This window comes from Neophocaena asiaeorientalis, unplaced genomic scaffold (assembly GCF_003031525.2).
Source record: "Neophocaena asiaeorientalis asiaeorientalis breed wild unplaced genomic scaffold, Neophocaena_asiaeorientalis_V1.1 scaffold151, whole genome shotgun sequence".
Taxonomy (NCBI): Eukaryota; Metazoa; Chordata; class Mammalia; order Artiodactyla; family Phocoenidae; genus Neophocaena; species Neophocaena asiaeorientalis.
In genome coordinates this window covers 144258-216346 of record NW_020175490.1, presented here as the reverse complement: position 1 = coordinate 216346, position 72089 = coordinate 144258, and the positions used below count along the sequence as shown (strand labels likewise).

Sequence of the window (72089 nt, the reverse complement as noted above, 5' to 3'; positions counted from 1 at the left end):
AAGACCCCACAAGCCTCGCGGTATGGCAAAAAAAAGGTGACAAACAAAAAGGGGCAGAAAAATAATAAAGAATAAAAAATAAAATAAAATTAGAAAACTTAAGAAGTGTTAGAAAAAAGAAAAATGAAACAACAAGGCAGAACCACAACAGCTAAAAAAAAAAGAAAAGCCTGGAAAAGTCCTTGGTGGCGGGGTGGGGAGTGGGGCAGGGCTCATGTCGGGACTCTCATAGCCGGAAGAAGCCTTGGTGGAGTGGGGTCCCCCAGGGCCCAGGACCCTTGTGTCTGGAAAAGGCCTTTGCAGGGGGCAGGGGGTGGCAGGGCTTGGGCTCAGGACCTGTGAGGCTGGAAAAGTCCCTGCCATGGGGTGCAGGATTTAAGCTCAGGATCTGCACAGCAGGAGGGAGCCCTGGAGGGCAGAGGTTCAGGCATGGGACCCTAGCAGGCTCGCAGGGGCCCGAGTGGGCAGGGGAGACCATGGCCGGGTTCCCCTCTGATCCCCCAATGTCCTGAAGGTCTTTCTCTGTCCCCGCTGATCCCCTCACTGTGAGTGGGCCCCTCCAAGCATGGGAGCCCCTCCCCTCCCCCAGCCACCCCTCAGGGGTGCCGGTCTCATCCTGCCTCTACTTTTCTTCCTCCCTCCCTCCATCCCATGACCCCAGGACCTGCACAGCCGGAGGGGGCCACAGAGGGCGAAGGTTCAGACCCAGGACCCCAGCAGGCTCACTGGGGCCCAAGCTGGTGGGGGAGACGCTGGCCATATTGCCCTCCAATTCCCCTACCCCCTGAAGGTCTCTCCCTGTCCCCGCTTATCCCCTCCCTGTGAGTGGTCCCCTCCAAGGGTGGGAACCCCTCCCCTCCCCCTGCTGCCCCTCAGGGGCACTGGTCCCATCACACCTCCACTTTTCCTCCCCGCCTCCTTCCCCCCAACACACATCCTACCAGGTCGCGTGGGGATTCTTCCTGTCCCCTTAGGGGTCCAAGGCCCCCCACCAGTGCCTAGTAGGTGCCCTAGTTGTGATGGGACACAAACTCCTAGTTCTCCTACTCTGCTGTCTGGACTCCGCCCTGTACCATGGTAACTATTAAGAAAAATTGTTCACATAAACTGCTATTTTGAGTCTTTTAGCTTCTATTTCTATTTCCATTTTTATTTACATAGAAAGATTGTTAAATTACATGCAATTAAATCAGAGCTTTCTGCTTCACAGCCTAGCATCTGTTTTTGAATAAATTCTATGATAGAATAACACTGTGACATCACAGCCTGTTGCTCTGAGAATAGAACATCAAATAATTGGCAGCAATAGTTTACTCAGCAGGGTAGCTTAGGATAAATTTAAAGAAAAGAGGCCAAGTAATGTAAGCAGAGAGGGTAGGGGGTCCTCAGAGAAAGAGAACCAGGAATGGCTTTCTTGACATAAGAACCCATTTTGGCCTAAGCCATTTTGTGATCTAAGCCTGGTGGCAATGCTTGCCCTTGAACAAGTCTCAGTAATTAATGATCTTAAGGGACGGAATGCAGAAACTAGGGAGAAACAGTCAAGAAACAATAGTGCAGGACTTCCCTCGTGGCACACTGGTTAAGAATCCGCCTGCCAATGCAGGGGACACGGGTTCAAGCCCTGGTCCAGGAAGATCCCACATGCCACAGAGCAACTAAGCCCGTGTGCCACAACTACTGAGCCTGCACTCTAGAGCCCAGGAGCCACAACTACTGAAGTCCATGTGCCTAGAGCCTGTGCTTCACAACGAAAGAACCCACCACAATGGGAAGCCTGCGCACTGCAACGAAGAGTATCCCCCGCTTGCCACATCTAGAGAAAGCCCACAAGCAGCAATGAAGACCCAATGCAGCCAAAAATAAATAAATAAATTAATTTTTTTAAAAAAAGACAAAATAGTGCAGCCTTGGGCAAGGTCCTTGTTCCTCAAGTGATACACATAATAACATATCTTTGAGTTCTGCAGAAACTTAGGCCCCCATCCAGGTGGAGGGTGGAATGATGATGTTGACCCTCCTGACTTCAATCAACTAAAACTTGGACTCTGTCAAGCTTTGCCCCAGTTCTATGCTGAATTCTCCTCTGCTCAAGGCCCCTCATGAATATGCATGTACCCTTAGATTAAAATTTCCCTGAATTTGCTGTTAGGGGAGACACTGCTTTGGGAAAGATCCCCAGTGTTCTCCTTACTTGCTGCAAGTAATAAATACTTCCTTCTTTCAATCTTTGGCTTGTTTGTATCTATTGGCTCGACACCCACCAGGAGGTGAACCCAGATTTTGGGTAACAGTAGCAATTCCCATTTTTCAAGCATTGCCTTGGCACCTTTGAGTTATCTAACAAATATAAAATTTGAAATTTTACACCACTAAGAAATATATTCACTGAAACTGAAACAGGAGGGAAGGGGTCAGGGCACAACCTTTAAAAGAATGACATAGCCATTGAGGACAGGAGAAAAACTGGTAGAACCAACTAGGTACGATATGGTGGAAGATTTGACTGCCAGGAGACCTTGAGCCTCATTGTACGCCCATTGTAATACATTAGCATGCTAAATGACACACCCATAGGTGCAATGACAGAGTTCCGAGGCCAACCATAAAAGGCCAAAAAGTGGGAGGAGGCCCAAATCCTGGAAATCCCTGCCCTTTCTCCAAAATAGTTGGAATAATCCTCCCACTTTTTAGCCTATGAAATTACCCAGCCCATAAAAACTAACCACCCCATATTTTGGGGCCTCTCTCAAGCTTTTTGAAATGGACCACATTCTGTCTATGGAATATGTATCTCTCTAAATACATCCACTTCTTACTTATCACTTTGCCTCTCACTGAATTCCTTCTGTGCTGAGACATAAAGAACCTGAGCTTCATTAAGCCCTGAGACCAGGTGTGTGATTTCAACTGAAAGACAATGGTTCAAGCCCCAATCTGGGTTTTGGCTAGGTTTGAGTCCCAGCCCATGTGTTCAAGTCCCAATCCGAGGTGCATGGTTTCAGCACCAGTGAAGTTATTCCTATCATATATCTAGTGTCCTTGTCAGGAATTGAGCTGTGAAGTCAATGAATATATATTTTGGGGACTCCTTTATTAGAGAAAGGAAAGGGATCTAAGGTTTCCATGTGACGCACAGTCCTTTCCAACAGGTTCAAATGTGGCTCCGCATGGCCCAGCAACCTATAAACCAAAAAAAATAAGACATCCAGTCTTCCTGCTGGGGAAATTCTAGGAGCTTGATGGTTGTATTAAGACTCAAAGTCTTTTTTAGTCCAGGTACCTAGTTTCTTGAACAACACAATTCCCTTAAACTTAGCAGACTTTCTAACATGTTTGCTTTTACTTCCATATTCTAAATTCCACTTTCTAGTTCTTTCTTATACATATATAATTCTCGAGAATGATTTATTTCTTTGCTTCCTCATACATATGCCCCCCACTCTCAACTTAATTAAGGATGGCTATCTTGAGGCTATCTGCAGCAACAAGTTTGGATGGCAAGGTTAAAAACCTTAATTTGATCTTTGCAAAAAGATTGAGTCACATTTTATTTTAACTGAGAGATATTTTAGTGCCTTTGTCACTTAAATTTTTTCCAGTCTTATCTTTTGTTACTTAGGATCTAGGAGCAGTCAGCTTTTCTAATCCTGAAAGGACCTTGATCTCTAGAATTCCTTAGTACTCTTCTATCTCTCCTAAAAAAAAGCCAAACAGTTCTCATCTGAGCTCCCCTCTTTCACATAATATCTTGCTAAAGGCAGATAACTGTAACCGACACATTATCACTCTGCCTCCATTTACTTCCCATAGAAATAGAGTCTTACTAGGTTCATGGTTAACTTCTACTTCTCATTGGGGACAGTTTTACTAAATATTTTGCCAAGGCTGCCCAGCTAACCAGCCTGCTACTCTGCTTCTTTCTTGCCTGCTGCCTACTTATTCTATACAACATATTTTATGTTTCTGCACCCTCCTTCCAAACACCAATGTCTGTATTCATGTGGTAGTCATTACTGTCATTTACCAAATATGTCTGGATTTCCATTTTCTTGACACATAGTAGGATTCCATTTCTTTGTTCTTTTTAAAGATAAGCATGACCATTTGACTTGTTTTGATAGAAGTGATATATCACATATGCACAGAAACATTAAAAGCCAATGTATGATTTACCATAGTTCCTTTCCACTGCTGTGGTGATCATGGAAGCATAAGTCAAGATGAAGTTTTTATCAGCCTAGCTATGATGACTAGAGTCTTCTTGATGGCACACTGTAAACAAGAAATTAATTTTCATTTGATAAGATGCTGAGATTTTGGTGTTATTGTAACATAGCCTAGTCCTGACAAATACAGTCAAGGTATGGCAAATGTTACAATAAACAACCCTGAAATTTCAGTGACTTAACATAGCAGAATCATATTTCTCCTTCATTTGACAGTTCAGTGTGGTATTTGGCAGGCGATCTTCCATGTGATGATTGAGGGATATAGACTACTCCCATTTTGGGGCTCCACTATTCCCTGAGATGATAGAATCCTCTCCTGAGTGATTTGAATCTGGCTGACTGGCAGGTAAAGAGCAGCCTAAGGCAGGAGATTTTCATGGCAGGGCAGGAAATATAATCTTACTATGTCTCCAGGATAAGAAAGAATGACTTTCAGTGAACACATAGCACTCCCTGACACAGAAACCTGGAGCTCCACTGAATGAATCCGCAGGTCGCTCAGGCCTTGACTTTCTCTTAAGTTGTGTACAGGGCTGGCTCCATGAGCATATCTGAGAATTCTCTGGTTGTTTAGCCCATAGAGAGAAAATACCTTGAAAAAATTTTTGTGTGCTTTTCTTTTCTGAACATTCTTGTTCATGAACATTTTAATCAGTGTCATTCTTATTGCCTCGAGGAGAATTATGATGGTAAAGTCAGAAATGAAAATCAGTTAATGTTTAATTATTTTTACTTTAAAAATATGCTCTTGAAACCTCATGATAGTAACAAAATAAATAAATAAAATGCATTTGAAAGACAAAATTTTTGTTTCTTATGAGCCATATTTTCCTTAGAGACAAGAAGGCCCTTGCAAATTAAAAGTCCAGGCCCTGAAAGAAGCAGAGCATAGAGTTTATGCCATAACAATTGGCTAGAGTCGGTTCAAGAGTTGGATAGAGGTTGATCTCGGATGAGGTCTCTGTGAGGCTAGAGATGAAGGAGTAGATCTGTAAGGAACACTGGGAAAGGATCAGACTCAATGATAAGAAATGCCAACATCGTCATTTTCAGGGCCCAGAGCAGTGTGGGTGCGAAGTAAATGTCTGAGACTATTTGCAGATCATTTATTGCCTTTCTAGGAATCACTGCCTTCGCTGACTAGGCTGCAGAGTCATGTGAACTAATCTGCTCAGTGCTGAGTAGGGAGGGCCTTCAGTAACTGCCCACATGTCACCTATGGACTTTCCAAAGAAGTGATGCCTAACCAAAGCCGAAGAACTTGCTAAGTCCTAGTCAAACTGCCCTGTGTAGATCACGCTATTTTTTTCTTTTTTTCGGTATGCAGGCCTCTCAGTGTTGTGGCCTCTCCCGTTGCAGAGCACAGGCTCCGGACGCGCAGGCTCAGCGGCCGTGGCTCACGAGCCCAGCTGCTCCGCGGCATGTGGGATCTTCCCGGACCAGGGGATGCCTCCTTCTTTGCAATCCTTCTTTGATTATGTGGACTACCTTAAGTAAATATCCTTTCTAGACTAGTAGAACTTGACTTTTGGTTGGCTGTACACTAAGGACTCCAGCTGATACATAATTATGTTCCCCTTAGAAGTTTTGATAGCACCTTCATATTTTCTTACTGTTTTCTTTGTTTTTTGTTTGGGCTGCTTCCCGACCAGGGATCAAACCCACACCCCCTGCAGTGGAAGTACAGATTCTTAACCACTGGACCACCAGGGAAGTCCCTTACTTTCTCAACAATACAATGCTGTGATGTCTAGATAAAGCATATATTATTATTATTATATTATACAGATGCCAAAACTGAATCACAACACAATTAAATGTTTTATCCAAGGTTACAAAGTTAAAAACGGCAAATACATCACTTTAATGGTGGTTCTTATTTTAAGAAACAATTTCCATGATGCCAACTTTCTAATATCAAGTTTGGGAAGTATACAGTGAGACAAAAACACGACATCCATGTATGCTTAAGGCTGTGAAAATGTTTATAAGAAAATACCTAAACACAAGCTCCCTGCACTTACTTGTGGTTTTCTCTGCCACCCATCCAAAAACACGTGTTCACCATGTTTTCCTTTCCCTCTGTCATCATGACAAACAATGTTCCAGATAGTCGCTACTCTCTCAATCTGAGTCCTGGAGTGGATGATAGCCAGTGTCAGGCTGTAACTGATGTGCTCTAGCACACTGCTTTAGGATGTAAGGGGAACATGGCATATGCTACATAGTTCTGCACTGCTGGGCCTCTTAAAAACACTAGGAGTTCTTGTAGGCTTTACTAAAGCTCCAAGATAGGAATTTCTGTTTTAACATCCCATTTATACTGTTTTCTTTTTCATTTTTTTTTCTTACTGGTATATAGTTGCTTTACAATGTTCTCTTAGTTTCAGGTGTATGGCAAAGTGAGTTATACATATATAAATACATATCCACTCTTTTTTGGATCCTTTTCCCATATAGGCTCATTACAAAGTACTGAGTAGAGTTCCCTGTGCTATACAGTAGGTCCTTATTAGTTATCTATTTTATATATAGTAGTGTGTATATGTCAATCCAATCTCCCAATTAATCACTCCCTCCCCTTACCCCCTAGTAACCATAGTGTGTTTTCTATATCTGTAACTCTATTTCTGTTTTGTAGATAAGTTCATTTGTACCCTCTTTTTATATTCCTCATAAAACTGATATCATATGATATTTGTCTTTCTCTGCCTGACTTACTTCACTCAGTTTGACAATCTCTGGGTCCATCGATGTTGCTGCAAAGAGCATTATTTCATTCTTTTTAATGGCTGAGTAATAGTCCATGGTATATATGTACCACATCTTCTTTATCCATTCCTCTGTTGATGGACATTTAGGTTGCTTCCATGTCCTGGCTATTGTAAATAGTGCTGCAATGAACATTGGGGTGCATGTATCTTTTCGAATTATGGTTTTCTCCAGATGTATACCCAGGAGTGGGATTGTTGGATCATATGGTAGCTCTATTTTTAGTTATTTAAGGAACCTCCATACTGTTCTCCATAGCAGCTGCACCAGTTTAAATTCCTGCCAACAGTGTAGGAGGGCTCCCTTTTCTCTACACCCTCCCCAGCATTTATTGTTGGTAGATGTTTTGATGATGGCCATTCCGACTGGGGTGAGGTGATACCTCGTTGTAGTTTTGATTTGCATTTCTCTAATAATTAGTGATTTGAAGCATCTTTTCATGTGTTTTTTAGCCATCTGTATGTCTTCTTTGGAGAAATGTCTATTTAGATCTTCTGCCCAGTTTTTGATTGGGTTGTTTTTTTTGATACTGAGCTGCATGAACTGTTTGTATACCTGTCGGTTGCTACATTTGCAAATATTTTCTCCCATTCTGAGGGTTGTCTTTTCATCTTGTTTATGGTTTTCTTTGCTGTGCAAAAGCTTTTAAATTTAATTAGGTCCCATTTGTTTATTTTTCTTTTTATTTTCATTACTCTAGGAGGTGGATCAAAAAAGATCTTGCTGCAATTTATGTCAGGGTGTTCTGCCTATGTTTTTCTCTAAGAGTTTTATAGTATCCAGCCTTACATTTAGATCTTTAATCCATTTTGAGTTTATTTTTGTGTGCGATGTTAGTGAGTGTTCTAATTTCATTGATTTGCATGTAGCTTTCCAGTTTTCCAAGCACCACTTACTGAAGAGACTATCTTTTCTCCATTGTATACTCTTGACTCCTTTGTCATAGATTAGGTGACCATATGTGCATGGGTTTATCTCTGGGCTTTCTATCCTGTACCATTGATCTATATTTCTGTTTTTGTGCCAGTACCATACTGCCTTGATTTCTGTAGTTTTTGGTATAGTTTCAAGTTGGGGAGCCTCTGATTCCTCCAGCTCCATTTCTCTTTCTCAAGATTGCTTTGGTGGCTTGGGGTCTTTTGTGTTTCCATCCAAATTGTAAATATTTTTGTTCTAATTCTGTGAAAAATGCCATTGGTAATTTGATAGGGATTGCATTGAATTTGTACATTGCTTTGGGTAGTATGGTCATTTTCACAGTATCAATTCTTCCAAGAACATGATATATCTCTCCATCTGTTTGTGTCATCTTTGATTTCTTTCACCAATATCTTATAGTTTTCTGAGTACAGGTCTTTTGCCTTTTTAGGTAGATTTATTCCTAAGGATTTTATTCTTTTTGATTCAATGATAAATGGGATTGTTTCCTTAATTTCTCTTTCGGACCTTTTGTTGTTAGTGTATAGGCATGCAAGAGATTTCTGTGTATTAATTTTATATGCTGCAGCTTTACCAAATTCATTGTTTATAGTTTTCTGATAGCATCTTTAGGATTTTCTATGTATAGATTCATGTCATCTGCAAACAGTGACAATTTTACTTCTTCTTTTCCAGTTTGGATTAATTTTATTTCTTTTTCTTCTCTGACTGCCATAGCTAGGACTTCCAAAACCATGTTGAGTACTCGTTGTGGGGGTGGACATCCTTATCTTATTCATGATCTTAGAGAAAATGCTTTCAGTTTTCACCACTGAGAATGATGTTTGCTGTAGTTTTCTCATATATGGCCATCATATGTTACCTTTATGCACACTTTCTGGAAATTTTTTGTCATAAATGGGTGTTGAATTTTATCAGAAGCTTTTTCTGCTTCTATTGAGATGATTATATGGTTTTTATTCCTTAATTTGTTAATATGGTGTATCACACTGATTAATTTGTGTATATTGAAGAATCCTTGCACCCCTGGGATAAATTACACTTGCTCATGGTGTATGACTCTTTTAATGTGTTGTTGGATTCAGTTTCCTAGTATTTTGTTGAGGATTTTTGAGTCTATGCTCATCAGTGATATTGGCCTGTAATTTTCTTTTTCTGTGATATCTTTGTCTGGTTTTGGTATCAGGGTGATGGTGTCCTCGTAGAATGAGTTTGGGAGTGTTATTTCTTCTAAAGTTTTTTGGAAGAGTTTCGGAAGGGTAGGTATTAGCTCTTTTCTAAATGTTTGATAGAATTCACCTGTGAAGCCATCTGTTCCTGGACTTCTGTTTGTTGGGAGTTTCTAAATCACAGTTTCAATTTCATTACTTGGGATTGGTCTGTTCATATCTTCTATTTCTTCCTGGTTCAGTCTTGGAAGATTGCACCTTTCTAAGAATTTGTCCATTTCTTCTAGGTTGTCCATTTTATTGTCATATAGTTGTTTGTAGTAGTCTCTTATGATCCTTTGTATTTCTGTAGTGTTCATTGTAACTTCTCCTTTTTCATTTCTAACTTTATTAATTTGAGACCTCTCTCTTTTTTTCTTGATGTGTCTGGCTAAAGGTTTATCAATTTTGTTTACCTTCTCAAAGAACCAGCTTTTACTTTCATTGATATTTACTATTGTTTTCTTTGTTTCTATTTCATTTATTTCTGCTCTGATTTTTATGATTTCTTTCCTTCTACTAACTTGTGGTTTTGTTTGCTCTTCTTTCTCTAGTTGCTTTAGGTGTAAGGATAGGTTGTTTGAGATTTTTCTTGTTTCTTGAGGTAAGATGGTGCTGCTGTAAAGTTCCCTCTTAAAACTGCTTTTGCTGTGTCATGTAGGTTTTGGATTGTTGTGTTTTCATTGTTATTTGTCTCTCTACTGTTATTTGTCTCTCCATATTTGTCTCTTATAGTCTTTTTTTTTTTTTTTTTTGGCCACCCCACGTGGCTTGAGGGATCTTAGTTCCCCAAGGCAGGGATAGAAGCCAGGCCCGTGGCAGTGAAAGCACAGAGTCCTCACCACTGGACTGCCAGGATATTTCCATAGTCTTCTATCTCTGGGTTTATATATATGGAAGTATTTTACAAAATTTTGACCTATAAGGTTATTTTGAAAAATATCAATGTTAATGTATGGAAAGGAGAGTATTTGTATAGATCCAGGACCCCAATAATAAGTGGCATCCCACAGATCACTTAATTTTTGTATTGTTTGTTTTTCTGGCAAGTTGAAATGCCCTATTTTAAAGAAGTGTTAAGAAAAAAATAGACTATGTATAGGATATATGAATTAATATATTTCAGGGCACTATTTTTGGCTGCTTTGATATAGATACAACAATTTTAAGTGATCTTTTTCATAGCTTCATGCTATAACCCCCACCAAGCTAAGGGATGAATATACAACCAAAATGTCAAATAGATCAAAGCTATGGCTCAGTTTCAGTCCTTTTGCCCACTGCCCCATTTGGCATAAATATATGTCCTCTGTCTTTATGGATGGATATTATTTAGTTATTTTTTTCTATAGCCTTCATGTAACAGTAAAATAAGGTGAAAGAGAAAGGAAGCTTTGTGTCTTACCTAAAGTCACTGAGTGTCTTTGGATCTGAAACCAGAACACATGTGTTTCTATTTAAGGTAAATGCTTCATCCCTCCCTTTCCTTCTAATTTACTTTTATTAAAAAAAAAATTATAGCATACAACAAAGAACCACAGTACTCTGTCATAGTTTCTCCATTCTAGGTGCTTTCTTTCTTTCTTTTTTTTTGCGGTATGCGGGCCTCTCACTGTTGTGGCTTCTCCCGTTGCAGAGCACAGCCTCCGGACGCGCAGGCTCAGCGGCCATGGCTCACGGGCCTAGCTGCTCCACGGCATGTGTGATCTTCCTGGACCGGGGCACGAACCCATGTCCCCTGCATCGGCAGGCAGACTTTCAACCACTGCGCCACCAGGGAAGCCCTAGGTGCTTTCTTGATGAAAAATAATGTATATCTGTGTGTTGGTGAACAGCAGAAAAGATTAAAACCACATAACTAGGCAATTCTATACTGCTCACAGTGATGCCCCTTCTATTAGAGCAATTGGAGTAATGGAATGCTTTATTTTGAGAATGGAGGTATAGTGGTGCATTATGTACTGATCAGGGAAAGCAATGAAGAAAATGATCTAAGTGATTTCCAGGGAAATCACCTTCCCTTTAATATCACTAACAAGCATAGATTATTGACCCTATTCTTTGTTCATAATGTTCTTTTAAACGTAAATAGGCTACATATATTTCCTCCTCCAAACTGTAAGCATCATGAATGCAAGAGTCATACCTGCCTTTTATATCCCTAATTCCAGCAGTTCCTAGTTTAAGTGATCACTAAATATTGTTTGAGTAACAGACTGAATGAGTGAATATCATACATAGACTCACAATTGTATTTTTTTTCAGAGAATTCTATAGATGCAGGCAGGCTCCTATTCAGTCAGTGCATTCAGCTGAATCTCCAGAATCTCCAGGTGTGATGGGGTCTTCTTCCTTACATCTGGAAGTGGCTCTTTATGGTCCAGTCACCTGTGAACTCAGAGACAATTATCTGCTCCCCACTCTCATGCAATAAACAACAGTGGAGAAGGGACACGATAACCACAATAAATATTCCTATTAAGAAAAGAAGATGTGCAATAATCCCGGGTCCGTAACAATGCTGGTATCCTGCTAGACAGGCATTATGAGGGTTTCTTATCCTTCAAATAGGCCTTCATTCTGCTCCCTGTAAGGATATCCCTTGAACATTGTCCTCTGAGGTCTTCGTGCCTCTCCTTTAGATCTTTATCCCATTTCCTTTGTCCCATTTGGGAAAAGGGATGTTTAGCTTTTGTAGCTCACTTCTTGAAGAAATAAGCTTGGTTATGTCTAATAGGGTTTTGTTATTGTCCTTTGTTTTGTTTTGTGGGATTTTTTAGGCACCTTTTAAATCAACCTTACTGAGGAATGACATTCATACAATAAAAGGCATACATTTTTAGTTGTACAGTTCAATGAGTTTTGACAAGTATATACACCACCACCTTAATCAAGATATAGAATATTACTATTATCTAAAAAGTTCCCTTGTGCCTCTTGCAGTCAAGTCTTCCCCCTCCATCACCACCCCAACCCAAACCCCAAGCATCACTGATAGCTGTCATACACATAATTTTGACTGTTCTAGAATTTTATCAAATATCAGCTTATGTTCAATTTTCCAATTGTCCCATAAATGCCAAAACATTGTTTATGCCATTTGAATAAAGATTCAAAGAACCACATACAAAAAGTGATTGATCCATTTTTAAAGTATCTTCTAAAAATTTCCTTCTCTCTCCCTCTTTCTAATAATTTGTTGTGGAATCTCGGTCATTTTTCTTGTAGATCTTCTGACAGTCTAGATTTTGCTGACTGCACTGAGTTTTAACAGTTCTCTGTCCTCTACTTACAGATGCTATTTCTTTTTAGAGAATTGATCTTATTAAAAAAAAATTTTTTTTTTGCCTCATGCACTTTTAATTGGGTTGGAGGATTACAGAATTCTAGAACAACATTCTTTTGATGCTAAGTAACAGGGAACTGCATAATCCCTTAGAATTGTCCTTCAAATTCCTCTTTACTAGGTCAGCGATCACCTACTGTCTCTGAAAGATGAGCTCTGTGAAACAGAAATGGTGGAGCTAAGTTTTAATAAGAGAAAAAGTAATAAGCAGAGGTCAGGGACGACGGAGAAGTGGGGGTGGGTAGGTGGGAGGCTGATCGATGGCCCATAAAGAAACATGCATTTAAGGGGTGGGAAACAACGTTAGGTTACCGCACGGAAGAGATCAGAAGTGAAACCTGGCTTACTTTACCAGGTTATTTTTAACGCCAACTGCAGAGTATTAGTGGTTTCATAAGACCTTTTTGGGGGGTGACTTTCAGTATTAGGACAGGGTGGAAGCTTCGTGAGAAAGGTTTGGATAGACTGGACAACCTAAGGCAGTCAAACGATCAATACGTTCCAATTTCCCCAACCGCGGTGTCCACACAGTGTAACCCAGCTGGGCGGAAGGTAGCGGGGACCCTCCAAAGCCACGCCCCTCCCAGCGTCCGTCTCTGCGCTTGCGTCACTTCCGGCCCTGGGCGATTCGCGTCCGGGTCGGAGTGAGCCTCTTGCTTTCCGAGTGTGTTACTGGTGGAGGTGCTACGCTGTCCGCGTTCTCTTCCCAGTGTGATCGAGCCGCAGTGCCTGCCGGCGAGGAGTACCCGCTGCCTCGAGCAGAGAAGGACGAGGAGGGGACCTGGGAGCGAGCAGCGGCCGGGCTGGGCCGCTCTGGGGCGGGCTGGCGACTCTGCTCCTTCGCTTGCTGCTGTCTCTGGGAACCGGGTGCCAGCACTGAGGAGTCTTCAGCTGACAGCAAGCCCCTTCCCCGGCTCCCCTGCCCGCCCTGCCGGGGAGGGCGGAAGATGCCGGTGAAGAAGAAGAGAAAATCTCCTGGGGTGGCAGCGGCAGTAGCGGAAGACGGAGGCCTCAAAAAGTGTAAAATCTCCAGGTACCACCTTCCCCTACCCTTCAGTCTTACCTCCTCTGCTGCAGGGCTAGAGAAGAAGGAGGCGGGCCGGGTCTCCGGGGCTCGGGCTGGGGAGAGGTGAACTCCCTCTGATAAACCTAGGTGGGAGGCGCGGAACCGCGCGAGTCTGCGCTCGGCTCTACCTCATGTTCGGTTTGTGTGCTCTGGCGCCAGCGAAGGGACTCGGAGAGTCGCCTCACGTTGAGCCTACGTGCCAGGGAGGGTGGAGAAACAGGAATGCGTACGCAAATTGCCCACTTTCCCGTTACCCCCTACTCCCTTAATCCCTTCCCCCTCCTTCCTTCCAGACCTAGAAGTGAGTACAGATCCGTGCAAGGGTCACTTCTAGAATTTCTTTGTAGAGTGTGAAGAAAGGAATAGAGCACGAGGAATTTTGATCTGACAACTGCCATGGGAATGGTAGGAAAAAAGCTCCTTATGCTGTAATTGCCCTCCAGATTTAGTGTTTGGAGTGATCTAACCCGGACCATCCCAGTAGGAGCCCCATTTTCTGGAAGTATATAGCGCCTCCACCTGAGCCAAGTCCTTATGTGCGGAGTTGGAAAGGCCCTCCGTGCGTTTTGTTTTTCAGCCATCAGGATGCTGTTAGCTCTCAATATAAATATTAATAATTTGAGAGCTATTGTACTCTGTATCCTCTTGGAGAAAAAGAAAAGGCAGAGCTGTAGTTGTATAGCTCTTTGATCCCCTAGTAGCGTGTCATTAAGGCATTACAGCAACGTTGTATGCTGCAAAAAATCATTGCAATTTAGGTGTGAGAAGTGAGTTTTTAAAATTCCCTTTTCGGGTGTCTTGACTGTATTAGTGGTTGGCACTTAATGTAACAACTTCAGATGCCACCATTTAAAGTAGCCACCAGCATTATAAAGAAGAGATAATGATAGAACTATCCTTAAAGAGAGGTCTGCTTAAAATGTGAGGTAGGTGACTTCTTTAGTCTGCATTATCCTTTTTGTAATTGGTTGAATTTTTTTCCTCATTACTGTGTTTGGCAAAAGAGCCCAAGGGTATTTCTTGGACTATTACTGTGAAAGATACTGCTGTTTTCTTATACCTCTTGATAACTCATACTAGAATTTGACATAGTTACTCCATTAGCTCATATTTTTTTGAAACATGCAAATTAGTTTTTTGTCACATTAACTTGTAGTAATCTTAATTGTATAATGTATCAAAATTATTTAAATTAAGCACATTAAAACTGCTGAGCAGTCAGTATTATTAGAACTCAGGTGATACTTTGCTCTATCAACTTAAAATTTTAAATATGGCACCCTTATTTTATATTACATTATTCAGTTGCATAAGTTATAGCATTCCTAAGTCATTGTGGTAGTGTGGAACCTTGAGAAAAGGTTCTCTGTTCATTAAATCCTCAAGGCTTTGGCCCAATTATTTGAACTGGTATTATCTGTTAGGGTTTTTTTTTTTCTTTTTAATCTGTGGAATCTAATTATAGTCTTAACTCCTATATTATCTTTTGTCTTTAAAATATTGATTTAAGCTTGGTAGATGATAAATAAACAACTCTTAATATATAATATTATTCTGAAATATTGATTCACTGAGTATCAAAATATACTTTGTAAGATTTGTTTTCAAATTATACACATATGTAATTTCCATACAAATCAGCAGAAGAATCACTGTAAAGATTTATACCCAACTACCAGTCCTGGATTGAGACCATCAGGTTGAACTTCTGTGTGGTCTTTTGAAATCTGGGGGAAATAATTTTAGTGATATTTTTGGAATTTGATAGTGAGCAAAGTAGCATTTGGGTTTTGTTAGACAGAAATTTTTATATATAGATTACTGTTTCAAATTGCAAGTATTTAACAATTCCAATTTTTCCCTATAACACCAACTGTAAAAAAAAATACTTTGGTTTGAATTGAAGTAGTTCATATTGAACTTAGCTTTTCACTAAAAGTTGAGACTTGTTAAAATTCTTAGGCATTTGTGTGTTTTCTAAGCTATTGCAGATCCCAACCCCCTGCTAGACTAATAAGTGGAGAGGAACATTTTTCAAGCAAGAAGTGCCTGGCTTGGTTTTATGAGTATGCAGGTAATGAAATTAATATAAGAAGATAACAGTCACATGCTTTAAAACGTTCTTTTGGTTTATTCATTTAACAAATTATTTATTGCAGGCCTGCTATGTGTTAGTCCTTTGTGCTGAGATCAGGGTCAAAACAGAGGATTATGGTTAGGCTAAGAATTTGTTGCCCTTTAAGGCTGATATTTCTTTAAATATATAATTCAGTATATGTTTAATGGGAGGAGTGAAACTCATTTACTGTTAGTAAAATTTGTAAACAGATTCACTTATTGGTTTACATCCATTGGCTACAGTAGAGTTGGTATTCTGGAAAACACAAAGTATGTAATAAAACATTTTATATTTGTTTTTCTTTTCAGTTTTCTTTTGAAATTTTTCTGAACCATAAACTGACATTTTCTGAAACTCTTGGGAGACATAGTAAAAGATTTAAAACTCAGGTATATCATTACATGACAGATTTACCCTTTAATATAATTGCTATTTATTTAGCCATTCATTTCTACTGGAGATGCAATAATAAACAGACTGATATTAGTACAGTGTACTATATGCTATATTAGGAAGATGCACTGTGAGAGTTCATAGGAGAAATGTATAATCCAGCCTTGGAAGTTTCAGGGAAAGCTTCTTCAAGAAGCTAATTTAAACTACAGTAAATCCTGTAAGTGGTGAATGAAAAACTCTAGGACTAGGGTGAAACTGTAGTTCAGAGGTAAAAGTTAAAGCTTGGGATGAGGCCAACGAGTTAAGCAAATATATGAAAAAGAACACTTGTTTTCCATTTATTATTAACTTCTTCATAAGCATGTATGAAAAGAAATTTTTTTCCCCTTAGAATGATTTAGTTCTTTTGGAATTATTGATTTTAAAGTTTTTTTTTTTTTTCTTTCCTCCTCTTTGTTTCATTTCTTTTACCTGCCTCCCTGGTTGGGTTTTTTGTTTTGTTTTGTTTTTCCCCTTTTATCACTATCATTCTCAGAGTGTTTGTTTAGAATAAAAGTGTATGTGCAGTCATTGTCTTGTATTTATTGCTAATCAAGTTAAGGTCTCAAGAGTACTTCGAACTTAAGGTTAAGGTTTAGGCTAACTATGGAAAATAAGACCATTTTGGAGGACAGTAACTTCACTGTTGGGATCCACTGAGTGATCCCAAAAGTATAATTTAAAAATTGTTTAGTAACAGAACAGATTCTTTCTAGACCAGAAAAACTGCTATTACTGGCATCCCAAGACAACCACTAACCCAAATTAAATAGAGGGAATTCATTTTCTTTTGACCTCCATTTAAAATGTTGACCCAGTATTCAAAATGCCAGTTTTACTGGTATGTATGATAATGATACAGAATCAAAAGGTCAGTCATCTTATTTTGCCTATAAAGGGTACTAGATACCATAAAATTAGTCAATTTTTTTTTTCTTTCATGCTTGCTTGTTTTACTTCTCGTAGGGACTTTCCTGGGTAGCATAAGATTTGATTTAAACATTTATTTCCTATACAAGCATTTTTTAATGGCCAGCAAAATAATTGCTTACAATTATTTTGCAAAATAAATTATTACAGAAATTGTGCTAATTATATAATTCTCCTATGACCATTCTGTTAAGTAGGTGGTGTTATCCTTATTTTCTAGACGAGAAAACTGAGGCTTAGATTAAGTGATTTGCCCAAGATCATACAGTGACAAGAACCTGGATTCAAACTCAGGTCATTCTGACCATAGAGCCTATTCTTTAACTACTACTGTCTTGTTTTAAAATATGTACATGGCAGCTAGTTTTTCTTTTACAAAGAAAATATTAGTAAGTGTACTTTAGGTTAACTTATCTTCTGTCCTTCACTGAATGATGCATATTTATTGAGCACTTGTAGGTCAGGCACTGTGCTAAGTGCTGGGAATATAGTGGTAAACAAATTAGACAAGATCCCTGCTCTTGGGGGACTTGCCTTCCAGCAGGGAAGACAGACAGTAAATAAGTTAAGTAGGTAAGATAATTACAGATTGTGGGGGATTATAAAAGTAATAAATATGGTATGATTCAGGGATAGAAAGTAGAAAGTTGGGATGGACTTTCAAATAAGGTGAATAAGGAAGGTCTCTCTAGAGATTACTTTGGTCAGAGATCTAATTGATAAGGAGGTGCCAGTTGTTTGCCAAATAAACAGTAACTGGGATGTCCCTTTTTAAAATGGAGACAATAATTGTGCCTACTGAGATGATACATGTTAAGAAAGCACTTATCACTGTACCTGGTTAAACATAGTCAGAACCCAATAAATGTCAGCTATTATTAAAAGAGTAATAGTATTGCAGCATCAGATTTACTGGTTGTATATTTTCACAATACGGTTCCAAAATTAACAGTATAGTTCCTAGGTAGTTTATGTTGAAGGTACTGTGTCATTTCATTGAACAGATTTTTTTTTTTTTTTCTCCTGAGCATCTTCTATGGCCGGCATTGTTTTAGACCCTGGAGGTATACCTGGGAACATTTCCTTATGGTTATTAAAACATCAGAAAATTGATTTTTTTTTAAGTTTTAAAAATGTTTTACCACAAATCTTATTTATATATTATAGGTCATGTGTGATAAGCCTGATGGTTTTGCCCTTTCATAACACCTCTCATCTTGAGTGCTATTTACATCAGCAAGGATTCAGTAATACATTGGGCCTGTTACTGAACAAAAGCATAGAAGGTGAAAAGGCACTTTTAAGGTCTTATAAAGAATCAGAAAAAAGGTGGGATAGAATGCATAATCCTAATAAGTAACCAGCTGGTAGAGTGAACTAAATCATTTTCATAGATTCTTAAGTTGAGTGGAAGCCTATTTTGTGCCTGAAAAAGTCAGTTAAATTCCACTCCAGAGGTTTTACCCTGGGAGTAGTTTTATTGAAGTATTTGTTTCAAGAAGTATAATTGATGTTATGCAATCTGGGGAAAAGAACATTAGTATAGACCTTGTTTTAGATTTAGATTGTTGCTATCATTATTTGCATTGCTTTGTGAAAGTCACTTGTCATTTACAAAAGGGTCTTATATCTATCTTATATATCTCCATATAACATAATTTAACTTGATTCTTATCAAATTTTAATCACTAATCTCCCATTTTCTAGGGAGGCTATATTTTATGACAGTAACTGATATTTCTTGACATGACTTTCTCTTCTAACTACTAATGATGGCAGCTTTGAGGGCAAGTCTGCTTTCTTGTTGCATTAGAAAAGTGTAGAATATATTTCCATCATGCCTTAAGAAAAAAACTTTTCTTCCATTAAATTTTTTATCTGATTTTTACTTTCATCCAAACCACATATAAAGATTCATATTCAGTATTTTTTAACACCTTAATTGTATATGTGTCCTTTTAAAATTACATAATTAACACATTCTCATAAAAAACCCCTCCAAATATATAGGAAGTGAAAGTTTCCTGCAATTACCACCCCTTCACCTTTTAACACCTCACTGCATAAATAAGTGCAATGCTTATTTAAACCAGAAAATTTTTGAAAAGGTTTTGGTTTCAGACCATGTTGTGAACATCATCTTAGCAGCCTGGACCTTATCTGAGATAGTAAGAGTTTAACTGGTCACATATTGGATGGTCACATTCTTCTATGAAGAAAAACCATAGGACATTGGCTACATGTTGTGCTTGTGAACTAATGGTGGTGATATAAAATGCCACCTGAGCAGCCTTGGTCTAGTCTATGACTTACAAATCTGGAGTATTTTCAGTCCTTAAGAAAGGAAAACAAGTTTCTCTTAGCTACTTTAACAATAATATTTGAAGATTGTATTTTCTTTCAAAAACCAGGTGTGGTAAATATTTCTATCATATTTTATATTTTAAAATTTGTTTTACCTTCCTCATTATACTTCAGGTGTACAACATAATGATATATGTATATATCGCAAAATGATCACCACCTGTCACTGCACATAGTCACAAATTTTGTTTTCTTGTGATGAGAGTTTTATGATTCACTCTCTTAGCTACTTTCAAATACGCAAAACCGTATTATTAACTATAGTCATTCTGCTCTATGTTACATCCCCAGGACTTACTAAGTTTGGAAGTTTGTACCTTTTGACCACCTTCACCCATTTTGCCCACTCCTGCCTCTGGCAACCACCAGTCTGTTCTCTGTATTTGAGTTTGGGGTATAGGAAGGGGGTTGGTAGATTGCTTATACAAGTGAGCTCATATGGTGTTTGCCTTTCTCTGTCTGACTTGTTTCACTTAGCAAAATGCCCTCAAGGTCCATTCATGTTGTCACAAATTTGTTTTATCAAGTCAAGAAAAAGACCTAGCAATGATGTAATTACTATATGGGAATCTGATAACGTAAAAAATATGAGAATTGGTGTACTGACTTATATTTACTGTTACTAAGGAGAAAAATATAAGAAAAATGTCCTTAATTTTTGGACTAATGATAGACATAGCTAATTGAGGGATTAAGCATTTATTTCTACATTAAGATGACATAATGCTTATGCTTTACTGTCTGTTTTAGGACCAAGGAAAATATCTCATTCTGGAATCTGAATGTTGTAATTTCCTTACATCATTATTTTCATAATATATCTTAAAACTAGTAAATTTTATTTGGGTATATTTCAGAAGGTTAATGAATGACCTTCTGTTTTAGTAAGAAACAGATACTCTCCTCTGTTTACTGTCTTGAATTGTGGGTTGGTACTGGCACAGTCTAGTGGAATAAGAAGCTCAGACCTTCTTGTGCTTCTTTGTTAATGCATTGTGAAAAATTTTCTTCAGAGGAGGTTCTCAGTAAATGTATTTTTAATGGATAGGTTCAAGTTATTGTACAAGCTAGCGATTGATATTAACGTTGCTTTGTTTTCTGTTTCCTTAATTATATTTTATAATGTGGTTTTCAAAGAGTATTTCAAAATTAAAAAATTTTTAATCTGGTGACAAGTATTTATACTTCATCAAAGGTATGTCAAAATTCAAATTCAGTTATTCACAAAAAATGTTATGGTGTATTCATAGATGCCTTTAACACAGTGACTTATGTTTTATGTTGATATTAAATTATAACAATAAAATATATAAATTATTTTTGTCTTTGAAGGTCCTGATGAAGTTGTAGGGCCAGAAGGAATGGAAAAATTTTGTGAAGACATTGGTGTTGAACCTGAAAATGTATGTTTTATTTCTAAGTAAAATGGAATACAAGTGGGGTATAGCATGTTCATAAATTTCTAAAAATTGGAACACTTTAATCTTATCAGAAGATTTTGTTTCTTCATGAATATTGTAGATTTTTATTTAGGTTTTTTTAAATGTATTTAAATTGGGCACGTGTTCTCTTTCTTGATACAAATGTCATTTGTAATAGAGTAAGAGAGATTCTACCTTCAGAAATTGTTAGAACTTTTTGCTTTTAAGAAATTGGCCCATCTAAATTTCTTTACAGTTAATAATTCCAGAGATTGTACTCTTTAATAGTTAAAGGATGGAAATAGTTGTATAAAAATGCTCTCCATGATAAATATAGACATGATTATCTCTATGCTGACTTTTCCCCTATCCTTTATGTTCTGTTCTTTCCAGATTATTATGTTAGTTTTAGCGTGGAAATTGGAGGCTGAAAGCATGGGATTTTTTACCAAGGAAGAATGGTTAAAGGGGATGACTTCATTACAGTAAGAAATTTTTTTAAAAAACAAATTTGATGGCCTATTTGAAGATCTTAATTGATATTTTGTGCTTCGTAGTTTTTTGGGAGTAAGGTTTCACCTTAAATTAATCAAATTGGTTTGATCTAGAACAATCAGTTTAGGATTGACAAAATTTATATTATGGTCTTTGGCAAAATGAACTGTTACTCCAGTTTTCATATTCCCTAAGAAAGAACCTAAGAACAGTTCTATTAAAACTCATTGACTCTCTTGATGGGTGAATTAGAGATTCATGATCAAAGTTATTTACTCACGGGATGTTTGAGTGATAAGGGATTTCCTTCTCAGAATGTAGAATTCTACTACATGAGGAGTTTGTTCTTGGGCAGTCCTAAGCTCTGGGGCCTCCTCTCTCTTCAGTTTTATACTTGACTTAAAAAAGAAATTTGATATATAAAAAAAAGAATGTCTGTATGTGTACAACTGAGTCACTTTGCTGTACAGCAGAGATTGGCACAACATTGTAAATCAACTCTACTTCAATGCAAAAAAATTAAAAAAAAATTTGAAGAGAGTTACATGATACTTTTATTATTTCTTTTTTGCCAAATGAATCTCATGAATACAAAAGTAGAAATATTGTTTGGCTCCTGTGCAACCGTTAGCCGTTTTATAGTTGTATACTTTCAGTTTAGGATGCTGCCTTGGGACACTTTTATAAGTTATAAAATTGCTTCTTTATAAAAATAATTTGATTTTGGCTTTTCAGAGTAAAGTGTGCTTAGTTTCAGAGTCAGTTAGTAATTGTGTATTAATTTTATATTATGTCATGTTCCTGATGTTCATGCAGGAAGTTATTAATAGTCAACATTCTAAAATAGTTAGAGCAAGCATAAATTTATAATATTTTTGAGCCCCAAACTGGAGGTTAATTAGCCATGTGATTTCCTGTTGTGATTATGCTTTTATTAACACACTTAACTGTTCTTTACTCCTTGTTTGCCTATCCTTAAATTTCAAAATACTTGGTTATTTTTTTTAAGTGTATTTGTTCATATGAAACTTAAATATTTATATTTGGATTTTCAGTGTCTAATGTTTTGTAATTCTCCTTTTTAACCAGCATTAACATTTAGATATTTTGTGTGTGTGTGTATGTGTGTGTCTGTGTATATATATAAATATATATGTGTGTGTATGTATACACATACACATATGTATATATATTTGTTTAATGTAAAAATCTTTGCTCATATGAACCAAATCATAGTTCCTAGAATAGAACATAAAATCAACCCTCTCACTTTTATTACTTATAAGTGAGATGAGGAGTCTGAGACTCAGAGAGGTGAAGAAAATTTTGCCAGAGTTTACATAGTTCTTAGTGGCAGAGCTAGGACGTAGAATTTAAATTTCCTGAATACCAGTCTACCATACTGTACTTCCTATTGCATCATCCCTTTATGTATATTCCTTTGTTACATTCTTTATAAAATAGACGGCCATTATTAACTTTTAAAATCATAGTATTTATAACCAAGACTGCCATTCATCTAGGTGTCATAACATGCCAAATTAAAATGTTGATTCTGAAATTCTTTGGGCTGTTTCTCACCATTTAATTAGCTTTATAGAGAAAGACAAAATATATAAGATTATGCAAAGAATATAAACTAATTTCGTGTAGCTCAGTCTGTTTTATTAAAATTTATATCAGTTGTTGGCATGGCTTGTCAATTGTAAGACATTTTATTTGGCATTACAACTGCTTTATGTACTATTCCTACTGCTTTTTTTTGTCTATTGCTTTTTAAAATATCTCAGCTAACAATTGTTTGTGTATTTTTAAACCAAAAGTTTCCAATTATTTATGTTTTTGAATTATTTGATATAATATAAAGAGCCTCTGTATAATAGAAATATGTAAACACAAAGTGTTTCTAGTATTTATTTGTGAATAATTAGCATATAGCCTTGGGTATATGCTAGGGAAATTGATGAACCCATGAACATGTTGTTTATTAGCGTATCTTTCCAATAGGAAGTTCACAGGCTTTACAAAATAAAAGTAATATTTAGGACTTAAAATTGACCCAGAGGTTTCTGTTTCATTCATTTATTATCCCCTGCCCATCTGCTTAGAACTCTATAGTGTAGATCTTTAAAGCTACTAAAATTAGGCAAGCACTCTTGACTGGGAAAATGTTATTTATTTTTTACCCCCAATGATCTAGATTGCTTTGTTGAAGTACAGAGTATCTTTCTTAATTGGCTTAATCTTATTACTCCCTGAATCTTCTTGTAAAGAACTTGCTAGGAATAAAATAGTTTAAAATGTAAACCAATAGAGACAAAAGAATCTATAAAACTTGTTTTTTTAAAAATGTATAGTTGTCTAGTATACTTGGTTTTATATAATCATTATAAAATGTAAAATTTCACAGACTTGATTCCTTTTATAGGTTTTTCATATTTTTAGGATTTAATTTAATCTGGATATAGTTATTTGATGGTTCCTAAATCATCTTAATGTAGTTATCAATTATTTCAAATTAATGAATTTTAACATGTAGAAAACTTTAAGTAGAGCTCTGCTAAAGAATAGAAACAGTCTGGTAGTTAAAATGTATATTATGGTCAAGAATAGGGGACTGTCATAATCATGGTTAATTATAATCTGTAACTGTATAATGCTTAACAGTTTTCAGAAGACTTTTTTTTTTTACATTTATTTATTTTAAAGCTGTTATTCATACAGACTTTCCACAACTGAATTGTCCTTCTCTTTTGTGTGAAAGAATTTATGGGTATGAATTTGTATATAATTGGACTAGAATGGCCATTTTTTTAAGTTTCGGGGATGTAATTGCCGTATCCTTTCCAGATACTTTGCTCTATTTCGTTTTCATCATTGTTTAATAATAGTCAAATTTCCCTTCAAGTCAGATTTAATTTAGGAGATATTTAAACACCTATTTTATCTAAAGTACTGTGCCACTTACTGATGATCACAATGAGGCATGGGACACAGCTCTGTCCCTTAGTTACATTTCATTAGGGCGGGAAAGGCATTACTGCAGCCATAGTGTAACCATAGGCATACTGTAACCACAAATCCAGGTGGGATGGGACAAGTACTAGAGTAAAAGTACCAAATACTATGAAAGCACAGCTGCTAAAGAGGTTAATTCCAGCTGAGTAGACGGGAAAGTCTTTACTGTAGGTGTGGCATTTGAACTGGACCTTGAAGAATGATTAGTATTTTGATGGTTGAGGGTATAGGAAAATGTTGTTTCAAGAAGAAATTGTGAGCAGAACCTTGAGAAAAGAAAACATATGTCTAGTTTGCTAGAATCAAAAGGTACATAAAGAAAATTGACAGTAGTTTTAAACTCCAGATAGTTGGGATAATGGCTACATTATGCAGGGCTTTGACTAATATGTTGAGAGAGTTCAAACCATATGTTTTAGCTTGAGAAGCCATCAGAGATTTTTGAGCATAGGAATCATCAAAGATTTGGGGGATAGTTTTCAATAGAGGAGGTTTTTTTTTTTTAGGTCATAGACTCTTTTGAGAACCTTAGGAAAACTGTGGACCTTATCCCCATTAAGATGCACATCTGTAGAGGCAAGATTCCAAGGATACTTGAAAATTTTATTCTGGCATACCTTACTGGAGCAGATAACTTTTCTCATATCTACTAGCTTAAAGTTTGTTGTTGGAGCATCTACCATGCTGTTAGAGAAAATTGTGGGCATATATCTTTGACAAGAGTATACTTGATTATGATAATGAAAAAAAGAGCCAAAAGGATAGCATCTGACAAGAATGGTAGTAACTAAGCTGTCTGCCAGTAGACTACAAGTTGTACACCTTCTGGTCTCCATACTGAGCATTGTACTTTGAAGATTATAGGCTTAACTGGCTTCACTTTCTTTAGGAGAGAGGAATGGGGAACATTTATACAATTTTTTTGGTGGGAGTGGAAGAGTTGAATAGATTGGATGCTCTGGTGTCTGTGGTGTATGACTATCAGTCACTTAGCATTTTGGGCCCAAGTACTAATTGCCATTGGCATTCTTCCCCTTTGCTCTCCCCCAGAGTCACCAAAACAATTTCAAAATGCCCCCGCTCCACATTTCCAAATACCCCCCAGAGATGATGGATTAATTGTATTGTTCGGATTGATACACCTGATTCAGAGAAAGTTCTAGTCTATGGCCATACCACTCTCAATGCGCCCAATCTCGTCAGAGAAAGTTCTAAATCCATAACTTGGTGAATAAAATTCTTCCTGTTATACATCAGTGTGTCATGGCATTCTTATTGACTTAATGATTAAGGAAGATAACCTCACTTAGATCTAATATATAAATGAAAATTTTTTCTCATTTTAAAGGTCTTAAGTGAAGCAGAAATTCAGAAGCCTCTCTTGCTAATCAGATGTTTAACAATACTCAAGAAATTAATTCCTAAGCCTTTATGTTGAAATTTAAACCCATTTCACTGATTCTAACAGCAGTGACCTTGGAGATTGCTGTCATATTGTGCCAGTGTTCCCTAAAATCTGTGTGGTTTTATTTGATTGTTATTTTAAAAAGTGCTATTCTTACTTTCCATGCTACACTAGTTAAGTATGCATTTCTTTTTAGTTCAGGGGAAATAGTCTTTCTAAACTTGCCAAGTTAGGAGGTGTCAACATTATTAACTCTTGTGAGTCTATTTTGGGGCTAGATTAACTATAAGAATCGTGTTTAACTGCTTGGGCATGATTACTGGTTTTGCTGGGTCTGGTCACGTTCTTTATGATGTTGGTAATAGATATGGAAGTTCGTGCTCTTATTTTTTTCACTCTTCTCCAAGAAGAAAACATTAATTGTTAGTTCTATTAAATTATTTCTCAACTGAAAGATGTAGATAAGCGATTATAATGATAAGAAATAGTTTGGAGAGAGCCACCAATGTGAAGATGATTTTTCAGCCATTTGCCTCAGAAGGAGCCTATCAAGCTAAGAACTGTGCTACGCATTTACTACCTGATTCTCATTTAATCTTATGGTTGTCTCTTACTGTTTTTGTGGTTTTAAAATGGGAAACAGATTGGTAAAGGTTAAGTAACTTGCCTAAAGCCACATGACTGGAAAGTGGAGAAATTGGAATTTTAACTGGTCTCTATTTGACTTGAAACTTCACTCTTTATCTCTGTCTTAAGCTTGTTGAGATCATATCCTAAGTAATATTGTCGCTCTATATACCTATGGAATGTAAAATATTTGGGAAAGATTGTAATCTCTTGGATTCTTATCTCCTTGAGAGACTTGTCAGTCACTACTTATACACTTTACAATTTTGTTTGAACTACAGTTTTCCACTAACCTTTCCCCAGGTAGGAATTTTGAAACTTCTTGTAATTAAATTAATATATCATTTACTTTGTGGTTTATTATTTAACATAATCTTGTTAAATAATACTTTTATTTAACAAATAATTTTGGAATGCTTCTATATGCCAGGCCCCATGTTAATATGCCACGAGGATGATTTTCAAACTCTGGTGGTAGTGAGAGAGAACTTTTGAAAGTAGGGAGGTATCCTTTAACTTGTTTGCCTTCCTGAATCGCAAGTCTGTTAAGATTCTGCATGAGATTTTGTGTGAAAATGTGAGTCACATCACTAAAAAAAATGTGAAAAGCACTGCTTCAGGAAGCTACAAAGATTTACAGAAAATGAGGCCCCTACCTAAAATAGATCATGATGGGGAAGGGAGTACATGTAACTAGCTACTTTAGTACTAGTACCTTCTGAATATTTTCAGTTGATAACTGGAGATATTGAAGACTTCATTTCCTAATTTTCAAACAGCTTAATAGTAGCATATAATCTGAGAATTTGTTTCTTTTGTGTATTCTTCTAGTAGAAGTTAACTGCATTTACAACTTTCATTAAAACTTTTTCATATAATGAAGAATTTTTGTACTAATAGAAGCCATTTATTGAAATAGTAAGTAATAAATTTCTAATAAATGATAAGAATAAATTTTTCTTGTTTCTGCATGAAACATTTTGTGCACTCATTCATATGCAAGGAACTAGGCCCCAGACAAATTAGATGATTAACTTATCCAAATTTTGATTTTTGTTTCTGGCAGTTATGGCATCCTAAATGTGCAAACAAACCATTTCCCATGTTAAACAGTTAAATGTCGGATAAATTATTAAAGCATCTTTTAAAAAAACACACCTGGACTTGAATGTAAATTAAGGAAAATAATCAGAGGCCAGAATTTATAAGAGATGGTGATTCCATAGGGATCTACGGAGCTGGCATTTACCCTGAGGATACCTACCTATTCTTAGTCACCTAGGATCTGGCCGTTTATCTGTGCATGTTGGGAACTGGAGACAAATTGCAACGAGAATCAGATCAAAACCTCCTATATTTAGTCATTGAGGCCAAACCTACCCAATAGATGGAGACTTGATTGCTTGGGCTTGGTTCTGCATATACAGTTGGAGGCACAGGGCTTCTGGTTGAGAGAATTCCTAATTAAAAGCTCTTTGTGGGGAGTTCCCCAGTGGCCTAGTGGTTAGGATTCCGGTCTTTCACTGCTGTGGCCCGGGTTCAGTCCCTGGTGGAGAACTGAGAACCCACAAGCCGCATGGCATGGCTCTTCGTCAGATTTAGGCACAATCCAGAAACGTATTTTGGAATTGTCCCAGGTAATCAGTACTCCCATGTGTTTCGTGGAAGCAATTCTTCTGTACAGGAAAGCATTTTAAACAGAAGCCTCAATTTCTGCAGAAAAAATTTCAGTGATCATTAACAATCAGAAATCACTAAACAAGTTGTGAAACAGATCTTAAACTTTAAAATAAGACTTTAAGGCTAGTATTTTGAATAATTATAGTCTCAGTATAAAATAACTACATTTAATGTGTTTTAAAAGAAAGAAGAGGAATGGTCTCAGATGATCAGATTTCAGATAATTACATTTCTAAAAGTGAAATATATAAAAGATTTAAAACTCAATAGGTGAGCTGCAAAGGAGATAGATGTAAATAAAATAGGAATCAGTGACCTACAATATCTGAGGAAAGAGGTTAAGAGCTATAGTGGATAAATTTTTTTTTTACTGTTAAGTTTTGAGAGTTTTCTCTATATCCTAGATTTAATTCCTTCATTGAATATGTGGTTTGCAAATATTTTCTCCCCCTCTGTAGCTTGTGTTTTCATTCTCTTCAAAGGACTTCTGCAGAGCAAAAGTTTTAAATTTTGATGATGTCCAGTTTATCAGTTTTTCCTTTTTATGTGTTTTTGGTGTCAAGTCTTAAGAATTCTTTGCCTAGCTCTAGATCCCGAGAATTTTTTCTTACATTTTTTCTAGAAGGTTTATATTTTTACATTTTACTTTTAAATCAGTAATCCATTTCGAGTTGATTTCTTTAAAAAGTATGAGACTTAGATTTTGGTTTATTTCTTTACCTGTGGATGTCCACTTGTACCAGTACCATTTGTTGAAAAATCTCTTTCTCCTATTGAATTGCTTTACACTTCTGTCAAAAATCATTTGGGCATATTTGTGTGGTCTTTTTCTAGGTTCTCTATTCTGTTCTGTTGATCTTCTTCCACTACCACACAGTGTGGATTACTTTAGCTACATACTAAGTCTTGAAGTCAGGTAGACTGATTCATCTTTTTTCAAATTTTTTTTAAGCTACTACAGTTTCTTTGCTTTTCCAAAAATTTTAGAATAATCTTCTATATTCACAAAAAAATCTTACTGAGGTTCTTGTTAAACTGAATGTGAATTTCAGAATAATTACATATTTACTTTTTTGACTCTTCCAATTGGTGGAAGATAGGTATGTCTCCATTTATTTAAGTGTTCGGTTTCTTTCATCAGTCTTGTGTCAAACATATGTCCTGTACATGTTTTGTAAGAATTAAACCTAAATATTTCATCTTTATTTTGACCACTCTAAGTAGTATTGTATGTTTAATTTTAGCATCCACATGCTCATTATTAATATATAGAAATATAATTGATTTTTGTATGTCCTGTGACCTTGCCGAACTCACTTATTCTAAGATTCTTTTGTGTGTATTCCTTGTGTTTTCCACAGACAGTCATGTCATATGATTATGACGTGAAATAGGGACAGTTTTATTTTTTTTTTCTGGTCTGTATGCCCTTTATTTCCTTTCCTTGAAATATTGCATTGACTAGAACTTCTACTACTGTGTTGAATAAGTGTGGTGAGTGCAGACATCCTTTTTTGGCTCCCCATGTTGAGGTAAACACGTCAGTCTTTCACCATTAAGTACTTTTTCTGGTAGGTTGTTTGTAGGTGCTCTTTATCAAGTTGAGGGAGTTCTCCTCTATTTCTGTTTTTCTGTGAGTTTTAACATGAATAGATATATATTTTAAATCTTTTTTCTGCGTTAAATCATATAATCATGTAATTTTTCTTTTTTTAGCCTATGAATGTGATTACATTGATTTTTGAGTACTGAATCAATCTTGCATACCTGGAATAAATCCCACTTGATCATGGTTTATAATTATTTTTATATACTTCTTAATTCTACTTGCTAATATTTTATTATGGCTTCATGAGGGATATTGGCCTGTAATTTTATTTTCTTTTCTTATTTATTGAGGTACAATTGACATATATAACATATTAGTTTCAGGTGTACAACATAATGATTCAGTATTTGTATATATTGCAAAATGATCACCACAATAAGTCTAGTTAACATCCATCAGTATACATAGCTATAAATTTTTTTTTCTTGTGATGATTTTTTTTAAATACTGTCTTTTTCTGGTTTTGCTGTTAAGGTGATACTGGCTTTATAAAATGAATTGGGAAGTTTTCCCTTATACTTTATTTTTTGAAGGAGGCTGTAGAATTGGTCTTCAAAGATTGGTGGAATTCTCCAGTGAAACCACCTGAACCTGTAGATGTCTTTTATAGATGTTTTTAACTTTTGAATTCAATTTATTAATAATTTAATAGTTACATACTCAGATAGTTAAAATTTTGAGTGTTGTATTTGTTTTTCTTTTTAAGGAATTGGTCCATTTCATCTTAAGTTGTCAAATTTATATCCTTTTGATATCTGCAGGTCTGTAATGATACCCTTTGTTTCATCCCTGATGTTGGTAATATTTGTCTTCTCTTTTTTCTTTGTCATTCTTGCTAGAGACTTGTCAATTTTATTGATCTTTTCCAAAGAATCACATCTTTGTTTCATTGATTTTTTTCTCTAGAAAAGATTCCAAAGGTAGGAGCTTAGATTATTGATTGAGACTTTTTCTCTTTTCTGATGTTTGTATTTAGTGCTGTAAATTTCCCTGTCAGCACTGCTTTGTGTCTCACAAAATTTGACATGTTTTTTCATTTTCATTCAGTTCAGTATATTTTTTGGTTTCCGTTGAGACTTGCTCTCACCCATGGATTATTTAGGAGTTGGCTGTTTAGTTTCTAAGTGTTATTTCTAGTTAGGTTTCATTGTGGTCAGAGGACATATTCTGTGTGATTTCAATTCTTTTTTATCTGTCAAGGTTTGTTTATGGCTCAGGATTGAAAAGAATAAGTATTTTGTTGCCATTGAATAGAATGTTCTATTAATGTCAATTAGATCCTGTTGATTGATGGTGCTGTTGAATTCTTCTGTACGTCTGCTGATGTTCTGTGTAGTTGTTCTCTCAATTGCTGAGAGAGAGGTGTGGAAATCTGTAACTGTAATTGTGAATTTGTTTATTTCCCCTTTCAGTTCTATAAGTTTTTGTCTCATATTTTGCAGCTCCATTGTCTGGTGCATACATTTAGGATTGTTATGTCTTGGTGGATTGACCTTTTGTCATTATGTAATGTTCCTCTCTATTCTGTTAATTTCTTTGTTCTGAAGTCTACATTAGCTGATATTAGTGTAGCCACCCCTCTTTTCTTTTGATTGTTTCTACAATATATCTTTTTCCATTCTTTTACTTTCAATCTGCCTGTATTATGTTTGAAGTCAGTTTCTTCTAAATAGCAGAGTTAGGTTTTTTTTTTTACCTACTCTGTCAATCTCTCTCTTATAATAGTTATATTTAGACTACTTATATTTAATTTAATTATTGATATATTAGGGTTTAAGTCTGCCCTGTATTTTATAATTCAAAAAGTTCTATTTGGTTCTTTTATATATTTCTTTCCTTAGACTTTGTATTTCTTTGCTGGTAGTGTCTATCTTTTCATTTGTTTTAATTTGTTCATGATTGCTTATTGAAGCATTTTTATAATAGCTGCTTTAAAATCTGTGTCAAGTAATTCTAAACATCTCTATCATTTCAGTGTTTGCATCTATTGATTGTCTTTTTCCTTTCTATTTGAGATCTTGGTTTTGCTATGGCAAGCAATTATTTTTTCTTCTCTGTTGAAACCTGGAAGATTTGAGTATTACATTATGAAACTCTGGATCTTATTTAAGCCTTCTGTTTTAGCTAGCTTCCTCTCATACCACTTCAGCAGGAAAAGTGAGGGCCACTACCTTATTACTTCCAGCCTATAGAAATCAAAGTTCCTCACTCTGCATCTGTTGACATCCGAGGAGGGAAGTCCTCATTACTGTTAGCAGACATGAGAGTTTTAGGTCCCACTAGGCCTCCACTGATACTTTCTTGTTCCCCAAAAAGTCTCTACTGACACTACTAGGGCGGTGGCCTTGTTCCTGCAGTGATGGTGAAAGCCCTGACTCTTTATAAATCCTCCTCTGACACTACCTCAGGTCAGAGGAGGGTTGGCTGCTTTTTACTAACTGGTGGGAGTGGAAGTTCATGTTCCCCATGTGGTTTCCACTACTGACACTGCAGAATTTGAGAGGGCAAACTCCTTATACTCTGGTGAGGGTAGACCATTCAGGTCCCCATTCAGTCTTTGCTAGCATTGCTGGGATTTGAGCCAGTTTTTTCTTTGGTGTTTGACAGGAGAAGAGTGTTTCTTTCTAATGTTTTCTGTCTTGTTAGGCTGCTTACTTTTGACTAGTGGGAGAGCAGGCTTTTTGTTTGTTTGTTTTGTTTGTTTGTTTGTCTGCCCTCATTGGCATTTCCATTTTTCTGACTCCTTCATCTCCAAGTCTGGGATAGAAAAACCCAGGGAACATACTACTGTATTGTTTCTCAGATTCTTTCAGAGTCTTCTTATGTTTGTTTTATATATAATGTCTAGGGCTTTTAGTTGAATTAGCAGGAGAGATAGGGAAGAGAACATTTACTTCATCTTCCTAAAAGTAGAAGTTATTTCTTGTATCTATTTTTTTAAAAAGCAAACCTTCTGCCCTCCTTCACTATCCCACTTTAGAGCTCTTTTCTCTGCTCCATTTTAGAACCAGACTCTTTGAAAACAATTGTCTATGCTTATTTTCTCCAGTTTCTCTCTTCTCGTTCTTTCTTTTAAACCTATTCTAGCAAAACTTTTATCCCTGCGACTCCTCTGAAACCACTCTTGTTAAGGCATTATTTACAAGTGAATAATCAAATCAATAATACTTACAAAACTGTGGCTGAAGCTAAAATTGTACTTAGAGGGAGGTCTATAGTGTTAAATGTTATATTAAAAGAGAAGAAAAGCCTGAAACCAAATGAACTGGTATCTAATTTAAGAAGTTAGAAAACGGATTAACCCAAAGAAAGCAGAAGAGATAAAAAGATGTCCAGACCTTAGTAAAATAGAAAAAAGATACAATTGAGAGAATTAAATTATGGCAAGGTGATTAAGAAAAGCAAAGAAAAGGCAAAAATATATAAATATAATAATCATATTAGAAAATATTATAAATATTTTAATTGGCATATTTAAATAAAATTATATATGAAATAAATGATCAGAAAAGTGTATAAATGACCAAAACTGATTCAAAAAGACATAGAAAATCTGAATGGTCTGATAGCCATTTAAAATGCTGATTTAGTAATTAAAAGGTTTTCCTTCCCTCAATGAAAAGGCCCAGGTGGATTTTCAGTTGCTGAGTTTGGACAAATCCTAATTCCAGTGTTCAGTAAACTTTTTCAGAAAACAGAAGAAAGGGTACTATTTCTCATTTTTTTTTTGTTTTTGAAGCTTATGGTATAAGCTTGTTATAGAACTAGAAAAGAGAGTGTGAAAGAATAAAATTTACAAGCCAGTCTCACTTATGAACATAGCAAGATATCTAGCAGTGTATAAAATAGGTAACATGACCAAGTTTGGCTTATTCTAAGAATGCAAGAGTTAAGTAACACTAGAAATTTATTCAGATGTTTACACCTTAATAAAACAATAAGTTACTACACATCACAATGTTGATTTAGAATAGTGAAAGTCTTGGTTAAAGCTGAGAATGCTAGGTGTCTACGTCATGAGTACTAAAATTCAGTTTTGAGTGGAATACAGTGGGTCACAGTAGATGGCACAACTAATTTGATCGGAGGGAGTCAGATGATCTGAGAGAGCGCAAACTGTGAGTTAGGTTTTGATGAGTAATATTTTGTCAAAATGTTAGAAGGGACAGCATATCAAGTAGATAAAATAATGTGTGCTAAAGCATAGCTGTGACATTTGGGAATGGTAAGTGAAATTATAACTAGAGCACAGTTATATTTTAAGGATATTGGGCCCTGGCAGGAGATGAGACTGGAGATTTGTGCCAATTGTGAAAGGCTTTGTCTGCCTTGCTTCTTCCTAAGTAGGGGAATATATCAACCCAGGGAGAGTCAGAAAGCCAGTAAATATTTTTGGACATTCCATCTCTTTAGCTTCTTATACTTCATGTCTAATCTTTAGAAATAACATGTATTACTTGTTTGCATTCTTTTGTATATGTGCCTTATGTGAAGTTAGGTGCTATCACTGATTTACTTTGATTTTTTGTTTACTAAAAATGTAGGAATCTGAGTTTATGACTGAATCACTAATGTATTTCCTCTGAGTTATATACTAAACTTGTAAAAGCAATCATGGCTCATCTCTTTCACCAAGCTGGTGCCTAAGAACTTCCCAGTGAAATTTGTATCAGACGCCTGATTAATTTTATTTGTTCTGTCATCTTAACTTTATTTGTGGTAAAAGCACATTTTACTACATCTCTTTTTATCAAATATTTGTGATTTTATTCGAGTTTTTGATGGAGTTGTGGTTTTTTTTTAAAGAGAAGTTACTGGAGTGAACTTTCATTGATTGCCAGATTTTCTTTTATCATCTTTCCTTTTTGTATTGCATTGGTAGATACAAGGCAATAGTTTGTTATTCTAAATTTGTGAATCAGAGAATTTTAAACCTAAATTAACTTCATAAATGTGCTCACTTTTTTCTTTAATGCATTCCTTCTAACCCCTAAAGATGCTTTTATTTAATTTTCTTAATTATGTAATATGTTTGATTTTTTTAATTTAAGGTGTGACTGCACAGAAAAGTTACAGAACAAATTTGACTTTTTGCGCTCACAGTTGAATGATATTTCTTCATTTAAGAATATCTACAGATATGCCTTTGATTTTGCAAGGGTAGGTGGAATTTCCATGTTTTCAATTTTAATATTGTTTTAATCTTGAAACCACACTTAGGGAAACTTTTTTACCTTTATTTTAGGATAAAGATCAGAGAAGCCTTGATATTGATACAGCTAAGTCTATGTTAGCTCTTCTCCTTGGGAGGACATGGCCACTGTTTTCAGTATTTTACCAGTACCTGGAGGTATGTATGTGTTTTTATTTTTAAAATAATATTTTAAAATTTAAGCTGATTGAAAATATACCTTTAATTGAAGAAAAACAAGTAGATTTTTTAATACTGTGCTTTTTAAAAATTCTGCTTAAGTGTTTGAAAATTTGTTAAAATGTGTATGTACCCGCTGTCATTTTTAGACATGAGTTCATGTTCATTAACATATTCTGTACATAAGTTCATTTTTATTCCCTGCCTTGCAACCCCTCCCCCCAAAAAAAAGATAAAAAAGAAACCTTCAGGAAATATATTTTAGCACAAACATCCTTCATGTAAAATTAGTTTCTTGGGATTTTTGCAGGAGAGAATTTATGCCAGTGCACAAATCTCAAGCTTTCTAAATCAGGTTTCTCTCTGTTATACAGGGTATTAGGCTGAAAAAATCAATATAAGAGAACCAATTTTAGTATTAAAACTTAGGCTCAATGTAAAGAATTAGAATAAACTTTATGTCCACAAATCTGAGGATGTACTTAAATATAGTGATTACTGAGAAATGTATGCTGAATTTATGAAGAAAGTATTCTTTTAGAAGGTTTATCATAGCACCTTCTGTATGTGGTGGTTTGAAGAAGATACTGTCCTTTTTTTCATTGCTTTCTTTGGTTTCCTATCTGTTTTTGTGCTTCTTTCTATTTTATTTTGTTTATTTCATTTTATTTCATTTCATTTCATTTTTTTGTATACTTCTCACTGTTTCTTGAATACAGATGCTTTTGCTTCGAAAATAATTTCTCGTAAAGCTAGTTGTTTATCATAACAAGTTCCCCAGATTAGTTTCGTTTAAAACTTGTGATAATAGACAGTGGTATAAGAAGGTCTTATGTGAATGGGTTTGTGCACACTTAAATCTTTAAGCCTAATAAAGTAGATTGGTTGATGGATGTTATCAATCTTCCTCATATTAGTAGTTTTGGGGCAACGATAAGTATAACTCTGTAAAAATATTCCCCTCTAAAGGGAGCTGAGAGAAGTAAATATTTTCAAATGCTTGTTATGTGGAGGGTGTTTGACATACATTATCTTTTTAAATCTTTATAACACCATTTTGAATTATGTTTTATCTCCACTTAGCCAATGAATAACTTTCCCAAGGTCACTCAAGTAGCAGAAGTGAGATTTGAACCCAAGTCTATACCCTTTCCATTGCCTCCAAAGATGCCAACTTCAAAATGTGCTAAACAGTAAATCTTACGTAAAGAAATGATTTAGTGAGAAGCAGTAGGAGGGAATTTACTGTGTTGGGAAACATTGTATAGCTTGATCTCATTGGTGATTACACAAGCATATACATTGGTAAAAGTTTATTGAGTTTTACCCTTACTATTAGTGCCCTTGACACTCATGTTATTCCTCAAGAATGAAAGAAGGGGACTTCCTTGGCAGTCTAGCGGGTAAGATCCATGCTTCCACTGCAGGGGTTGGATCCCTAGTGGGGGAACTAAGATCCCGCATGCCGTGCCCCACCCCCCCAAAAAATTAAAGAATGAAAGAAAAATAAAGGGAAAAATAAATTTGATGAAGTTGACATCTAAATGACCCTGAGGATTCTCTTAGAAACACAAATAATTAAAAGAGGAATAAATGTTTTAGGAAAGACTAAATCACAAAAAGGTTATAACTGTGTTTATTGATGTCAAGTCCTAATAAATAGTGCTTGTTCTGTAATCCAAAATTTATATCATTTCCACAGCAATCAAAGTATCGCGTTATGAACAAAGATCAGTGGTACAATGTGTTAGAATTCAGCAGAACAGTCCATGCCGATCTTAGTAACTATGATGAAGATGGTGCTTGTAAGTATAATGTTTTCCTATGAAAGTAAAATTCTTAAAACTATTAAATGAGAATGTGGATTTGTGTAGCATTACCATAAAGGGTTTAAACTTCCTAACAATTTCTTATTTAATTGTGTGAGAAGTGTGGAGCAGGCAGGTGTAGAAGGTACAGAACTTAGATTGAGCAACATTACAAAAATCTGTGCTGGTAAATGAAATATTTTCGGTTACTTGGTAGCTAAATTTAGAATATAATTTCTACAGCTGGAAGCTAAAATTCTGCTTTATTCCTGCCTTTCCCGGCATTTTCCTGTGAAAGAAAAGTATAGTCATGATTTTAAAAATAGGAAAGCAAAACCTCAGCTACAATAGCAGAAGCTTTAAAATTAATATCATAATAGCCATTCACAATATGGCAAATCATGTCAAAGTAACTTCCCTCAGGAATTATTGAGTAAGCAGGAAATGAAATATTTACAATTTTTTAATCCTTCAAATTAAAATATCTGTCCATTCCCTTCAGTGGAAAATCCAGAATGCCATAAAATAGAACTTTGAAGTAATGATAAATTATTTAGATAAGCCAAACGAATTCTCACGATAAATTAAGTTTTTATTTCCCACTATCAGTTTGGTTGCATATGTTGTTTTAATGTTGTGAAGGGTTACATAGAAAAGATACATTCCTATAAATGTAAACTGAAATTATGGACTTATTTTTGTGACACTGAAGAAACAAAATACTGAAGAAGGGATAACTTTATTTCTTTCTATATATATTGTGTCTTCCTCCTACAAAATGGTATAAAATTTAATATTTTTAGAAATAATACCTTACAGCAGTAAACTGGCAGCCCAAGACTATGTCTGGCCTGCAAATGTGTATTTTCATGTGCATTTGAGTCAACATTATAACTGAGACATTTTGTATAAAAATAAAAGCTTCTGGATTTGCTTGAAAAGTTAGAAAATCTGACAAAACTGTTCCTGTGTTCTTTTATAGGAATTAGGCTGGAACCAAGTAGTGGCTTATGTTGGACTTGCGTTCCAGTGTGCTGGTCCACAGTATGCCAACAACTAGGTTGCTTTTCAGTTGCCATTTATTATTATGCTGGTCTGCTGTTTTTCTTACAGTAGAGAAATATGTCTATCGAAAGCAAGAGGAAAAGTGAGACCACCAGAGGGTTGTGTGCTTTAAGAAGAATAGGGCAAGCATATTTCTTTGTGGCAATGAGTTTCCTACATTTACAAAAAATAAACAGTGAGCTTATTTAAACTACCTATCTGACTTTTGTAAGTAAATGAATTTGAACCCCCTGCGTTATAAAAATATCTTTTACAATAGTTCTTAAGTCAGGTATTTGTTAGGTTCTTGCTTTGTGTTCAGATTTATACTAGGTCCTATTACTGGAACAATATATAAGTCTCTAATATGGCCACACCTTCAATAAACTTACAAACTTCTTGGTGAGGTAACAGAAATACTACGTTAAACACTTTTCAGATTGTTTAATAATTAAATGGCAGAAAGCTGTGGGCAGTTAGAAAAAGAGAGGTTAATAATGACTTAGTATTGGAGAGTTCATGAAACAACTCTTGAGAAGGAAGTTTCTACAAATATCTATTGTGGAAAGTCCCTTATGTCAAAAAAAAAAAGAAAAAAAAAAAAAGGCTAAGAAAGCACTCATTAAGTAGAATAGGGAGGCTGAAAGGAAACCACCTGGAGAAGGGAAGGGTCAGTTCCCTATCATCACTACAGAGTTTGTGGGGAGTTTGTTTTATAGTTGGGGAGATGTGTTCCCTGAACTCTAATAACATTGCTCCTTTTATTTCTAGGGCCTGTTCTTCTTGATGAATTTGTCGAGTGGCAGAAAGTTCGTCAAACGTCATAGCAAGAACTATTGTGAAGAAAATGCAAACCTTTAGATCCTTACGTGTGTACAAGCTAATGAGATGAGGAAAAACAAAGAAAAAACCAAAGGGGTGCATTTTCACTCATATGAAAGACTTCTCATAGTACTTTTTTTTCCTTTTTTTTAAAGGAAGTTTTCTTGTTACATGTTATGGGCATTGAGCCACACCTCTTCCGAGACTGAATATTGAAGTTTTTGTTTTGAGTTATGTTTATAACATTTATTTCAGAACAATAAAGATTCAGATTTGTGACAAAGGCCTTAAAGTGAAGATGTCCCTTGAGTGTCAGAGTGGTATTTATTTTTGTAAATTTTCATTCTTGAATTTTAGAGGTCTGTCATACCGGGAATTTGTGGAATTTTAAAGATTTTAAACAATCTTAATATTTGGCAATGTAGTCTGCTGATGGTATAGCTCATTATATTTATTTCTGCACAATTAGAAAGAATATTTATTGGCCTTGACTTCTGGGGTAATGATTTTCTGATGCAGCTAATAAAATACATTTCTGGATATTGGAAGTGCTCCAGCTTTCAGCTGTGGTTTTCTGTGAAAGCTGCCAACATACTGTGCACATACTCTATCTGCACAGTTTAGAATTGGAAAGATTATGTCTAGTTATTTTTTTTCCTAACCATTAAATAGTATTGTCAATAAGCATAAATCAGCATTGCATGTATATTCTTAATGTAAATTTTAAGTTTTCTGTATTCTTTCAGTTTAAAAATTTCATTTATATTTGAAAGAGCAAGGTTCATATATTAATGGTTTCAAAATCAGACAGCCTTATGAGAGAAATTAAGACTAGTATTGAAGCTGTACCATCATCATTATTGTTGTTGTTAGTGGCATATATATATGATCTTTTTTAACTGTCATTTTGTGATTTGGGGAGTTTTGTTGAGGGCACCCCTCCTCCATATCTTTTTTGGTCATAAGGGAACCTTAGCTCTGATGTTGTGGACTTAGTTAAAATATATATTGGAAAAAATATATAATAGAATAAGGACTTATGGGAGAACTCTGGGTGTAACTGTGCCCAACTCAAGGGTGCCATTTACATTGGTACAATTACATTGCTAATTATCATATTTCTGACTTGGCAATAAAGTATCTTGAGGACAGGACAGCCTTTTTTCTAATTCACACGAAAGGCATCTTTTGGACTAGCAGCAGGGCTGTTTGTACATTCCTTTTCAAACCATCCAATGTCCCAGTGATATGAAAACCTTGTTCACATTTACAGTCAAGTCACAACCTCCGTAACATTCCTAGTTTCATTGTATGAGTGGAGAAAAGTAAATAAGTTACTTTTCCATAATAAGGACATTTCTATTGGGATTTAAGGTAAAGGTTTTTGATGGTGAGTTTATTTAATGAGTGATTACAGAAGTGAATATTTATGGGAGAATAGCATTTTAAAGATTTTTATTTTATTTTGCTTTTTGGTTAATGGGCTGGGAGAAAATGATTGCTGTTTTACTTCTTAATGAAATCACTTTGTACAACTTTGTAAAACACTGGTATAATATGGAAAACAATTTTTCCCTTAAATGTCTGATAGATAAGGTTAATTTTCCTGGAATACTTGTGCTAAGTATTAGAATCACTGAATTACTGGAACTGAGCATACAGTGTTATGACATTATGAATGATGTTTTAATATTAAATTTGTCATAAGTACAGTCGATCCTTGAACAACATGGGTTTGAGCTGTGTGGGTCTGCTTATAGGCAGATTTTTAAAAATAAGTATGCAGTCAGCCCTCTGGCTCCATGGATGCAGAACCTGTGGATGTGGAGGGCCAACTATGGAACTTGAGCATCTGCAGATTTTGGTAAACTTGGGGGCTCCTGGAAGCAGTCCCCTTCAGATACTGAGGGACAACTGTAAAGCATTTAGATTTTTAGACATTTGAGTCTTGATAATTTGAGTCTTCAAGGAACAACTTCTGAACTTGAAGAATATTGCCAATTTTTATTTAATTCCAAAACATATAATTTAAAATGAAATTTTACAAGTTGTCAATTTATGGCCTGAACAAAATTTATTGTCTTTGTCATCTTCAATATTAAAGTGAAATAAGGAACACTCAAAACTTATAGATGACCTTTAAATAAATAAAATATATGAAACTATTTAGTTTGCTTACTTATCCAAAGATACCTTTTAGACTTTGAACCTGAAAATTTAAATGAAACTTACTTCTTCCTTAAGTCAACAGCCCACTTATACCCAGGCCATGCTTGCTTTACTCTCTTGCTCTTCCTAGTTCTCTTCACTTCTTAGAGTCATTCATTTATTTTGGAAGCAAACTTACTCTGCCTCATTCATCTCAGAATGTGGGCTTGTCCTTTCTTGTCTTTTCTTTTTTTAATTTATATTTGAACATAATTTATTGGGAAACTACTGATCAAGAGGTTAAGTGGTATAAGCAAAGAAGATAGTATTAGGGAGCCTGCAGTATGAAAAAGAAACCTTCTAACTGTTGGAGCTCTGTTAGCTAGTTAGCTTTAAGTGCCTTCCCAGAACTCCTGTTGTAAAATTTTCAGTATTACTTCCTTCATGTGGTATGAAATACTCAATGGTGCTTTATCATTGGAAACGACTTCTTACAGAATAGCATACAGATGTTACACTACTGGAAAAAAGTAGAGCCAGGTGTTGATTCTCAACTGTGAGAGGATGGAGAGTTTGTCCCCCAAACCCTCGGAGCCAATAATTTTTAACAAGGAATGGTATCTTTAGGAAATAGCCTAGGGATTCAGGTAACTTAACTTGAATAGGAGATTAAAAAATGGTGTATTGTGTGCTGACCTGACTCTGTTGCAATGTTTGTCTTTTATTGTCTAATGGTTTCTTGTTTTTCGAATGCTTCCAGTAAAATTCTTGACATAATCCATTTTTGACAGTAATAGTATTTTTATGTATAATGTATAGGTTTTGTTGATTTGAGTAGTACTTTGTTTGAAGTACTCCAGATTAGTGTTTCTTAAATGGGAATATGAGGGCCTTCTATGGGAATGTTAGACTGACCCTCAAGAGTACTTCTCTTAAATACAAATGCCTTTTCATCTGTTGAGCCAAAAATTTATCTTTAACAATATTAATGCTGTCACTGTGTGAGGAGGTGAGGAAGAGAGTAGAATTTTAAGATAGAGTTTTTAAAGCATACAAGTTAATGTAGAGTATTAATAATGAAACATTTTACTTTTTAAAAACAATAAATTTATTTATTTGTTTATTTTTATTTTTGGCTGTGTTGGGTCTTTGTTGCTGCTCGCGGGCTTTCTCTAGTTGTGGTGAGTGGGGGCTATTCTTCGTTGCGTACGTGGGCTTCTCATTGCGGTGGCTTCTTGTTGCGGAACACAGGCTCTAGGCACGCAGGCTTCAGTAGTTGTGGTGCGTGGGCTCAGTAGTTGTGGCTTGTGGGCTTTTGAGCACAGGCTCAGTAGTTGTGGTGCACGGGCTTAGTTGCTCCGCGGCATGTGGGATCTTCCCGAGCCAGGGCTCGAACCTGCATTGGCAGGCAGAATATTAACCACTGTGCAACCAGGGAAGCCCTGAAACATTTTACTTTGAACTATTTCTTCATCAAAACATGTCCCTTCTCCTTAAATGCTATGGGAAGTTATAAAAGCATTTATTGAAATACATTATGTACTCAGCTTGAGAAGCCAGTAAGAATACTAATTTTTTTTTAACTGCTTTCTTGAAGTGTACTTAAAACTGTTGTGATAATTCATAATCTCAAAGTTTTGTTCGGGCTTTCAAGGCTCCTATAGCCTAAAGTTTTGTAGCACATCTCTCATGTGCTTACCAAATGTCTAAAGTATCAAATAAATTGGGGACATTTTAATACATAATTTAAATGCATTTCTATGTTAAACAAAGAGAAAAGGCAAAATAATCTCTTAATCATACGTCTAAAGAATTCTTAAAGAGGAATTCTCTCTTGAGGTAGTATTACTTCTTGACTGATACTGGCAATCATTACATGGAAACATTTCAAAGAAGGCTTTATTTACTCTTCAGGAGAAAAGAGAAGTAACAGCAAAATATCTTTGATATCCTGAGGAAAGGCCAATCTGGATTATTAAATATTTTGGATCATAATTTTTTTAATATAAATTTATTATTTATTTATTTATTTTTGGCTGCATTGGGTTTTCGTTGCTGTGCTGGCTTTCTCTAGTTGCGGCGAGTGGGGGCTACCCTTGCTGTGCGTGGGCTTCTCATTGTGGTGGCTTCTCGTTGCGGAGCATAGGCTCTAGGTGCGTGGGCTCAGTAGTTGTGCCTCCCGGGCTCTAGAGTGCAGGCTCAATAGTTGTGGCACACGGGCTTAGTTGCTCCGCGGCATGTGGGATCTTTCCGGATCAGGGCTTGAACCCATGTCCCCTGCATTGGCAGGCGGATTCTTAACCACTGTGCTGCCAGGGAAGTCCCTAGATCATATAATTTTTTAATGAATATAGTTTTATTACTTTCATAAGTATCTGTTAACAAGCAGACAAACAAATTGCTTAAGACTTGATCTTTTTTGTTGACAGACATTGTTACCTATAAGTAGTACTGCTGAAGCCCAAAAAAGCAGTCTAAATTTTATGGTCAAATTTATATAGATTATGTAAAGATAAATTCCTGCCCCAAGCCTCAGGTGAATTATCTCTAATTCACTATTTAATTGTAGAGACTCTTCTTGTGAACTTTTACTTCACTGGACCAAATCTTTAGATCTTTTAAAGCACAATTTATTTACCTTTTCTCAAATATCAGTCTTAATAAAACATCATAAATTTGCTATATCCACTTTATAATCTTTTATATCCTATACAGATTGTGCTTCCTTTGCTCCTTTCCTAGACCAGTTGTTATTGGTTTGATCATTTTCTTTTTATTTTGTGTGCTTTGTCTGTAATTTATTAAACCTTTTATAATATGGCTCAATTTTGCATGGGTTCTGGTTTATCATGTGTTAAATATTATTTAAAATACATCCAGTAAAAAGGTTAGACTTTAACATGAGTATGGATTCTTATCTTACTATGCCAGTTTCATTGGAGCTTTGTTTTATTTATTTTGTGGATCTATGGTCCATAAATGTAAGAGTTATATTAAGATTTTCTTAGTTTTTCCCCAAGTTATATCATTTTGAAGAAATTTTATCCTTTGCAATTTTGGTTTTCTCAGCTTTAAAGTAATAATGAAAATTGTGCCACACATGACGTATTGTTTTACATATAAACTAAAATTGTGGATATTATGAAATACTCAAATACAGTACTTAAAATTATTTTTAAAGCTAACAAAAATAAACAAAATGGGTATGTATGAAACCAGCTTTACCCCAGACTCAATGGTGTGTGTGTGTGTAAATAAACTGAGTGTTACTGGGTATTACCCGTAATTTATTTTTCCATGTAGAAAATAGCTTCTGGATAAAGGTCCGTCACATATTTTGGTGAAAAGAAAATGTGCTTCCATATGATTGCTTCCAGTTGCATTTGAGCCATGAAAGATGAAAGGCTAAATTATTTAAACAACTTGTCATTAGAGACTTAGTGTTGTTAAGTTATCAAACTTAGCAAAATTATTTTTTGTGAGTATTGAATTAAGTGCAATTAGTTTACCTTTAGTACTTTCCCCGTATTCTATTATGCAAATCAAATGGCTTATAGCAAGTTTATACACAGTTATTTTTAATCTACAAATGCAGTAACCTTACCTGTTTTTGGATTTATATCATTCCTTGGAACTACTTTAAATATTGAGAGAGTTTTTAGAAGTAATATCAAAGAAGCCTGAGTTGGTTTCCTCTTTGCTACATCCTTGTTATGTCACTTTTAGACAAGTCACTTGACTTCTGTCATCAGTTTTATTGTCTGTAAAATAGCGATAATAATACTTACTAGTATTGTTGTGAAATTCAAATAGGGCCCTATCCACAGCACTAAGTAAATGTTGAATGAATACACCTTGGTATTTAAATGAAAAGCAATTAGTCAGAATAGTTTTTTTTTTCTAACAAAGTTTTCCATCCTGTATAAACTGGAATAGCAGAGATTTTGTGTTTTATTCTACCACTTATTATGTCTGACTTATTCATATTCCTCTTGGACTAAATGTTTCAATAAATCCCAAGCATCTAGTATGTTCTGAGACGTGTTCTAGGCATAGAATAGACAACTATTTCTGACCCTTATGGGATTTTCATTTTAATTGATAAAATATGTTAAAAATTGATAAAATATCATATGGTGGCATGCTATTAGGGAAAATAAGTCGAGGAAGAGGTCTGGGGAGTGTGTGAGTATAGGGTTGCCATTTTAAATGGAGTATACACTGATGAAGTGATATTGAGCAGAAATCTCAAGAAGCAAACGGTTAAGCCATATGGATAATCAGGAGAAGAGCATTCCAGGCAGAAGGACTTTCTGTTCTTCAGTAGTCAGCTCAGGACTACTGTTCTGAGCTGGTAGTCTGCTTGGTGTTTTTAAGAAATGGCAAGGAAATCATTGAGACGATAACGAGCAAGACGAAAGTATTAGCGAGGATTAGAAAATGAAGTTAGAGAGATTGGGAGTAATGATTGTGCCTGATTGTAGTTAATCATGTAGGGCACTGTAGGCCTTTCCAAAGACTTAGACTTTCATTGAGTGAAGGGGGAAGCAGTTAGGGTTCTGATCAAAGTGAGGATGGAAGTCTGTAGAATTAGATAGGAGGGTAATACAGTAATCCAGATGAGAAATGGTGTAGTTTGAATGAGACCGAGGGCAATGGAAATAATAAGTGGTCGGATTCTGAAAATATTTTGATAATAGAGCTCATAGAATATGCTGATGGATTGGATGTCGGGTATGAGAAAGAAGAATCAAGAATGACTCCAAGATTTTTAGCTTGAAGAACTGTGAATGAAGCAGCCATTTACCAAGATGAGTAAGACTCAGGAGCAGGTTTGAGGACGGGAAAATCGTGAATTTAGTTTTGGATATGTTATGTTAGTTAAGCCTATTAGATGTCCCGAGGGAAATGTAGAGCATGCAGTTGGATATTTGAGTTTGAAGTTATAGGGAGGTCTGAGCTGAATGTGTACTATATATATATCATATGACATCATTGGTGTATAGCCTTAGTTTAAGTCAGGGCATGGATGAGATCACTTAGTAAGTGTAACCAGAGAATAGGCCTGAATTGAAGATATGTGATTAGTGAAATTTGGGGCCAACTTTTGTGATTTTTCAATTACAAATGTGATGTTAACATTTTCTGCTACACACAAAATCATTACCTTCCACAATGTTTTGGAAGCTCTGAGATTTAAGAAACAAGATTGATAATATATAAGCATATGACAAATTTAAAAGGGGGAATGCCATTTTATTCTTGTAATGAGGATTTTTGTTTTGGGATAATACAGTTTTGCATTTTAATATATCTGAAATGCTAGTTCTTTTTTTCTGATAGTTGGAAATTGCTATTCTGATTCAATTTGTGAGTTTTAGCACTAGAGGGCAGGCTTGCCTCTAGACTGTGAAGAGCTGTGAATGGATTAATTTATCCAAATGTATTACTGTACCTATATTCAATCCCAATTAATGAATGGATTTGTATCTCAATCGACAAGTATACTATCTACTATATTTTTTCAGTTGCTGGGAAAGCATAAAATTAGGCTAGTGGTTGATTTTAGTATATCTAGGATTGACAGTTGATACTTGCATATGAAGTCCAAGGAAACACAAGTGTAGCTTACTACAGTTACATTAAGATCTTTTATAGAGGGTCCACACATATATGAGCATAAGAGAATTTGAAGCCAGTCAGAAGAAATATTGGTCATGAAAACATTTATTCAGGAAATGTATTGAGCTGTTAACTTTGTGCTATCACACTCTTATCTTTTGTGATAAAGAGTTGGGGCTCCAAAAATAAGTAAAATATAGTCCCTGCCTAAATAAGCTTTGGTGTAGCATCTTATAGCACTTACTATCTTGTGCTGTATCTATTTAAATGTCTTTTTCCTTCAGTAATAGAAATCATGACTCATTTATTTTTGGTACTTCCTAGTGCCCATCACAGTGCTTGGTACTTAAGTTAGTTCATAGCGTATGGATAAATGAATGAAAAAAGACAGGGAAAAAAAAAAAAAAGAGTCAAGGCCTTTGCAAAAATCTATTTTCTTTCCATACTTTTTCCCTTGCAGGAAAGCCCTTCTATTAACAAATACAAAAAGGTTATGGAGATTATTCCAACTCTCCATCTTTGCTCCCACTACTCTTGCTGATAGTCTTCATCTCCACCCACGATCAAGAGCAGTGAGTAGAAATACCTATGGCATTCATTGAGAATGGAGGTCTAGCCTTTTGATGGTCACCTAAGTGGAGAAGAAGGATAAATGTGGAAATGGACGGCTCCTGTCTGGCCCTTGTCAATTTGAGGTGAAACCAAGCTTTCTGGGATGAGGACACTTCTCCTTTTCCCACGGTTCACCCAGAAAGTTTGCCCACACATAATCCTTCTGCTTCCCAGTCTTTTTAGGGTCCTTACTTCTACATGCTAGTTCCTCAATTTTCTTACCTGTAACATGAGAATAATAGTCCTTACCTCATAAGATTGTTTTGAGGATGAAATGAAATAATGTTTGCAGTAAATATGAGCTACACTGGTGTCTGGAAAACAGATCAGTTGGACTTGGTAGGATGGATTTGTGTTCATTAAGTGTTGCTTATTATATAATAGAATGAAATAAATGGCAAAATAAAGTTGATCCACTAAATCAGTTACATTTAGAAATGCAAACCTTTTGACAAATTAGTCTCTAATATTAGTCAGTGATACAAACTGATTTATGTGGGGCATTAATGTGGGGCATTATAGCGAAATGGTCATTCCAAGGGATATTAACTGTGACTAAATGAGATGATCAATTTACAGTGCACTTGACACCAAGTAATAAACACTCGGCAACATTAGCTGCTGTAGCTGTCTTTAAAAGTGGACCAATTTGACCTCATAGTAAGGACTCTTTTTAAGACAAATAATTAAAAATTATAAAGCCAAGATACTATGTATTATTACATTATTTGATTCTCTTAAACCTTGTTTCATTAATTTAAGTAGCAGGTTTCTTTTCCAAAAGAAGTTGTACTTAGAAGCACAGTATCTAAAACAGGGCAAACTGACATGCTCTGGTTGAAACAGGAAGCTCTGAGTCTTTCCCTCTCACCGCCCCCACTGCCACTATCACTTCTGAGAAACCTCAGAGGAACCCCTAGCTCTGACTAGCGTGTTTGGAAACCCACTGCTTTCACCTTTGCACTTTGGCCTGTCAAACGTGAATAAAGTAATAGAATGAGAAAGCCCAGACTCTCTGCATAATTCTCTCTGCATAATTTTTTAATTCTCTGCATAAAAGCCAAAATGTGGCTGACATTGTTTTAGTATGGAATAAGATGAGATATATTTCAGCATCATTGGAAACGTTTATACTAGTACTATAAAGTTTATGATAATTCTTAGGTTCATTATCTAGAGTTGGTCTAAAAGGAAGTGTTACATGAGAACTGCCAAGAGAGATTTGGAATAGATATAAGAATGAATGAATGAATGTCTAGCTGAGGTCCCTTTTTACATGTAAACAAGAGTGTAGTTATCCTTGAGTATTGTAATCTTTAAAGGAGAAACAGCTCTGTGAACAGGGATGATGTTCATAAGTGTTCCTTGCTCTGTGTCCACAACATAATAAGGGTTTAAATAGATGTTTATTGAATGAATGAAAACATTGATGTGTCTATCTTCTTTCAAGTAACTACAAGTTACTTGAAAGACGGGCCATGTCTTATCTTTTTGTTCCCAGTGGTAGCACAGCCAGTAAATTAGAGTTTCCTTACTGAATTAATAAATGAATGAATAAATGTACACGTGTACATAAAAAATTTACATATCTACATTCCCATTAGACTAAGGTTCTTGAGGGAAGAAACAATGTCTTCAGCTCTTAGCATAGTGCCTCACTCATAGTAGGTTGTCAAAATGTTTGTAGAACTGAATAGAATTTAATTATGAATAGCACCAGAGTAGGTCCACATAGACTGACACAGTGCCTTCTAAATAGATACTAAAATTATTTCATAATTGAAGACAGAGATCCCACTAAGCATTTTCTGAGTTAGGACCAGTTGAATAATATGAGCAACAAGCTTTAGGATTTCAGAGGAGGAAGAATTCTTTGAACTGAAATGGTCAAGACAGCTTCTCAGAGTCAGTGAGACTTGACGAAGGTGGGTGGTACTTTGGTGTTTTAAGTACATGAATTAGACAGCTGGAGAGGAAAGAGACGGAACTGGGAGACTGGTAAGGAAGGCACAGTGTGGAAAGAGCCCTGGGCTTAGAGAGCAAAGATCTGTATTCTGAATTTCTTTTTTTCTGCTTACTGGCTATAGGGCTTTGAGATTACTGTAGTTTCCTATTCCTCTTCTGTGAAGTAGAGGTAAGGCTGTTGTTCATATTGATATTGTACTTCAAAGTGTTTGTAAAATGCCAAGTAAAACATAATGCTGCGCTTTGAATGCAGTGGGTTCCAAATAAACTTTTGTTGAATGACAAAGAAAAATACGATATTAATTAATGAACGGGAGCCCTGGAATGTCAGCTCCTGCAATCTGTCAGGAAACCTGTTGCCTCTTATGGGAAGAAAAGTAAATATGTGAAGCCACAAAATCTCATGATCAGAAGAAACATTTTTTGGATCAGTTGGAAACTCCAATGAGATGCTAAAGTTATGTCAGAGGTGAATAAGTCATGAGCTCTTCATGCTGACATTATTTCTAAGATTGCTGCCTTATTGAAGGAAGCAAACCACAAGATAAACCATGAAGAACAGCTTTTTGAAAAAAAGCTTCCTGAAGGATGAATGCTTCATTTGCTTTAACTGCTTACATCTTTACTTAACTAATGAGTCATTTCCCCCCCTTAATTGGTAATTTGTTTTAAATTGGTCATAAGATGGTTACATTGAGTAGTCTGGTGTTACACAATAAATGAAAAAAGTTGACAGGCCACCAGCTGAATAAGGGAAAATATGATTCTTTTTGAGCTGAAAATGTATGAATTGGTAATAGTCCTTATGATGTAAGATTGGATTTATTGGAACTTTTCTCTTATGTTCAAAAGTCACAGCACCTTTCTTTGCCTCTGAAATACCCGTATCTTTTCTGCCTCCTGTAGTCATTGTGGGTTCCACCCCTATTCAGGGTCTGATTATTTTTTAAGAAACATCCTTTCCTTCCTGCTTATCTTTGAACCACTATCATTTTGTATATACTTTTATTAGAGTGTTGATAACACTGTATTATAAAGTATAATTTGCGTATTTGTTTTCTTAACTAAACTGTGATCTGGAGAGCAGGGATTGTGTATTTTTGCCTTTTATTTTTCCACTGTTCACAATTAGCCACAGTATAAGGAAAGCACTTAGTAAATGGAACAAATGAATACATGAAGATGAACAGATAAATAAATGATTTTGCTTATGTAAGGTGTCTATCTTTTGTCTATTTTTTTTCACTGTATGGCAGAAATTCCAGTACAGCCCTATCTTTAATGTTGACCTACTATTAAAGTTACTAAACAAATGTAAATCAAAACAAGAAATGCATATTAAAACAATTATGATATTTTTGCCTCCAAAATTGGCACAGATTTTTAAATTGATAATACTCATTGTAGATAAGGGTACAGGGAAACAGGAATTTTTATATTTTGCTGAAGGAAATATAAATTGGCAGATCCTTTCTGGAAGACATTTAGGCAAATATGTTCAAAAGCCTTAATAATGTTCATATTCTCTCACTTAGCAATTCCATGCCTAGGAATTTATCCTACACAATAAATTAAAAATTTGTAAAACATTTTAATCATATCATATTTTACAGATAGAAAAAAGGGAAATAACCTAAATGCTTAACAATAGGAAATTGGTTATATAAATTATAATATATTCATACAGTGGAGTACACCATCTTGAAAAATGCATGCTGTATTATCAAAGGGGGGAAAACAGGTTTAAAGCAGTATGTACAATTGGTTACTCCAGCGTATGTGTAAATGTACAGAGAAAAGACTGAAAGGTTTTACACCAAAATCAGAAAAATGGTAGCTTCTTGATGATAGAATCACCAGAAGTTTTAATTTTTACTTCATTCTCTGTATTTTCTGTATTGAATATGTTCAATGAGTAGGTATTACTTTGGTAATTTAAAAAAGTAAATAAAGGTTATATAAAGAAGCATGCCTTCTCCTTTGCTGATTTTACCCATTCTTCCAATGAAGGAAGAGAGACTAACCTTGAAACAGGAATTTTCACCAGGACCCACTGTGGTAGATCATTTTCTCTACCTATTCTTCCCCTGTTGCCCATGGTAGTCATAGGTTAGGTTACGATTGGGGCCAGTGCAGAAGTAACACTGATTGATTGATTCATTCAGGAAATATTTGTTGATATTCCTACTGGACCTTGGAACTTGGGATATAAGGGCAAGAATCATATTCTTGAAAACTAGTTGTATTTTGAAATTAATTTTTTAAACTAGGAATTTAATAAAGCGTATCTAGTCCATCCCTCTCTCTTTGGAGACAGAAATGGATCCCAAAGAAATTTCCCCAAGATTGAATGGATACTAAATGGCACATCTAAACTTGAATTTTAAAACTCTCCTTCTACTCCACTGCTCTTTCTGGTCACTTGGGCCTCTCATTTTGTAAAACTCTAATCTGTATAAATATAGATTCTCAAAATAAAAAGAAATCTTGTACTTGATGCTTATATATCTTCTACAATATCTTTAATTGGTAGCCTTAACTTGCTTTTTCTCATAGAATTTTTAGTTAACAAATGCTTCATATCTATGAATATTCTGTATTAGTCAATGTTAAGCTATTGCTCAAATTGTACTTTTATTTTTAACCTCATAAATAAAATTGAATAAAGCCAATTAAAACCTTTGCCCCATCTACATAAATTTGTTGCTCCTTACTCTTGGGGAGGGGCCATTCAGCTGGTCAGTAATCCATCTACCTGATATATTTATATTATGCACAAAGATTATTATATAGATTTTGTCAACTGGTGAAATACAGATACCATATACTTACAGAACAGCAATACGCTACTTGCAATTTACCAAATTTACTATTCCTTCACATGCTACTCTCACCATCTTGAAAGGTGTCCCCTGGCTAACTCTCACTCATCCTTTGAAACCCCTAATCCCAGCATAGATATTGCTTTTACTGGGAAGGCATTGCTCACCTGCACCTACTCCCCAACATCCTCTCTTACCTTCTATATATAGCATTGGTCATGTTACGTTGTATTGTCTTGAGCTCCTTAAAACCAAATATGTGGTCTTTCATCTTCCTACTATATTTAGTTCAGTGTAAGACCCATAACAGGTACTCAAATATTTCCTTGTTGATAAGATGAAGAAATGAATGATGGAATAAATATATTTCCTTACCATGTTAAAGAGTAAAGAAAATTTAGTTTGAGATGAATTGTTTTCCATGCTGGTTCCTTGTGATCGTCTCTTCCTTATTATGATTATTTAACCTGGTGTATATTTCTCCTGTGTTGAAATAAAGTCCTCAGAGGGCTGTAGATGGGAGAAGCCACCTTCTTTATTTTTGAAAAATAAGGAAAAATGTATGCCCATCCCAAATTCTCTAGCAGCTGGGCCTCTTGTTCCCCACCTTTTCCTCAACATCACAGACTGTGCTTTGGTTATCACATCTGTGTATTCTCTGAGAATTCTGGGTCCAGATATTTGGATTCAATTCAGAACTGCAATGTGGTATGATGGGATAACCATCACACAGGGAACTGAGGAGGTGATTCTAGTCCAGATGGAACCACTGATTTGCTAGATGACCTTAAACTACCCACTTATTTTCCAAGGCTTCAGTTTCTCATCTGTAAAGTGAAAGCATTGGATTCTATAATCAAGCTCCCTGTGAGACAGGCTGGGCCCTGGGACCTGGGACCCTTTGCTGCAGTGCTTGCACCTGGACAAATGTCTCCTCGAGCAACAAAATACAAATTGTAAGAGACTAAAAATAACCACGCATGTGCAGTTGGGGCAAATTATGGACAATAAGATACAAAATACCAAAAAAAAAAGCCCAACTGGAGGCACTGGTGGGGGAACCTCGGACACCTAAGGGGACGGGAGGAATCCACGTGTGACCAGGTAGGACGTGGGAGGGAAGGAAAGGGGGAAGAAAAGTTGAGGTGGGATGAGACTGGCGCCCCTGAGGGGAGCTGGGGGAGGGGAGAGGTTCCCACGCTCGGAGGGGTCCACTCACAGTGAGGGGATCAGCAAGGATGGAGAAGGACCTTTGGGGGATTGGGGGATCAGAGGGGAACTTGGCCAGCATCTCCCCTGCCAGTTCAGGCCCCCGCAAGCCTGCTGGAGTCCTGGGCCTGAACACCAAACCCCGCCCCCTGCTGGGGTCCCTATGGCTGCATGGGACCCCAGGCCTGAGCCCTGCCCCTGTCCCCACACCCCCGCCAAGGCCTCTTCCTGTGGTGTAGGTGCTGGGCATAAGCCCCGCCCTCCCAGGGCCCCCTCCAGCCATGCAGGTCCTGGTGGACCTGAGTACTGCCCGCGACAAGACCTCCATGGACCTCACGGGTCCTGGCCCTGAGCCCCACCTCCACCAAATCCTCCTCTGGCTGCAAGGGTCCTGGCAGCCCAAGTGCCACCCGTAACGGGGCCTCCTTTGGCTGTGCAGGTCCAGGTGGGCCGAGTGCTGCCTCCCTCCAAGGCCTTCTCTGGCTGCGCCAGCCCCTGTGGGTGCACCTGTGGATGCCTGCACCCCAGATGGCCTGCTTGGACATGTGTGCTCCAGGCCAGTTTCAGGGACAGATGCTGGTGAGAAGAAAACATGCAGAGATGAGGCTGACACAGTGGATCCAGAGACCTATCTAGAGGTCTTGGAGGCCTACTGGGGAAGAAAGGGTAGGCTGTAGCTCACCGTGGGGGCAAGGACACTGATAGAGGAGGCACCAGGGAAACTTTTACCTTTTAATTTAAATTTTTTAATTTATTTTTTTATCTTTTATTTTTATTCTTATTTTTAAATTCTTATTTATTTTATTTTTTTTCTGTTGTGGTTCTCTTTTGCTTTGTTGTTGTTTCATTTTTATTGTTAATTTTTCTAATATATTTTTTTATCTTCCTAATTTTATTCTTTGTTATTGTTCTGCTTTTTTTTTTTTTTTTTTTAATGTTGCTTGCATGGTCTTGGTTCACAGACCAGGGGTTGGGCCTGAGCTCCTGTGGTAGGAGTGCCAAGCCCAAGCTGGACTAACAGAGAACCTCACACCCCAGTGAATATTAATTGGTGTGAGCTCTCCTGGAGGTCCTCATCTCAGCACCAAGACCCAGCTCCACCCAACTGCCTGCAAACTCCAATGCTGGACACCTCAGGCCAAACAACCAGGAAGAAAGGAACACAGGCCCACCCATCAAATAAGACAAATGAGATGACAAAAAAATATGTTACAGACAAAGGAGCAAGGTAAAAAACTATAAGACCAAATAAATGAAGAGGAAATAGGCAACCTACCTGAAGAAGAATTCAGAGTAATTATAAAAAGATGATCCAAAATCTCAGAAATAGAGTGGAAACATGGATCAAGAAAATACAAGAAATACCTAACAAGGACCTAGAAGAACTAAAGAACAAACAAACAGTGATGGAAAACACAATAATTGAAATGAATAAATACCAAAGGAATTTCCCTAGGTGGGAAACACAAGAGAAAGAAAAGGCCTACAAAAACAAACCCTAAACAATAAAGAAAATGGTAATAGGAACATACATATCGATAATTACCTTAAATGTAAATGGATTAAGTGCTCCAACCAGAAGGCACAGACTGGCTGAATGGATAAAAAAACAAGACCCATATATTTGCTGTCAACAAGAGACCCACTTCAGACCTAGGGATACATACAGACTTAAAGTGAGGGGATGGAAAAAGATATTCCGTGTAAATGCAAATCAAAAGAAAGCTGGAGTAGCAATACTCATATCAAATAAACTAGACCTTAAAATAAAGACTGTTACAAGAGACAAGGAAGGACCCTACATAATGACCAATGGATCAATCCAAGAAGAACTGTAAATATTTATGCACCCAACATAGGAGCACCTCAATACATAAGGCAAATGCTAACAACCATAAAATGGGAAATCGACAGTAACACAATAATACTGGGGAACTTTAAAACCCCACTTACACCAATGGACAGGTAATCCAGACAGAAAATAAACAAGGAAACACAAGGTTTAAATGACACATAGAGCAGATAGACTTAATTGATACTTATAGGAAATTCCACCCCAAAGTGGCAGAATACACTTTCTTATCAAGTGAACACACAACATTCTCCAGGATAGATCGCATCTTGGGTCAACAAATCAAACCTTGGGAAATTAAAGAAAATTGAAATCATATCAAGCATCTTTTCTGACCACAACACTATGAGATTAGAAATCAATTACAGGAAAAAAGACTGTGAAAAATATAAACACATGGAGGCTAAACAATATGGTACTAAATAACCAAGAGATCACTGAAGAAATCAAAGAGGAAATCAAAAGATACTTAGAAACAAATGATAACGAAAACACAACCACCCAAAACTTATGGGTTGCAGCAAAAGCAGTCCTAAGAGGGAAGTTTATAGCAATTCAATGTCACCTCAAGAAACAAGAAAAATCTCAAATCAACAACCTAACTTTACATCTAAAGCAACTAGAAATAGAAGAACAAGCAAAACCCAAAGTTAGTGGAAGGAAAGAAATCCCCAAAATCACAGAAGAAATAAATGAAATAGAAAAGAATAAAACAATAGCAAAAATCAATGAAACTAAAAGCTGGTTCTTTGAGAAGATAAAGAAAATTGATAAACCATTAGCCAGACTCATCAAGAAAAAAAGGAGAGGTCTCAAATCAATGAAATTAGAAATGAAAAAGGAAAAGTTACCATGGACACCACAGAAATACAAAGGATCATAAGAGACTACTACAAGAAACTACATGCCAATAAAATGATCAACCTGGCAGAAATGGACAAATTCTTAGAAAGGTACAACCTTCCAAGACTGAACCAGGAAGAAATAGAAAATATGAACAGACCAATGACAAGTAATGAAATTGAAACTTCAATTAAAAATCATCCAACAAACAAAAGTCCAGGACCAGATGGCTTCACAGGTGAATTCTATCAAACATTCAGAGAAAAGCTAACACCTATCCTTCTCAAACTCTTCCAAAAAATTGCAGAGGAAGGAACACTCCCAAGCTCATTCTATGAAGCCACCATCACACTTATACCAAAACCAGGCAAAGATATCACAAGAAAAGAAAATTACAGGCCAATATCACTGATGAGCATTGACTCAAAAATCCTCCACAAAATACTAGCAAACTGAATCCAACAACACATTAAAACGATCATACACCCTGATCAAGTGGGATTTATACCAGGGATGCAAGGATTCTTCAATATACACAAATCAATCAATGTGATACACCATACTAACAAATTAAAGAATAAAAACCATATGATCATCTCAATAGATGCAGAAAAAGCTTTTGACAAAATTCAGCACTGATTTATGGTAAAAACTCTCCAGAAATTGGGCATAGAGCGAACCTACCTCGACATAATAAAGACCATATATGACAAACCCACAGTAAACATCATTCTCAATGGTGAAAAAGTGAAACCATTTCCTCTAAGATCAGGAACAAGACAAGGATATCCACTCTGCCCACTATTACTGAACATAGTTTTGGAAGTCCTAGCCATGACAATCAGAGAAGAAAAAGAAATAAAAGCAATCCAAATTGGAAAAGAAGAAATGAAACTGTCACTGTTTGCAGAAGACATGATACTGTACATAGAAAATACTAAGGATGCCACCAGAAAACTACTAGAGCTAATCAGTGAATTTGGTAAAGTTGCTGATTACAAAATTAATGCACAGAAATCTCTTGCATTCCTATACACTAACAACAGAAGATCAGAAAGAGAAATTAGGGGAACAATCTCATTTACCATTGCAACAAAAAGGCTAAAATACCTAAGAATAAACCTACCTAAGGAGTAAAAGACCTGGAGTCAGTAAACTATAAGACACTGATGAAAGAAATCAAAAATGACACAAACAGGGCTTCTCTGTTGGCGCAGTAAAAAAAAAAAGACACAAACAGATTGAGAGATATATCATGTTCTTGGATTGGAAGAATCAATATTGTGAAAATAACTATACTACCCAAAGCAATCTACAGATTCAGTGCAATGCCTGTCAAATTACCAATGGCATTTTTCATAGAATTAGAACAAAAATTTTTACAATTTATATGGAAACACAAAGGACTCCGAATAACAAAAACAATCTTGAGAAAGAAAAACTGAGCTGGAGGAATCAGGCTTCCTGACTTCAGACTATACTACAAAGCTACTGCAATCAAGACAATATGATACTGGCACAAAAACAGAAATATAGATCAATGGAAGAGGATAGGAAGCCCAGAGATAAACCCATGCACCTATGGTCACCTAATCTATGACAAAGATTAGGTGACAAGTCTATGACAAAGGAGTCAAGAATATACAATGGAGAAAAGACAGTCTCTTCAATAAACAGTGCTGGAAAAACTGGACAGATAGATGTAAACAAATGAAATTAGAACAAACCCTAACACCATACACAAAAATAAACTCAAAATGGATTAAAAACCTAAATGTAAGACCGTAAGACCAGACACTATAAAACTCTTAGATGAAAACATAGGCAGAACACACTTTGACAAAGATCACAGCAAGACCTTTTTTGATCCACCTCCAAGAGCAATTAAAATAAAAACAAAAATAAACCAATGAGACCTAATTAATTTAAAACTTTTGCACAGCAAAGAAAATCATAAACAAGATGAAAAGACAACACTCAGAATGGGAGAAAATATTTGCAAATGAAGAAACTGGCAAGGGATTAATCTCCAAAATATACAGACAGCTCATGTAGCTCAATATCAAAAAAACAAACAACCCAATCAAAAAATGGGTGGAAGACCTAAATAGACATTTCTCCAAAGAAGACATACAGATGGCTAAAAAACACATGAAAAGATTCTCAACATCACTAATTATTAGAGAAATGCAGATGAAAACTACAATGAGGTATCTCCTCACACCAGTCAGAACGGCCATCATCAAAAAATCTACAAACAATAAATGCTGGAGAGGGTGTGGAGAAAAGGGAACCCTTTTGCACTTTTGGTGGGAATGTAAACTGTTACAGCCACTAAGGAGAACGGTATGGAGGTTCCTTAAAAAACTAAAAATAGAACTACCATATGACCCAGGAATCCCACTCCTGGGCATACATCTGGAGAAAACCATAATTCAAAAATACGCATGCCCCCCAGTATTCATTTACTATTTACAATATTCATTGCACTATTTACAATAGCCAGGACATGGAACCAACTTAAATGTCCATCGACAGAGGAAAGGATAAAGATGTGGTACATACACACAGTGGAATATTACTCAGCCATAAAAAAGAATGAAATTGGGTCATTTGTAAAGATATGAATAGACCTAGAGTCTGTCATATAGAGTGAAGTAAGTCATAAAGAGAAAAACAAATATCATATGTTAATGCATATATGTGGAATCTAAAAAAATGGTACAGATGAACTTATTTTCAGGGCAGGAATAGAGATGCAGACTTAGAGAATGGACTTTTGGATGTGGGGGGCGGTAAGGGGGTGTGGGTTGAATTGGGAGATTGGGATTGACATATATACACTACCATGTGTAAAACAGATAGCTAGTGGGAACCTGCTGTATAGTGCAGGGAGCTCAGCTGGGTGTTCTGTGGTGACCTAGATGGGTGGGATGTGGGGGGTTGGGAGGGAGGTCCAAGAGGGAGGGGATATATGTATACATATAGCTGATTCACTTCATTGTACAGCAGAAACTAACACAGCATGGTAAAGCAAGTGTACCCCCAAAAAAACCCCAAAAAACAAAACCTCCCAACTGCCACTTCTGAAGAGCTGGGAGAAAAACAGGGTGTCAGGAGCAAAAGCAATATACTGCACATGCCCCTTGCCCTCAACACCACCAAAGGGGTGGGCAAACCACCTAAGCCATACCTCCATACTGACCCCTGGACCACCCCTATCCTCACCCCATATAGGGAACCAGCTTTCTCCCCACTGGAGAATGAGCAAGAGAACCTGTTACTTTTTTATGGCCAAGTAATATTCCATTGTTTTATACTTACAACTGTATCTATATATCACATCTTTTTAAACCAATCATCTGTTGATGGGCACTTGGGTTGTTTCCATGTCTTGACTATTGTAAATAGTGCTGCTATGAACATTGGTATGCATATATCTTTTCGAATTACAGTTTTCATCTTTTCTGAAGATGCCCAGGAGTGGGATTACTGGATCATATGGTAGCTCTATTTTTAGTTTTTTTAAAGGAATCTCCATATTATTTTCCATAGTGGCTACACAAGTTTACATTCCCACCAACAGTGTAGGAGGGTTTCCTTTTCTCCACATCCTCTCCAGCATTTATTATTTGTAGAATTTTTGATGATAGCCATTCTGACTGGTGTGAAGTGATACCTCATTGTGGTTTTGATTTGTCTTTCTCTAATAATTAGCAATGTTGAGCACCTTTTCATGTGCCTGTTGGCCATCTGTATGTCTTCTTTGGAGAAATGTCTATTTAGGTCTTCTGCCAATTTTTTTGATTGGGTTTTTTTTTATATTGAGCTGTATGAGCTGTTTGTATATTTTGGAAATTAAGCCTTTGTTGGTTGTTTCCTTTGAAAATATTTTCTGCCATTCTGTAAGTTATCTTTTCATTTTGTTTATGCTTTCCTTTGCTGTGCAAAAGCTTATATTTTACTGGGTCCCATTTATTTATTTTTGCTTTTATTTCTTTTGCCTTCAGAGACTGATCTAAGAAAATACTGCTGTAATTTATGTCTGAGAATGTTTTGCCTATGTTCTTTTCTAGGAGTTTTATGGTGCTATGTCTTGTACTTAGGTCTTTAAACCATTTTGAGTTTATTTTTATATATGGAGTGATTAGGTGACAAAGATTAGGTGACAAAGATTAGGTGACAAAGATTAGGTGATTAGATCTTGTTTATGATTTTCTTTGCTGTGCAAAAGTTTTAAATTAATTAGGTCTCATTGGTTTATTTTTGTTTTTATTTTAATTGCTCTTGGAGGTGGATCAAAAAAGGTCTTGCTGTGATCTTTGTCAAAGTGTGTTCTGCCTATGTTTTCATCTAAGAGTTTTATAGTGTCTGGTCTTACGGTCTTACATTTAGGTTTTTAATCCATTTGAGTTTATTTTTGTGTATGGTGTTAGGGTTTGTTCTAATTTCATTTGTTTACATATAGCTGTCCAGTTTTTCCAGCACTGTTTATTGAAGAGACTGTCTTTTCTCCATTAATCTAAATACAGCTGTCCAGCTTTCCCAACACCACTTGCTCCAGAGATTGTCTTTTCTCCATTGTATTTTCTTGCCTACTTTGTCATAGATTCACTGATATCACTTATATATGGAATCTAAAAATTAATACAAATAAAACTATATACAAGACAGAAACAGACTCATAGACTTAGAAAACAAATTTACGGTTACCAAAGGGGTAAGGAAGGGAGGAGTGATACATTAGGAGTATGGGATTAACAGATACTAACTGCTATACATAAAATTAGTTAATCAACAAAGACTTGCTGTATAGCATAGGGAACTATATTCAATATCTTGATAACCTATAATGGAAAATAATCTGAAAATATTTATGTATATATATAACTGAGTCACTTTGCTGTATACTTGAAACTAACATAATATTGTAAATCAACTATATCTCAATAAAAAAATTCTAGTTTCTCTAATGTTTCTCATGTAATAGTTTCTGTTATGAGGAATAAAATTAGCCTTTATTCCTGATGCAGCCTGTTTGTACAGTTGCACTTCAGTGACTTTGCACATGCCATCCTTCTGCCTGCATTACCCTTCATCCCTTCCTCCATATACTGAATTACTCATTCTTCAAGGCCCAATTTAAACCCTGTCTTCTTCTAGCCAAAATTTTAACTCTGTCCTCTGTGCTTCATAGATGCTTTACTATGTTTTACTCACCGCTTACTACAGTGATTTTTATACTGTTTTCTAAGTTTCTTACATATCTATGTGTTCTGTGATAGGTGGAACCTTAACTGACTTGTCCACAGTGCCTGGTACATGAGGGACATGCATGAATAAGTGAATGAGTGAATGAATGAATATATTTTCTAGCATATAATTTAGGTTCTGGTATATAGTAGCTGCTCAAGAAGTATTTGTTGAAGAATAAATGAATTTATGGATGAACAAATTAATATACTTTGCTTCAATGATCTTTGAGTTCTCTTAAAATATTGAACCTAGAAACAAACATAAAACTCCAGCTTGATACAACCAGCTCAGGGTGTACAGAATTGGTTACTCCCCTCATTCTTGAAACTATCTTCTTTTTATTTCAGATTTACATTCACATTAATGGAGAGGAGAGAAACTAAACTAGGACTCAAGCAATTGTATTTTCTCTCTGTACTCAATGTGACATTCTTTATCAGCCATCCCTGCCTTTCTCCTTTCTCTTACCCTGAACCTAACTGAAGAAGTCCCCAGCAGTTTCCACAGTCTGCAGTTTATACTGAGCTTTTGCCTTCTGGCATTACTCTTAGCTGAGATATTTTTAGATTTGTTTTTCACTTTTGTGCTTCCTTCTTTCATGCTTATCTATGTAAAACATACTTGCCTCTTTGTCTTTATTATAACTGATCTGCTTATAGTGTGGTAACTTCATTTTCAAGATTTTAACATTCATGAAACAACTTTCCTTAACATAAATAAGTTAATTATCTGTAAGATTTAAAGAAAAGTGATTATTTAGAAATCCTGTTATGTTTTAAAGTGATATAAGCTTCCTTAAAAACAAAAGCTATGATTTAGTGCAGTCCACAGTATAGATTTATATGCAGTTTGCCCAGAACTGCTTAGAATGTTATTTTCTTCCAATTATTAAAATACAAATTCCTTCAATACCTTCCTTATATTATCTATCTAAGCAAATGCATATGGATACAGTTGGCAGTAACCGAATAGATCAAGATACAGGAGAAACAGAAATATAGACTATAGGTTTGTGTGTGGAAGTGATGGGAAAAGGCAAAGTGAAGTGACACCAGCTATTGTTATAAGTTCCATGAGTTGTCTATCCTGTCTTTAATTGGAAAAAGGCATGAAAAGAAGCTAGTAGGGCTAAGGGAAAACAGGAAATTGTTCAGATTTCTTATATATTTATATAGACAGAATGGAAAAAAACAAAACAGGAAGTACTTCAGAAGTAGGAACAAATAGTTATTGTATTACTTCATTGAGAAATTGTATACTCTCCACAGCCCAATAACCAGAGAGTAGTTAAAGGGAAAAAATGACAACTAGGAAGAGAAAACCATCATGAGCCAGATTCTAGCCATGACACAGCCTTCAAGTACTTAACGTGAATTTGGAAAATTACTCCACCACTAAAAAATAGAAATTGTCAAGAAAAATCCCAATGATATCTAAAAGTAAAAGAGAGATCAGCGGACATCAGGATTTCATTCAGAAACTATTTCTTTTAAATATAAAACTCTATGCACTTCTGGGAGAATTGTCTGTCCGTGTTTCTATGATCAATGAGATAAATACGTTAGGGGAATTTGTACATCCACTTTGTGTAGTTGGTCTCACCCTTCCAAAAGTCAAGCTGGAGAAGACCAGTTCTCTATAAATTAGAAAATCTGTCCATTAATAACTGAGAATTCACTGTTCTCTTTGCCTTCTCATAACCCTGATTTATTAGCAGTAGAAAAATTTCTGGACTAGAAGCCAGGTGATTTGCACAGACAATTTCCAGGACTTGTCATAAGGTTCTAGTAAGATAAGGTATGGCAAAGCACTTTACAGAATCTAAAATGCTATTCAGTAATTTCAAGTGGTATGAACATCAATACTGCAATGATTATGTGAAATGCATGTAACTAATAGTAAGTTTACAGATTTCCAAAATTATTGATCATTAGACATGATTGGAAACTAGTCCAATAAATGTCACCTTAAATTTTTCTGCAACTCTGATTAACATATCACAGTTACATACACAGATAACATAGACCATTTAACTAACTTTTAAAGCAACTTGGTGGTTTGAGCCTATTCAGTCAATGAAGACAACTTGCTTGGTATATGTGGGGAAATCAATTTTTCAGGAATGCATTCTTGCTAAGATTAGATGGAAACATGTAAGTACTAAACAAGGGTGGACTCTGCATTCAAGTCATTAATTTTTGCTCAGTAAGTTTGGAAGAAGTTCAGAGATGTTTAGAATTTTAATATTATCCAGAAGAGTCATCATAAAACCCAGTTGCAAAAAAAATCAGTTGAGTTTTCTGAACTGCTGGAAAGTTTAAGTAATAAAAGCTGTAATTCTTAAACCCACTTGACTTGTTACTGACAGAACTGGTCTATTACCATAAATGCAAGATTACAATAGGTACATTTTTCTATTAGGTGTCTAGTTTACTCTGTTTGGCCTTGTTTATTAAATACTTAAGTGACTTTCTTCTGACATTGCCCTCTGGGCTTCCTCTGCTCCACATCGACTCATTCTCTTAGACTGAGGTATAAGCTTATATACTTTTTTTCTTATTAAGACTAATAATTTCAAAATTTATACATAAGACAAATATATGTAAAGTTTGTATTGAACATTCAATGGGAATTTCCTGATTTTAACTCTTAAAATTCACATTACAACTAATTAAATATAATGTTCACAGGAAATAAATGATATTTTCCTAAAGCAAACTTCTTTCCCGCATAAAAATTGGGAGTAATGAACATGACCAAATGAAATCAATCTTCTATTTAAAGCTCCTTGTTTAGGAGGGTGATGGGCTGTTAGGAACTCTGATGCTATAGTGGAAAGAGTTCCTATCTCAATCTTAATTCTTAGGAGGATTAAAGGAACTAATACATGAAAGTGTTTGGAATAGTGTCTGATACACAGTAAGTGCTCAATAAATGTTTGCTATTTTCTTTGGATTATTACTTTAAATAAACCCAGGGGTATTCAGTGAAGAAATATGTTGTCTGCCTAGCAGAAGTCATTCTTCTTTCTTCATTGGAATTTAATTTCCCCTTTATTTGTCTCTATCTTATTCTCCTTGCTCTCTCTGCCTATCTTTACTGGTTTTTATTGTTGAAAAACTAATGGTGTGCTTTGGTGACTTCAAAATAACTGCTTGATTCCCTTAGCCAGCATTTTGTCTCCCTGTTTAGCAGCCTAAACAAAACAGTGTGCTGTGCTTTTGCTAATACCATTTTCCTCTTCCCTCTAACGATCCAAATTCTATCCATCCTTCAGACTCCAATTCTTGCTCTTTTCCTACATCAGTCCAGAGCACATTAAGATTCATTGAACTTATCCAATGTTCATAGTCTCTACTGTACATTTATTGTTTCCCATATGTGTGATTTATGTACTTTTGTATTGTCTCTTAAGTGACATTTTAGGTTTCTCAGCAGCTTAGATTTCACTCAAGCAATATTCCCATTTCCTCTCTCCATACAGTGGTACACATGGTAGTCTCCTAAGGAAATACTTGATGAGTAGAATCACCTTATCTCATTCAAATGGTTGTTTTGATATCACGTGGTTGTAACCTTATGATACCAGAGGAAAAAACATTCTCTACTCTTATTTAATAATTCATTCTACCATAATCCAAATTATACTCTATTTGTCAGGAAGTTTCTCCTAGAAATGCTCCTAATTCACTCCTTTTGCAGTTGATGCTATCATCTGGATGAAATGAAAGGAGGAAATGAGATAATGAGCACAGTTAATTATTTTGATTTTAAAAACAATTATTTCTTTCCTTGAGTTCTTTTTTTTTAATTTTAATTGGAATATAGTTGATTTACAATGTTGTGTTAGTTTCAGGTGTACAGCAAAGTGAATCAGTTATACATATCCATATATCCATTCTTTTTTAGATTCTTTTCCTATATAGGTCTAGACAATGGAATATTACTCTGCCATAAAAAAGAATGAAATAATGCCATTTGCAGCAACATGGATGTACCTGGAGCTCTTTTTTACAGGAATTTATATATTTTGTTAAAGGAGTTTTAAGTCTTTGAAGTCTGTGATTGAAAAAGCTCTATCCTATTCTTTCTAATTTTTATTCTCTTGGTAAAATAATTCAAAATGAGTCCTGCATAACATCTGCATCAGAATCACCTGATTTGTTTAAACTGAAGAGTGCCCCATTCCAGAGCTGCTGAGCCAGAAGGTCTTGTTGTGAAGCTAGGAGTCTGCATTTAGCATGCTGCCAGGTACTTCTTAGGTATTTGGGAGCTGAGAATTATTATTATTTTTGTTTTGTTTTGTTTTGTTTTTTGCGGTACGCGGGCCTCTCACTGTTGTGGCTTCTCCTGTTGCGGAGCACAGGCTCCAGACGCGCAGGCTCAGAGGCCATGGCTCACGGGCCCAGCCGCTCCGCGGCATGTGGGATCTTCCTGGACCGGGGCACAAACCCGTGTCCCCTGCATCGGCAGGCAGACTCTCAACCACCGCGCCACCAGGGAAGCCCTTTTTTTGGTTTTTAATATGCAATAAAATGAATCTCTGTTTTGCTTTCCTTGTTAAACTTGGCATTATGTAATTTTCAAGCTATTTAGTTAGGGTATTGCTTGGCTCAATAAGACAACTTTTTTTGAGAGTTGGAACCCTCTCTCTCCACCCTCTCTGTGTACACAGACACACAATCTTACCTTGTCATAACCTCCTAATAGTACCATAGTCCTAAGCTCTAATGAAACCCATTTTACATTATACCGTTATTACAAGTTTGTCTATATCTGCCACCCTCCACTTCCACCAGACTGTAAGTTTCTCAAGAATGAGTGTGCATAGCACATAATAGGCTTGTTATACAATAAATGTTTGCTGTTATGAATGTCAAATAAATTTTATATTGCTATTTAACTGTTTCATGTCTATTAAATATATATTCTCAACATGGGAAAATACCTAAGCATAGATTTACTCATACTTCTGTGGTAACCTTTACACTTCTGGGTACACAATAGGAGATGAATGTGAATAAAGCACTTCTGTATTCAATAAGAATTCAGTTTTTGTTAATGATTTAATGTAAAACTGAGCAAATATTTAATTTATATATTAAAGCAAAATGGGAAGAAAAATAAAACAAGTCTTCACTCAGTCTTATTTCTGAAAGAATGGCTCAGCAGGGGGCTGAGCAAGGTTTTGTTTACAAACTTGGCTTCCACAGCTGGGTGAGCTTATGTACTGACCAACAATCTTTCATAACCAGCTGAAACATTGTCTCCTGACGTGTTCTTATTTGTGGCCAGAACATGAAGTTGGCAAAATTATCCAAACTATTACATCCTAAGCCACTCTAGATACAGCCAAGAAGTTCAGTTTTATAAACAGAAATGTGTAACTAGTAAATCTAAGTGGAAATTTTCTTACTTTTAAGCAAATGATTTTTTTTCTCTGATTAAAAACATGTTTAGATAGATATTATTTTGGATATCTAAATCACTGTAAAATACTGTTCCTGTTTCTGTTTCATCTATAAGAGCATCCAACAGAAAAATATCTCCTATTCTCCAGTTCTCTCTGAGAATAACTAGTGCAATGTGTTCAAGAATGTATAAAAATCAATGAAAAGGAATAAATCTTAGATTGAGAACAAAGTTTTAGAGATGTTGTACTTAGGCTTGTGAATTAACAAACTATCCTATTCTTACAGAGTTAAGCCTGAGTGATCACCCTCCAACCAGCTAAATAATGGGAACACCAAAGGATGTTCTGTTTGTACCCCACTTTCTCTATATCTAGGTCCTGTCTTATTGTCATACTCACTTCATAAAACTATTTCCTAGCAACTTCATGGCACCCCTCATACTGCAAGGGAAGAAGGGAACTAATATTGTGAGATACTGCTATGTGTTTAGTACTTTAAAAATATTATCTCATTTAATCCTTACAATTCTTGAGGCAGATTTTATACTCAGTTGACATATGGGAAAATTTAGACTCATAAAGTCACACAGATTATAACTGAGTTAACTAGTACTTAATACCAAGATTTTTATTTTTAAGTCTGGTATGCTCATTACTGTCCCAGAATCGACTACCACATAGTAAGTGGTCAGTGAATTTTTGCCGAATGAATGATTGAATTCTGTGGATGACTAATGAATATCACCTTGAATCTCTCAAAACTTCTTTTTTCTTTCCTCCCTCCCTCCCTCCCACTCCCACTCCCTCTCCCTCTCTCTCGCTCTCTTTCTTTCTTCCTCTCTCTCTTTTTCCCATGGTAAACATTTATTTAAATGGATTTAGGGGTCACCTGACCCACCCTCCTCCATGAGTAGAAGTCACCTCCAAAATATGTTCTCAACACAAAGTCCTCCAGCTCTTGTTGGCCTTTTTCTGGAAAAGAAAGATCATTAATTTGTGAGGCAGTCTGTTTCTTTCTTGTGTGGTCCTTATTAGAAAGACTTTCTTTGTACTGAAATAAAATCTGCTTCTAAGTGGAAGGATAACATGGTATTATGGGAAAAGCATAGGTCTCGGGTCAGAAAATTGGAATTTGGCCCCTAACATTTTCACTTTAGGCAAACCCCAACTTCTCTGAACCTGTTTCCTCACCTATAAAATGGTGGTAACAGTGTCTGCACTGCCTAACTCTCAGGGTCATTATGAGAACCACATTCTGTGGTTCATAGGACATGGGACAATTCTTTGCAAAGAATGAATCCCAATAAAAAGTTGGTTTTTCCTATTTCACCCTCGGGGACTTCACAGAATAATTCTACTCACTGTTAAAGAAAACAATGCCATGTTTCATTACATCTTCCTTTCTTTAAACTAAAGAGCTCCATTTCCTTACACATTTTTAAAGATATAAAACGAATGGGTTTTATATAAAAAACCCTTCTGGTTACCTCTTGCTGAATCCTCACTAATATGTCAAATACTTCCTTGAAGTGTGCCCAAGAACTGGACCCCACACTGCAGAATCATTCTTAGCCCACACTGCAGAATCATTCTTACCAGCATAGAATGCAGTGTTGTAACAGTCCTTGGCTTGGATATGCTGCTTTGATAATGCAACCTCAAATTACACGAGTATTTTCACCCATTACGTTTCTCAGCTAACCTATGTTGAGTTTGTGTTTGACTAAGAGTCAAGTCCTCTTTATATTAGCTGCTGTCAAGTTAGGTCTTCCAGGTCCTATATTCATGTGGTTGTGTTATTTAACCTAAATGTAGACTGCTACATTTATTTATTTTTATTTAATTCATCATGGTTTTAGCCCATCATTACAGCCATTATAACTTTTTTGACTTCTTATTTTTATCTACCAATGTATAGCCACATCTACAAGTTTTATGACATCTGAAAAAATGATAAGCAAGTCCTTTCTGGCATTAGCTACATTACTGGAGAAAATGTTGAATAAAGTAAGCTTGAAAAGAACCTTGTGAGTGTCTTTTCTTCTCATTAAAGATTTCCCTCTAATCTTAGTTACTGAACAGTTTATTGCAGTTATTTGTGATAGAACTGCTTCTCCCTTGTAGAGTGTGAGACCACACCTTGGTCTTCTTAGTACACCTAAGGCTTAACATAGTACTTGGCAAATAGAAGCCACTTTAAGAGTTTATAATTGTATAATTAATGAGTGAATGAATTAACATATTAAGCAATATGCTTTGGGTAAGTTTATTCAACTAGCTATCTACCCATCTAACATAGCCAACATTCAACTTACATTTTCCTTTTTTTATTCATAAAAGTACTAAGAGAGAGTTTGTCAGATATACCCTAAATCAGTAGAAGTCTTTCTTTGATCTACTGATTTAATAACCCTGTTTTAGAAGGAAATTCAATCTGCTGATAAGAAGATTTTGGTGAACTCATCCATACTTATTTATAGTTAACACCCATTTCTTATTAAGTATTCACATAGCTTCTGTTCAATTGCTTCCTTCAGAATTTTGCTTCATTATCTCCTTACCTAATTACCATGTGTACATCCCTGTGGGATGTACATCAGTGCAAGTACTTTCTCTTCCATCACCTTCCTCTCCCTTCCCTGCTCCCTATTTTTGCTCCTTTTTCTGCTCAATCTTTTCAAGTTATAGTTTTTCTTAAATGCATTATTGAGAATAGACTCCTCTTTATCTTCAGTTCTCCTATTTTTATCCCTCTCCTTTCATATTGGATTCTTCCCTTCTTTAGACTGAAGTTGAATAAAAGTAAATTTATAAGTGTGTTAAATAAAATATTGTGTCTCAAGATTGCATTTCTTAAAACAAATCCAAAAGAAATTTTATCTCTACCTAACAAAACTAAAATCCCTGCAACCAATACAAGCACATTTTAAAAATATCTGTTGACAGATGAGTGGATCAGTGGTCCTCAGATGGAGAGCTTTTTCCTTCTAGAGGAATTACTGCAACTTGGGTGATCAACAAAGATCCAAATAGAAACCTTCTGATGTTGTGTGGTGTTTTATAAGGCTAGTTCTATTTCCCCAGAAGACTAAGAATATTCGATTAAGTCACTGTGAATTCTGTCTTACTTACCATCATCATTTAGCTCTTGAGTCACAATTTAGATTTTATCATAAGGGCAGATTTGGCTTAGATTGGTTCTCTGAGAGTAGAGTTAAATGAAGCTGTTGATGAGCATTTATGTTTAGCTTGAGGAAATAGCCTCTTTTGTGCTGAAAGCATATACACAATCCTCTGCTATTTCTTGTGTTTTGATAACAAGTAATGTTTTTCTAGAATGGAAAATATGTGTCATTCTCTTAAAGATTTATTCTAATCTTAATCTGAAAGTAATTAGTAGCTGCATTTCCTTATATATAGTCATACATTTTACCAATAATTTTTATTGCCAGGTCCAGAGGTACCATTTTGATCCACATGCTAGCTTTTCCAAAAGGTTATCCATGATGATAATATCTTTTATGTTTGGGTTATTTTGAGTGCTGCTTTTTACTTTTTACTTAAGAAATGTATGAATTTACACTTAGAATATTGGTTTACCCCATTTGGTAGTTGTCATATGACAAGATATAATCTCAGAGCTTTCAATCAGTAGAAAAAATACACGAGTCAGAAAGTCCAGAAAGTAATGTAAAGGAAGTCTTAAAATGCAGTCCCATAAGTACTGTCTCAATCAGGAACTAAATTAACATGTGATGTAAGGACTGTGTCAACTTCTAGGGGCACACTGAGGATTTTAGTTAGTACGGACATGACTACACCTCATGTTAAATACTGTACTTCCTCTAGGCTACCACTGAAGTGTTATTCAATTCATTTATTTATCTATTTTTCCTATTAGACTGTGTGCTCCTTGAGTGCAGGGTCTGTGAAAAGTATTTAGAAGCAGAGCAACTAAAAGTCTAGTTTGAAAAATCCCTCTGACAAACTACATAATCTAGAAAAATTAATCTTTTGATATCAGTGTAATAAGTTATAGAAGAGGAATAGCACGGTCCTTTTTGTAGTTTTGTAGTTATCATAAAGATAAAATGAAATACTATAGATAAAAGTAAAGTAATTTGAAATGTAAAGAATTTATGCAAATGGAGGAACCATGAATGAAAAGACTTAATATTTGCCTATAAACAAGATTAAAAAGTAAATGGCGAATTGGGAAAAAATATTGGCAATACACAGGCCAGATGAAACATTGTTAATTAAATGAAATACATAAATTGCATTAAATATATAAATGCAAAACTACTATAAATATGGAAAATATTTAAAGTATCACTTACAATAGCACCAACAAATATGAAATGTCTACATAAAAGTACAATAAATGTATGCTGAAAACTACAAAACACTGATGAAATAGCTAATAGAAAGAAGACCTACATAAATGGAGAGACATACTATGTTCACAGACTGGAAGAATATTTATTACAATGAACTTTCTCCCCAGATTGAGTTATAGATTCAGTACAATTCCAAATAAAATCTCAGCATTCTATTTTTGTAGAAATATACAAGTTGATTCTAAAATTTATATGAAAAAATAAAAACACTGAAATACTCAAAACAATTTTGAAAAAGAAGGTTGAAGAATTCCTACTACTTGATTTTAAGACTTATTGTAAATTGAGAGTAATCAAAGCAATATGGTATAGGGAAAAGTATAAATCCAGAGATAAATGGAGGAATTGAGTCAAGATATAGATCTACATGTGTATAGTCAACTGATTTTTTTGTTTGCTGTTTGTTTTACAAAGGTGAGGTGCTAGGGCAATTCATTGGAGAGAAGGTAGTCGTTTTAAACAAATGGTTCTGAGACAATGATCCATTTCTTACACCATAAGCATAAAGTGAACTGAAAAGGGATTATAGATCTGAGTATGAAACCTAAAGCCATAAAACTTCTGGAAAAAAACATAGAAGAAAATCCTTGCAACTTTAGGATAGGCAAGTATTTCTTAGATAAGACACAAAAAGTATGTGTCATAAAAGAAACAATTGATAAGTTTGACTTCATGAAAATTAAAGACATGTTCTTTGGAAAGCTGCTGTTGAGAGAATGAAAAAACAAGCCACAAACTGGGAAAAAATTTGCAAAACACATATCTGATAAAGAGCTGGCATCTAGAATATGTAAAGACACTTATAACTTAATAATAAGAAAACAAGCAGGTTCATTTTTTTTTTTAAACAAACACTTGTTTTTTTTTTGGGGGGGGGAGTGGGGCTTTTATTTATTTATTTATTTTGGTATGCAGGCCTCTCACTGTGGTGGCCTCTCCCGTTGCAGTGCACAGGCTCTGGACGCACAGGCTCAGCGGCCATTGCTCACGGGCCCAGCTACTCCGCAGCATGTGGGATCCTCCTGGACCGGGGCACGAACCCGTGTCCCCTGCATCGGCAGGTGGACTCTCAACCACTGCATCACCAGGGAAGCCCCAGGTTCATTTTAAAAATAAACAAAAGATCTAAACACTTTTAAAAAGTAGATGTAGGAATGGCAAATAAACACTGGAAAAATGTTCATCATTATTCTTAGAGAAATTCAAATTAAAACCACAGTGACATATCACCACACA

The 72089-nt window shown here is 35.8% G+C and overlaps 1 protein-coding gene across 4 annotated transcripts; it reads left to right on the top strand.

The window, feature by feature from the left end:
* Window positions 1-13095: 13095 nt before the first annotated feature.
* DCUN1D5 (defective in cullin neddylation 1 domain containing 5) lies at window positions 13096-41958 on the top strand. Of its 4 annotated transcripts, XM_024768915.1 has the most exons (8): window positions 13096-13530; window positions 15546-15637; window positions 20744-20814; window positions 21226-21317; window positions 34718-34826; window positions 34912-35016; window positions 36740-36842; window positions 38661-41958. In XM_024768915.1, the coding sequence occupies exons 1-8, from the start codon at window positions 13445-13447 to the stop codon at window positions 38714-38716; spliced, it is 714 nt and encodes a 237-aa protein (XP_024624683.1). In that variant the 5' UTR covers window positions 13096-13444; the 3' UTR covers window positions 38717-41958. The 4 variants fall into 4 exon arrangements, with proteins under 4 accessions (XP_024624683.1, XP_024624684.1, XP_024624686.1 ...); XM_024768916.1 differs by lacking the exon at window positions 15546-15637 and having other exon boundaries at window positions 13098-13530; XM_024768918.1 differs by lacking the exons at window positions 15546-15637; window positions 21226-21317 and having other exon boundaries at window positions 13500-13530.
* The last annotated feature ends 30131 nt before the right edge of the window (window positions 41959-72089 follow it).

Coding starts and splice junctions, on each gene's coding strand:
- DCUN1D5 (XM_024768915.1), top strand. CDS start 13,445: ATGCCGGTGAAGAAGAAGAGAAAATCTCCTGGGGTGGCAGCGGCAGTA. Junction 20,815..21,225: donor TTGGTGTTGAACCTGAAAAT/GTATGTTTTATT, acceptor TGTTCTTTCCAG/ATTATTATGTTAGTTTTAGC. Junction 35,017..36,739: donor TATTTTACCAGTACCTGGAG/GTATGTATGTGT, acceptor TCATTTCCACAG/CAATCAAAGTATCGCGTTAT.